The sequence below is a fragment of the Saccoglossus kowalevskii genome, chromosome 12 (genome assembly GCF_978046115.1).
Source record: "Saccoglossus kowalevskii chromosome 12, keSacKowa6.1, whole genome shotgun sequence".
NCBI classification, from domain to species: domain Eukaryota; kingdom Metazoa; phylum Hemichordata; class Enteropneusta; family Harrimaniidae; genus Saccoglossus; species Saccoglossus kowalevskii.
In genome coordinates, this window is record NC_140652.1 from 3,666,412 (window position 1) to 3,738,500 (window position 72,089).

At 39.1% G+C, this 72,089-nt stretch overlaps 4 protein-coding genes and 1 long non-coding RNA gene across 7 annotated transcripts; 1 reads left to right on the forward strand and 4 right to left on the reverse strand.

The window, feature by feature from the left end:
* Window positions 1-1,244: 1,244 nt before the first annotated feature.
* Window positions 1,245-7,628, forward strand: LOC102808310 (uncharacterized). The gene is made up of 5 exons (XM_078011679.2): window positions 1,245-1,383; window positions 5,419-5,491; window positions 5,714-5,850; window positions 6,016-6,115; window positions 7,100-7,628. The coding sequence occupies exons 2-5, from the start codon at window positions 5,464-5,466 to the stop codon at window positions 7,279-7,281; spliced, it is 447 nt and encodes a 148-aa protein (XP_077867805.1). The 5' UTR covers window positions 1,245-1,383; window positions 5,419-5,463; the 3' UTR covers window positions 7,282-7,628.
* A 1,550-nt stretch (window positions 7,629-9,178) lies between these two features.
* On the reverse strand, window positions 9,179-9,943 carry LOC146735430 (uncharacterized). The gene is made up of 3 exons (XM_085506073.1): window positions 9,849-9,943; window positions 9,578-9,640; window positions 9,179-9,388 (listed from the first exon to the last, which is right to left on the reverse strand). Exons 1-3 carry the CDS (start codon window positions 9,882-9,884, stop codon window positions 9,251-9,253), a joined length of 237 nt encoding a protein of 78 aa, XP_085362199.1. The 5' UTR covers window positions 9,885-9,943; the 3' UTR covers window positions 9,179-9,250.
* A 25,057-nt stretch (window positions 9,944-35,000) lies between these two features.
* Window positions 35,001-35,426, reverse strand: LOC146735431 (uncharacterized). Its single transcript, XR_014931068.1, has 2 exons — window positions 35,349-35,426; window positions 35,001-35,071 (listed from the first exon to the last, which is right to left on the reverse strand). It is a non-coding gene; the product is annotated as an uncharacterized LOC146735431 (long non-coding RNA).
* A 406-nt stretch (window positions 35,427-35,832) lies between these two features.
* Window positions 35,833-45,963, reverse strand: LOC102808067 (ATP-binding cassette sub-family C member 9-like). Its single transcript, XM_078011680.2, has 11 exons — window positions 45,894-45,963; window positions 45,618-45,754; window positions 44,084-44,317; window positions 41,241-41,426; window positions 39,127-39,273; window positions 38,877-39,011; window positions 38,254-38,416; window positions 37,895-37,935; window positions 37,532-37,786; window positions 36,352-36,483; window positions 35,833-35,967 (listed from the first exon to the last, which is right to left on the reverse strand). The coding sequence occupies exons 1-11, from the start codon at window positions 45,961-45,963 to the stop codon at window positions 35,833-35,835; spliced, it is 1,635 nt and encodes a 544-aa protein (XP_077867806.2).
* Window positions 45,964-49,509: 3,546 nt separating this feature from the next.
* Window positions 49,510-60,281, reverse strand: LOC144357547 (uncharacterized). 3 transcript variants are annotated; one of them, XM_078011678.2, is made up of 3 exons: window positions 60,037-60,281; window positions 51,462-51,634; window positions 49,510-50,157 (listed from the first exon to the last, which is right to left on the reverse strand). In XM_078011678.2, the coding sequence occupies exons 2-3, from the start codon at window positions 51,570-51,572 to the stop codon at window positions 49,945-49,947; spliced, it is 324 nt and encodes a 107-aa protein (XP_077867804.1). In that variant the 5' UTR covers window positions 51,573-51,634; window positions 60,037-60,281; the 3' UTR covers window positions 49,510-49,944. The 3 variants fall into 3 exon arrangements, with proteins under 3 accessions (XP_077867804.1, XP_085362200.1, XP_085362202.1); XM_085506074.1 differs by lacking the exon at window positions 60,037-60,281 and adding an exon at window positions 57,737-57,919; XM_085506076.1 differs by lacking the exon at window positions 60,037-60,281 and adding an exon at window positions 53,172-53,301.
* Between the last annotated feature and the right edge of the window lie 11,808 nt (window positions 60,282-72,089).

The window sequence follows — 72,089 nt, forward strand, 5'->3', positions numbered from 1 at the left end:
TCGCTCTACCGTCATGGTGAATAACATCTTAGAAACAAAACAAAAAATAAATAAGGTACAAAAATTAAATAAAACACTAATGAAAAAACAGTGGTGCCTACCAAGTATTTTATGATTGCTAGCAAACAACCTCTACTTCAAGCGTTATGGCTGAATTCATTGCTCGTTGATTTCTATAGAAGCCCGGATCTCCAGTTTCAACTAGTTTGCACTGCCGTCCCATTTCGTTAGCAAGCTTTACTATTTTATTATTATAAAATTGTTAGTCCAGCCGTACTCTGATGTAACAGAACAGAGGTGGCTAACTACAACTTACTTGCGTGCATCCTCGGCTATATCTCGGTCATGCATGAACCGATTTCATTTAAAACTACCAGTAACACCTGAGCGGAGCTCAATGACCACTTCGCACACGGGAGTCATGAATGGTATATGTGAATAGGGTTATATATCAATATATATGATTCTGAATCTAAATTGCCCAGGGAAAAGACGATACCGATCTCTACAATCATATTTTTATATAACGATATGAAAACCCGATTCTGGAGTCTTTTTAGGTATGATGGCTACAATAAGTCCTACTGTACTTAACTTGACTTGGCGCTGAAAACATTCCATGTATTTTACGGCGCATGCGTAGGCTGACTTGCAAACCGGGTTGCGCTCCTGGCAAAAACGCGTCAGTATTCTAATGTAATAACATTCACAGCAATGTTTACCAAGAAACAACACTGTCTTCACGAAGAATGATATGAGACATTTGCGTTCCCGTGGTTCTGATCAGAGAACAGAGGTGGGACAGAGAGGGGCTACGGTAGCATTACCGACTTTAATGTACCAACAGACTAAAAATTAAAAAAAGTAACACTCTGAGACTCAAATTATATTGAACAATCAAATGTATTTGACCTGAAAACAAATTATTTTTTAGTCAGGATTAAGGCTCAGGCCTATAAACTATAAACGTTGATGTTGTTATTTCAGACACGCCCCTTTTCTGACCTGTTCTAAAACTATGCTTGTCATTCGCCCTCAAGCGTAATGCTATTGTTCGAACCGCCAATAAAATGTCTTGTTGCATTTCAGCACACTGACTTTCCAAAACCCATAGCCACTATGCGTTTCTCTATTATTGTCACATTAATGCACGTACTCCCCCTAATGACGACACCATAGTCGAAGTGAGTATTGTCGCTAATATTGTTGTCGATGGGACTCATTATGCACGTGGTTCGACGCATGCGCTGAAACATACAAAAAAAAAACGAGTTGCTGAAACTTAGTTTTAAATACTGGTGGAAGATACAGCGTAGTCCCAAACAGCCCTGGCATTGATTGATGTGACAACCATCTCGAAAGAAAACTAATACTGTATACAAGGTAAATGTCACAATTATGAAACTTTTTGTTGTTAATTTAATTAATTTCTAATCTCGTTTCGTGTTATATGTGTTTATTTATGATGTGATTAAGAATTGTAGTAGTGTTGTACTGCTAACACTGCGCTGTTATTTCGATTTTGATGATGTTGAATTTGTGTATTGTCTCAAGTGCAGCAGTCAGACCTTGCGCACGCTTCGGCATATATCTAAAGTGACGTCATAACTTTGCGCGATATTCGACAAGTATCATGTTATTTTCTTTCATTATAATCTACCATAAACAGTTCTGCAACATACGTCAATAACACAAGTACCACTTACATACGGGATCTCAATGAGCAAGGCAGCGTATTAATGGAATATGTGGGTATGTTTCTGGGTTTATATGTAAGATAAACTGAGAATTTGAAATCTGACTCGAATATCGTCTAAGGCGTTGTGAAAGAGTATTCTGTGTTATCCAGATTTGGCAGTGCTCCTAAAACATATCAGTTTCGTTGAAGGAATGAGTGATTGTAATGTTTAGTTCACTTCTCTAAAGGTAAACCCGGATCTCCGGGTTCAAATGCCATCTGTTGACGTACCTTGTGATTACGGCATTGTATTGGCGCGTTATTTTGAAGTTACCTGATGCCCACCATATCCTCACAATCAAATACTATACACATTGATATTCTTTTGGCGACCAGCTCGTCTAAGATTGCCCTTAATCTTTGTGTGTGTGGGAGGGGTGCGTTCGTGTGTGTGTGTGTGTCTTCACGTATTAACGTTTCTGTTATTTTTTTGGCTGGCCAATTATTGCAATTTTCTTCTAACTTGACAGGCAGGTCACTTTTCACCTTCACTCTAGTTACGTGATAAAATCTGAAAAAAAAATCCTGGCCGATTGCTTTCATGGCAACAGCCAAAAAACTTATGTTTGAATTCCTTAGTGCCAAATGGATCTACTTCTACAAATCCAGGAGTAAAAATCTCGGACATATCTCATTCTACTTAGTTTGAGTGTGAACACAAAGTTACTCTTTGTATTTTTGATATATTTATTTTAATCACCAAGAAATTTTACCTCAAAGTTTGGGTAACCAGGAACGGCTTTTTAACTCTTCTGTGATTGTTTTTGCTGGACCGATTTCGTTCATACTTGGTAGACAATACATTTACTCTAGTAAAATCTGAAAAAAATTCCTGGCTCACTGTTGCCATGGTAACAACAACAAACAACTGTTTTTTGATTATTTTCGCGCCAAATGTATCATCTTCTACCAGTCTTGTAATAGTAGTGTTCAAATGATCATGCTTTTATTTTGGCGCCGACATTGTTCTCTGTATAATCGTAAGTCCCAACGAATCTAGAAAATACATTCGGAAATTGGTCGGACAAATTTGTCATCTTATCGAAATCTGAGTTAAAGGTTCAATTTGCGTGAATATAATAACAATAACAGCAAAAGACGTGATAGTAATAAAGTGAAATGACTTCGGAAGACTGAATTCTCTTTGTGAACTTCGTACATGGGGCCCGCTTTTAGTTATAAGCCGACGTTAGTTCTACGTTCATGTCCTACCCTGACAACAGCCGAAAACATGTGGTTCGTTCTATAAAAGAAGCGGATCGCTAATCAGCTTACTGGTTTGTATCTGTACTTGCCACAGCTCCTAAAAAGCGCGTTGACGTCATTGTTTAAGCATGACAATTGTATATTAGTTTTAAGTCACAACGTTATACGTTTTCAAAAACTACACAGTATTAGCACTCTAAATAGTATATTCTATGTTCACATTAGTAATAAGATAAAAAGTTCACTTTGCCCTGTTAACCCAGTATACAGTGGATTTTTAGACTGAATGTTGAGTTTTGAATGTTCCCTTATGTACAGCCATTGCCATATGTTTTTACAAGATATAATTGTTCAATGTTGCTACTGTAAAAAAGGCAAGGATTTTGATAATAAGTTTGAACAACCCATAACTAATTTCATGCGTATTGCTTGTTTTCTAATATATGCACAAAAAAATGTTTGCAGATGCAAAAGCAAAATCCATTTTTTTTACAAATTACAAATTTCAAATTACACGTATCACAATAATAGCATTGCTTCATAGGTTTTAAGGAAAAAAATAAACACAGAAATAATATTATAATATGAATAAATCCTTGTTGTGAAATATATGTTTACAAATACTTGGCATCGAATCCTGGTTTAATTTTCAAATGACTATGACACTGATGTTCTAAACGAGAAAATGAAACTTATTCGGAAAAGGTCACATAATCGATTGACCCCTACCAAATTACTTGTCTTTGTTCTTGTTGTTGTGGGAATTCATTCATAATTAATTTTCACAGCATATAGAAATGTGTCTATTGTTTTGAAATGTGATTGTTTGATTCTGTGAGAGGATTTACAACATTCGGGATGTATTGTATTTAAGTATTGAGTGACAGTGCAAATATACCAATATGTGCAACAACTATGTGTCACACGCAACGTAATATTACCGTAATTGGTATAGTACAGGTGTGATGGTTCAAATACCAAAATGGCAACAGTAACAGAAAGACTTCCCTGGCGGCGATGATAAAATACGAACACGGAGCCAACAGATGAGGTTTCAACTGGTACTAGTATTATTATACTCTGCAAACATCAAGTACAATAACGCGGTAAAACTCCACTACTCCAATAACTAGATACTTAAACTCCAATACAATGTAACGAGATCTCCGATCTGATCTCAGTGCTGAACAACTCTCCTATATATACCCACACTCTCTATAAATAGACCATTACATCAGCATACATAATGAGTCTGGAATTTACTATAAATTTCTAGAATGTTCCATTACCTTCTATTGCCTCCTACAGTGTTCTATTACCTATTCAACCAGTTTCTAAAAAAAATCTAGAATATTCCACCCAGACACAGTACGGTTCTAGAACATTCTCAGTGACACGGAAGTGGTAAATAAGTCGTATGCGACACTATAAAATTTGCGTCTCATTTGTTGAGTTATTCTTTCCAATGTAAAACTTACTTTTCAAGCCGAGAAATTCAATAATTATGTGGGTCAAAAGTACAAAGTCGTTAAAATCACGTAAGATTATTTCTTCTTCATTGCTTTGTTATTCGTCTGGGTAACTCCATTTAATAGTTCGTTGATTGTTTGCAAAGAAGCTCTAACTCAAGCGTGACTTAAGACTGTTTCATTGGTTTAATTATTATAGAATCCCGGATCTCCGGGTTCCGTCAATGTATTCAGCCGTACATTCGGAACACGTCATTGCGTATTCCATGAAGCGGAACCGGATGTACATCTCAAAATTTGTTTGAACAAACGTAAAAGCAATAAAAAATACAATAACTCTTTCAGGTGAGCAGTATTGAAATAGCTTACTTTAAAAACATTGTCATTCATTTGTACTTTTGAAACTTCACGCTGTCGCAAACAATACAAGAATAAAACTAAAAATCACTGATATACAAATAAAAACAAATAACAAATCTATGACATTATGTTGTCAAATCACAATCGTTTAATGATTGAGCTTGAATACGAGCACACCTTCCAAGACAATGTTCACCTTTGTACAGGTATTATAGTTGCCAGGGGAACTCAGTATAACATAGTTCTATGCACAGGACATGTGTATTGTTCAATACAACAAGAAAACACAGTACACTGGGAGATTAGTTGTGCGGAGAGTAACATCATTGTAACAATGCCAACTTGGATTACGTTGTCTAAACGATGCATGGTTCATTTGCATATGTTTGATTAATTCAAGTAGTAAAATGTTTATTATACATTCAACAATGTATGGTCTAACCGCATTATTTGTATCGAACTTTGTCGTCAAATGATTTCCAATAGAATAAAACGCACATTTTCAAGTTATCTTTCATAACAGAACTTACTATTATATTTGAATGACAATTTTAGGAGGGTAGCAATCGGTAAAATATTTGTTAATATATGGATATCGTTGTAATTGAAATAATAGTGTTTTAATGACTTTTCTTTTTTCTTAAGGTTGCTGTTTAAAGAAACGGATTACAGTATTTTGCAGATTGCAGAATGAAAGTCATTTTATTTTTTGTGTTAGGTAAGAAAAACATGAAATGTTTACAACGTGTTGGTAGAATGTCATCGATAATTAATAATAATGAATATCATATGAAAGTATAATGTTGTAGCACATATGTATATGAATAAATTTTAAGGCAGCTCAATTATATATTGCAAATACTGAGATGTAATTATGTGTTTGATATATTTACACATGTCACTACGCCATACGTGTAATAATATATTATTTCTACCATAGCCATAGTGTGCCCATCTATAGCATTGGAGTGTTATAGTTGTACAACACTTGCCGGGTTGAACCCATACTGCCAGACTGATTTCCGCTACGATACCATATCATGTGATATATATGATTATAATGACCCTAGGTGTGCGGTAAGTTTGCTAATATTTCTAACATAAAAAATAGCAAACATTTGATGAAATAATGAAATGTTGAATTATTTCGTGTTTTTTTTTTGTGTATATAAATATATATATAGAGAAAAAGACAATAGTGAGTCATTTGGTATTTAAGGTCTTGAAACTCTTTTCTTACAGGTGAGCAACATAATTAATAATGGGGAGGTTACTCTGTTTACTCGTGCATGTATCGATCGAAGTTGGTGTGACGCATATGAAGGTTCTCAGACAGCAGGAGGTGGGTTTATTACAAATGTTAACACATATAAGTTGTTAATTATGTTTACAATCACAATCAATTGATCTGCGTAAAACAATTTCCAATAGCAAAACGAAAATAGTATATGGTGGTGGAGTCCCTGATGTCATTCAGAATAAGCCAGTATTTGTTATGTGCAATGGAACCATATGAGGACAGCTTCGTTTCTCGTTTATCAGAGCATTGCCTATTAAAGCAGAGTTCATCCCATTAATGTCTAAAATTCGACAAACCTAGTATGTTTACTATCTCCTGTGATACTTCTTTTGCGGTCGGCTCTTCAGAAGATGTAACGTCGATCAAATTAGTCAGATATATTTCATTATTAATTGGGATTCCCACCGCCGTAATAATGTCGAACATTGTTTTGACAAATTTTTTGTCGTTATCTATCAATAAAATTTATTATGGTCCGAGTTTGAACGTCGACTCATCGTGGATGTGGACAGCAGTTCTAGTACTGTTTGTCTCATTGATGCTTTCTACAAAAACGGGAACGACGAACATTATTGAAGTTTCGTTCTCATGAGTTTTCTCAATTTCGCGTGGAAACGGTAAACGTCACTTATTGTTTTCTGGTAAATTTAGTTGTAATCTACTGTGGTAAAAAAAAATCTGATATTTATTGCGACAAATGTTTGTTATTATACAATACTTTTATCGAATGTAGCCATAAGTAAACAATAGTCGCGGACAGTCCTTTGTGCAGCTAAATTAATTTTTATTTTACGTATAAGTCGGGAAGCTACGCTTTAATAAAATAAGATTTCAATGGTGTCATGCAACCAACAATGATATGTTATGTAACATAATGTATTCAACCAATAAAGTTAGTGTTTAATTCAACCCATAGTAGATATATAGAGGTAAATAAAACAATATTCATATCGATATTGGTGGACTTTGTTACCGCGTGTTACAATACAATAATTGTGTGTAATCTATTGGTGTATTTTTTCACAGATTTGACCGTCTATAATACTTGTTGCAACACTGATTTTTGTAACGATGGTATGAGTAGTGGCGGTGGTAATAATGGTGGACATGATGATGGTAATCGATATTATTGGAATTCTGCAACAATTATTTCAGAGAATTACAAGCTCAGTGGTATGATCTTGCTGTTGATGCGTTTCATATTTTGAAATATCAATGTACGTAAATAACGCCCCCATGCGGCCATACTGATATGCATGTATTGTGTCACACTTTTTCCAATATAATAAAGTATAACATTATCCAAGATTGCTGGTAATTACTGGTAGTTGGTATCAGATATATAACGCATTGTAAATTTCAAACGTGACTGGTACTTGACATATTCAGAAAATATTATGTAAGCGATTGTAGATGTAGTGTAAGAGCTTTTTATAAATGTGTTTATTATTAATATGTTTGTATTGCTAGAGGTTGCATATAATACAGTGTATATTGTGCTTAACAAATGTTCAATATTTTATTGTAAATAAAAATTGCCCAAATGTGTAAGTTAGTTATTTCGGAGAGTTGACCGTCAATTAACTGAACAAGTTAAGTATGCCTGTATAGACAGGCAACGTTAACACTAATTTCATCTCTGAAGGCAACAGTCTTATTTGAGTAGAAACAAATGCGATCATCAAAAGCTAAAGAACGTAAATTGTATTATCTGGATATGGTTCGACGTCACTATTATCGGAGAATGCCAGTTGTACTTCAACCCTATTAGAACAATAACCCAATTTATGGCACTATGGACTTATAAATAGTACTACTTCACACAACTGCTTAATATTTTGCTGGACAAAATTCATATAACAAATAATTTTCAGCTTGACGATAACGCACATGCTTCAATATAGCAATGACACTGCGGTTTGCAATATTGTTTGTTACTTGGCATTAGTCTGAGTGATACTTAATAATATAGCTTAGTTGAAATATGACGCTACAAAATTATGGTTAATGTTCTTGGCATGCGATATTAAACAATTTAATATAGAATCTTGCACACCGGCGGAAATAACACAATTTGTTTATCAGATAATGAGCAAATTTGATTCCCTGACCTCAAACATTTAACATCTCATTAAAATTTGTACTCACTCATTCCATAAACAAAAATGATAGCAGACAATCACTAACACGCAACAAGACGCATTTATCATCAGACCAAAATAAAATACTGCAGCGTAACTACAGCGCAGGTAATTATATTGCGTCAATGTGACTAAACCAATTTCATCATGTGGTGACAGGTCATATCGCGTAAAAGCGTTTCAAAAATTCCTTTGCTATAAGCATAAAACTATTTTGAAAATTTATCTCATGATATATATATTAAATGATCAAAATCTGAATAATTAGAACACATTCAACTCAAAATTTTCAAAACAAACTCTTTAAAGAATATACCTCTCAAAAATAGTCAAACCTTATTTGAATAGAATTCATTCATAAATCTGTGACAGATTACAATGGAAGCCATCCAATCATGTGCAGCGTTACAGAAACAACTATCATGTTACACTTCCCAAAAATTGTTGGTACAGTGTGCAAGCAAAAAATACAATATATACAATACCTGTTACTTCAATATGGAATGGTATAATGCTATAACGGAAGACTGTTTTTGGCAGCTATTTATTTATTTATTTATTTATTTATTTATTTAATTTATTTAATGTATTTAATGTATTTAATTTATTTATTTATTTATTTATGTTCGTCATCACAGTAGAAAATAAATTATAGGTGTTCCACCTTGCATCTTGAGTAGTTGCCTTTACTGGAATGTCGGGTATTTTCAAACCCCTTTAATTGCAGGATTCGATAGGACAACTACTTAGAGAGAATATGCAATCATGTCTGCTAACATTTCATTCAACTCAGGAGAACGGTGATTGAATCTCTAAACGACAACGAAAATCAACGACAGGGTTTGAATCCTGGGTTAGAGCGTGTCGTTGTCGATTTAGACCGAAACCTGATTGAGTCGTTATTTGACTTGTACGTCACTACGTTCAGCAATTATTATGTAACCGGTAGTAATGTACATTACAATTCTGCTATGGCCTGTGTGTATTTATTACATTAACATATTTGCTCTACTGGTCTTTAGTAGTTTTAGAGATTTCATGCAATATTATTCACCAAAGATGCAAATATACCGCCATCCTTCCTCAACAGATTCTGTGGCGTATCGTATTCAGCAATTTCACCATCATTTAATACCAATACCCTGTCAGAGTTAAGAATTGTAGGTATGCGATGCTGTGAAAACACAAGAAACAAGAAGTCAATTTATGTGCTAAGGGATTATATATATGGTCAACATTTTGTCGTAACCGAAATGGTACAGAACATATTGCGTGTACATATACAAATAGGATATAAATACTAAAACATGAATTTGTTTTCACTGATATGTACGGCATGGCTACGACTCTAAGCATTACTTACAGCTATAGTAAGAACTGTGTTATCACCAAATGATGTAGCAATGACATGCTGCAAGCTGACATCCTGTGGATATATTGAAGTGCAGGTTAATCAGGGGAGAACTTCTTAATACAATAAGGTTTATGTTTCCTGTTCAGCACGAATATCTTGTTTTATCAATAGCTGAACAGAAACGTACACAAATCAGAGTATTTAGTCAAAACTAATTGATAAATTTGCGGTAGGTAGTAACACTATTGGATACTTGTTGTTTATTGTTGTTGTAACTTACAGTGTGTGGGTCGATTGATGCGGTGGCTTCGTCCATAATCAAGATAGAACATTTGCGCAGAAACGTCCTCGCCAGACAAAAGAACTGTCTCTGTCCAGCACTGAAATTGTTGCCCCCTTCTTGGACTATAGCATCTGGAAGACATGCATTACAATTACAAAATGAATCATGCTATTTGGAAGTACTATTATGTATGTCCATGTTTTCTCACGAATGGCGAACGACAAACATTTCATATTTGTATGCATAATACCAATTACCTAATTGTCCTTCCAGCTCAACAACACAGTCTTTTACATGCGCCATCTCGAGGGCATTCCATAAATCCTGATCGTTATGTTCACCAGTCGGATCTAGGTTAAATCTAATGACAGGATTTATTTTTCAGTAAAAACACAACCGATGAATCTTGTTTTTGAGTATCTTGTACAGTAAAAATAATTCACGTTAATTATAATCGACTGGATCACACGTGTCTCTCAATTTGCTGATGCAAAGTTGTTTTTTTGTGTAATTAGATTAAGGGTTTATAGAATATTTGATTATCAGTATTCTACTAACAATATGTTATATAATTATTATCTAGGGTATTTAAAGAAGAATACTATTTACATTGCATTACTAATCTGAATAGATGTTTATGGTGCCTTTCGTCGGGAGTAATTTAAGACAAAATCATGTTAAACAAAACAATCACGGGGAGATAATTAGACATGGGATCAGGTGATTTAAAGATCTGAAACTGGTGCAATCTAGTAACAAACGCTAATACATATGCAAATTACAGGCCCGTAGTTTGGGGGAACCCCCTAAATTTTGTAAGTGAATAGAATTATGATCGTAGATTAGAACATAATGAACAGTATTAATTAAAATATTTGTCATCGTTTAAATCACTTGACTCAGTGAGGTAACTATCAGACTCAGCCGAAATTGTATAATAATTACGGATTTTAAATGTCAAGGGTGAAGTTACGCCGTTTCAGCTCAACAGCAGCAAATAAAAAAGTTGTTTTAAATGGGCAAGCTTTTATTCGGTGATTCCGCTCGGGTGCAATGAAGATCGCGTTCAAGCAGCTAATGTTAGATATTAAAACAACATTGAAACAATAATGTAATGGTAGTCATTCATTGAAGGATGTGTTGCCGTTTGTCTTATGCTCGTGTTCGCTCAATTACTAAAGTATGGGGATCGAACGGGATTGATACGACAACACGACACAGTACTTTCCTAATTTGGTTCATTAGTTTTGTTTTCTTCAAGATAATGATGGCATAAATACTGTTTTGTTATGTGTATCAGCCAAATGTAGTCAACTTATTGTATTAGTGCGTGTAGCCTGTGTTATTGGACAATAGTGTACAGCTACGGGTTAAACAGATCATTAAAAAAATGATTTAAGAAAGATTAATCATCACATCTTGCAGCCAACAATTTACCCCACAGTGTTGCTTCAGCACTGAAACTGTGCGATGAATCATATTTTTCAAACATATTTTTTACACGTTTTTTTTTGTGATGTCTTAAAAAATTTATTATATTTTTAGTGGGTTCATACAAAACAGATGTAGTCATTGAAGTCTAGTGAGACCGCTGCTAAACTGCCACTGTATGCATATTATTTTACCGTCCTCTAAAAACAGATTTACAATGAACCAACAAATTTACATACTGTAAGAAACTTGGTAGTATGCCATTGGTTAGTGCATTTAATTTGTTTGATGCAATCATTGTGCCAGCTATTTCTTATGGTAGGGATATGGGTGATACTTCGGAAATCGAGAGGGTACAGACAACATTTTGCAGATAATAGTTGCGCAAACAATGTAGCGATGTTGGACGAATGTGGAAGGTTGCCATTATGCAGTGGATATTTCAAGCGCTGTATCTCATATTGGTTAAAATTACTTGAAGTAAAAATAGCTGGAACCCCACAGCATGTTATATCATTCTTAAACGATTGGACAAGACCAGCAGACTTACTTGGAAAACCCACATAAAAATCTCCTGTTCAAATATGGTTTCGGCATTGTCTGGCTTGAAAAACAAGTTAGAGATACTGCAAAATTCTTAGAGATATTTACTCAAAGAATAAAAAATTGTTGTCAGCAAAAGAATGCCATGCCTAAATTTCACAATCATCCAGGCTGTGAACTTTCGAAAAAATCAAAGTAGTATTATAACCTGGAAGATTTATTGGCAAGCAATTATAGACTAAAGTATTTATGACGAGTTTGTGCTGTTTTGGCCATAAACACAATGTTGAATTAGGCAGACATACAAAAATACAGTTAGATCAATAAATTTTTTGTTTTTGCAATGATACGTTTGAATTTAGCATGGTAGAGAATGAAATTCAATTTGTTTTTATATGTCCATTATATAATGATCTAAGGGCTGATCTTTTGTCAATAACCCTATGCAATTATGCAAATACTGACAATCTAGGCTTACTTCGTCGCTACACAAACTGCCACACCATATATCAAATAGCTCTGTATCTTTTATAAGTTTTCAAGCGACGAGATGAATATGAAGCCAGCTTAACTTAGTACCATATGTTTACATGGATTTTGTATTGTTTTTAAAACGTGATATGCACTTTTCTACCCATTACATTTTGTACGATGGGCTGAGGCCGTGTACAGAAATAAAATTACATAATAAAAAATTTACTAATATTAAAATGAATAATTGTAGACAAATTTCGACATGAAATCGTGTCACTTTTATGTCCGCTAACATCTGCGAAGAACGAAAAAAATCTTGAGTAGCATTCTACCTTAAAATGCTTAGACAATAATGCTAAGATACGTACAGTCTTGTCTTTTTTGTGTACAACATTTTGCCGTGGTGGATAAAGGGTGTGGGTGTGTTTGTCTGTGGGTGGGGAATGGCTCAGGGCCCCTTCTCAAAATGGTAAAATAGTTCAAAGATGTTATGTGAAATAACTTACCAACGTAACACAAAGTAAACCAATTGAATTTAAAACCGAGAATATAAAAATGTCTGTAACAGAGCTCAATTTTTGAATATTATAAAATTCACATGTTTCACATCAAATATATTATTGTTGTTTCGAACCCCCTATTCAAAAGTTCTGGCTACGGGCCTGAATTAGTTGCAAAGTATTGATTATATCTGCTTGACGCTCGTTTTTTTTTTACTGCCACAATGTATGTTTTCCATACGCATTGACACAAATAATTGCACTGTGTTAATACATGTACATACTTAATCCTAAACCACTGTCTGTCGCTTATAGTGTTTATATACTGTCACAAGGTTCCAAAATTCATATGTAATTTCAGATCATAGCAATGTAATTATTATAAAATTAATTCCATGAAGCATGCAAATTAGCAATGATAAATATAACCTGGGCAGAATAATCCCAGCAACGAATTGTGTTGAGTATGTGGGACGTCGATTCCCTACTCAAAGTGAAATGCACGTACGTCTGCTAATTTTAAGTGGAGTAATAAGGACGCCACCAATGTCAACGAACCAACTAATTGCTTACTGAAAAGGATCTACATGCTAATTGTCTGTTATGCTAATTCATGCATGGTATTTAATGAATGGAAAAATATATTGTCAACGTCTTTCCTGCCACGCAGTTGCCGAGTGTGCACATCATTCGTGCGTCGGAAGGCCCGGCTCTTTTATCCTTTGTCAAGAAATCGCCATGGATGCAGTCTTCTAGTGAATGTCACCAATGGTTTTGCGAGCTGAGTACATTTCCTAGGAACTGACGCATTACTCTAAGCCACCTTGCCAAGAAGCCTTTGGTTCGTCGAGTGTAACCGGTTCAACGCTCCGTTGCTAGCTGGAATAGGGCATGTCCATCTCCACTTCGACAGCGTGCACAGCAGGTCTACGCTTCCACATGAACTGTACTGTCGACATGGTATGCATAGTGATTATTTCAGAATTATTTTAGAGTCGTAGTGTTATTTTGTTCAATGCTTTGTTGGGTTTCATACTTTTGCCAACTCTGGTATGAACGGTTCACTTAGTTGAAATACCAAATAGTTTTGTTAAACTCTACATATTTTTCTTACTTTTGGCTCTACATACTCCAGTCACTTGTCACTCGTGACTGGAGCTTGAAGCCGTGTGTATATATCAGTTGTTCCGTATATGCCCTCTTTGTATTATTTTCCCCGTTTATTTATAGTTATGTTATTAAATATTGAGTTGAAAGTTAATACATCTTCGTGTTGTCATTGCGAGCGTGTGTGTCGAATTCGTGTACATTTCCAAACCTGGTCACTCCAATAATGGGTAAAGAACCCACAACACAAGGCAAGGTCTTTTTGGTCCTCATTTGGCTACCATTATTAATTAACTGAAAACAAGCCTTGTGACATGTACCTTGTAGTGTTTTATGCAATTCAACATGTATCTTATACCTTGTGGTATTCCATATAATTGACCACAACTTACCTAATAGTACCGGAGAATAGAACTGGATCCTGTGGAATTAAGGATATTCTGCTACGGAGAGTGGACAATGGAACTTTCGATATGTCAATATCATCGATTGTGATCGTTCCTGGAAAACCGTAAGGATTTATAACAAATGATTACTGACAGTGAATGTCATGAATAGTATAAGGAAAGTATTTTGTACCTCTAACTCTATCTTCCAGCGGTTCCTAATTTAATTGTATATGTCTCCTCATAAGGACACTTATAGTGGCATATACAATCAAATTGGAGGGGACTTGAGAGTTAGGATTAGGGGAACAAAAGAAAAAGGTCCCATATATCCTACGTTTGATACATATTTGTTTGTAGCGTATTTTGAATGCTCACCTTTGATCACGTCAATCAATCTGAAAAGCGTTAAACTAAGTGATGTTTTGCTACTTCCAGTACGACCACATATTCCAATCTTGTGAATAATAAAGGAATGCGTATGTTACAAATACAAGGTGATACGTAATTCACGGCAAACGGAAACGCGTGTTAATTACTCGGTATTTCAGTGTCTCAGAATGCTGAAATATACCACTATGTTATGGTATAACTAGCCGCATGGTCAGAATTGTCGTTATAAATTTCATCACACAAAATCAGATAAATATGTATATTGTACAATTTACGACAAACTGAAAAACAGATTTCGGGGAAGTAAGTTGTTGGAGCGTTCTGTATTATTACCAGCATGTATTCGAATGGATGAAGGCATTTTATTATCCAGGAAGAGTTCACAGATTTGTTTTCCCTCAATATTACTGCAATAAATATAGTACACACCTTTTCACCTGGTCTAACATGAACGTTAATTTGTTTCAACACTGGCTCCAGCCCGTCCGCATACCGCGCTGTAACATTTCTTATACTGATTGAAGCTTTGATTGGCCAATTAGCTGCTGGTTTTAAGGTTCCTGCACAGAAATATACACTCGTTAGAGGAAGCTTATACATTTCATTTCGTACTCGACTTGTGACAAGATAACTCTGGTTGAGTAGAGGCATATGGCAATATGCCTAATGAGGCACATTCGTGTGAGTATTTTTGAATTTAATTTGAGGTAAAAATTAGCACGAACTTTGAGTAGCTTTTTTGTTAATCCGATGTTTTAGATACTGTATCTCAGAAAGTACCATGAGAATTGGATAATAGTTTTTTCATAGATTTTTCTGTGAATACAGGAGATTAGTGTATGTACGTTCTTGAATCCGGAAACGAAACTGATTTTACACTGTTTAACACATAAACATGATATGCTTAATACATTGACATATCATTTCGTAATATCCTCTTTATACACACAATTTTAATCTAAATATGATGACATACCTTCGTCTTTTTCAGTAGCAAGTTGCGAATATTCAACAACACGTTCGGCGTCATTGACGTACATTATCATATTGACCATGTATATTATCAAAACCACAAGAAATTGCGTTGCCTAACAACCAATCAAGAAGTAATATATGTATATAATATTAAATAAAGACCTATTATATATATAATAGGTATAAGCAAATATTCTCAGTGTTATGCATTATAAATATGAAACGTGGAATTTGCACAGTGTGTGATTTTTTTTAGTATTATCAGGGTTACATAATATGACAAACCGTTTTTCATTTGTTGTAACTATCAACTAATATCATTATTTCATTGTGAATTGAGTCTAAATTAAGAGCCATGTATGCTTACTGACCAATAATCCCGTGGCAATGGCAAGTCCTGCATCGCTTGGATGAAGAAGACCGTTCATGGACAAAAGCAATGCAACGATTCCAATAATCACAACACCTACCGTACCAATCATAGTCTAAATAAATAAAATATAGACCAGGTAATAGCTTATCAAAATTATGGTACTTCGTGGATTTGTTTGTATTTTCTAACGTTAATAATAATAATCGGAATGATGTTAAATCGACAAGAAGCTATCGTTGGAATGTGTATTATTATTAAACACAATATCACAAGCTATTTAAATAAAAACTGGCTGCATTTCGTATACAACCACAAACTGAACAATACTATACTCACAATCCGCCAACCAACCAGTTCTATGAATGTAAAGTAGTATATTTGACATAAATTGTTTTCTTCTATTACATCTACCATACGCTTCAAGAATCTTTTACCGGCTCTGCAACAATGTGTATTATTAAGACTTATCTAATTACTAAGGTGGTCGTCGTGCTATGTCCTGTTCGATATGGGACTCATAGTGACGTACACAACTCGTTAAAATACAATGTTTGTTTACATGAAATTCGTACACGTGCTGCGCGACGACCATCGTCCTTTATCTAGTCAATTCGACAATTCATTACATATGCAAATTGTATTTTGAAACATACATTGTGTTTACCTGAATGCTCGTATGGTCGATAATCCTATGCACGTTTCAGTTGCATGTGCAAGAACTGTCGAAAGTGTAGTACTGTCCAGTCGCCTCAGCTCCCTGATTATACATACAATGAATAAATAAGAGCGGTATTAAATACCCATTGCATATGCTAATGATAATATTCTAGTAATGTGTGCATTCAAAGTTGTTCACAAAAATTTACTTAGTACTTTACCAGATACTGCAATATTTAATATTTGCTTTCGTAAAACCGGTATTGAGTCAGTAATTTGGAACAATAATATATACGCGCCCGGATTACCAGCTCTGTGTTCACTGTTTCTGTCACAGGTCTCGACTCCTCCATACTTCGCTTGTATAATTTCTTTTGGTTAGTGATTTTCTTGGTGATATCGTTGCTTAGACATTAAACAAGCACGTTTGATATTTTCCCTCGCTACGCCCTCGAGTAAATATCAATAACATTTCTTACAAATTCACGCCGTATTTCCGGTGATAGCCGCGAATGTCTTGAAATTAAAGATTATTTAAATATTGTATATTGCATTTAAAGTAACACAAATTTATATTCTAATATTACCTTGGCAGTCGTACACTTCTGTTAATGTACACCGAAAATGTCAGCACTATTAGCACCATAATTATAATCAGATACGGTGAAATAATCATATTCACTAAGAATGTACTTGTAAGCTGCACCCCGACACTCATCATTCCATTAAGAATAATCCACAGCTTCTACAATGTGATATAAGGTCATTAAATGATACAGATCTATGACTTAAGGTTTTATTAAAAAATCATCATGATCATAATGCAATATGTATGTGGCACGTACACTCCGTACACACACTACACATTCAGAAGCTAAATTTACTTAAATAATATGCAAATGACCCATATATAATATACATACTGTGCGTCAAACTATTTTCTATTTAAATATTGCTACTTATTAATAATAATAATAATTTGTGGTTAAGAACAATAAAGAAATAAAATATGGAAAGAAAGAAATATGACTTACTAAATCCACTGACATCGTATCGTTGGAGAATCTATTAAGAATTCGACCCACTGGTGTTGTATGGAAGAACCGAATCGGCGCATGACCGACGTTGTGCAGCATCAACATGAAAAGCCTTTTTGCCGCTGACAATGAGAATACAGCTTGAAATGTATTGGTTAGCATCGTCATTACAATGATTATGATTGTCACTGTAGCATACCGTGGTAGGTAGTAGTCGACCAACGAATCCTGTTCATACTGGATAAAATATTTGTTTTTTGTAATACATGTAATATATAGGCATATAATATTTGCCGGCGTTTTGTGTTTTTTTAGCGACGTACCTGTGTTCCTGTAATGCTCTCCTGACCAGCGGTCGACCAAGCTGACAATATCAAATTGTTAATAACAACTGCGGCAAGTTGTAGAACAAAACAAACAACAATAACAGCAACACGTGAGAGTTTCATTGCTTTAGCATACGAAGTAATCACGTTCCATGGCACACCCCCTGTCTTGCGTTCTTCCTCGACAATTAGAGATGCTATCATGGCGGATAAATGAAACCAGACATTTATAATTTATAGAAAATACTACTAGTAACAAATGTTGAAAACAGGTCCGACTGTTTGAGACTAGTATTTCAACGTTTCAATTGTTATGAAAATGCGTCATATAGAAAATAATTATTATCATTTCTAATGAGTGTCAAAAACACTTGCATAGCGCGTCTGCACTTAGACAGGTAAAATAAATAATGTCATGACGTAGGCCTGCACAAAAACGCAAACGTGGTCCGAATAAAACTCACCATTTACGTTTGATGTTGCCATATTGGGTGCGCTTGGTGGTACTGCCCGGATTTTCGTGTTATTTTTACTTTTATTCCTCCACCTAGGAACATTGTGGTGTAGTGACTGCCACGTCTCGTGTGTTCGCAATTCGTTCAAATCACCTTTGTATGATATGAACCCATTTTTCAAGACAATAATCTGTAAATAAACTCCGTAACAATTAGTGTCGAATGTGTTGATAACATTTGGAGCTGTGTGTTATGATTTATATGTGTTACTTGTGATGCTGCCACCAATTCCCAGATGTAATGGTCGGTACAATAATTAAAGGTTACATCTTGTACAACAATCCAGGAAATTATTTAGACTTAGGCAAGGCTAAGAAGGATAGCAGTATTCTATCCATTCACTGTAGTATATAAGCCAGCCAGTGTTCATGAGCAAGGTATAGTCATGGGCAAGGTATGGTCATGGGCAAGGTATGGTCGTGGGCAGGGTATGGTCGTGGGCAGGGCATGGTCATGGGAAGGGTATGGTCATGGGAAGGGTATGGTCATGCGCAAGGTATGGTCATAGGAAGGGTATGGTCATGGGCAAGGTATGGTCATGGGCAAGGTATGGTCATGAGCAAGGTATGGTCATGGGCAAAGTATGGTCATGAGCAAGGTATGGTCATGAGAAGGGTATGGTCATGGGCAGGGTATGGTCATAGGCAACGTATGGTCATGGGCAAGGTATGTACATGGCCAATGAATGGTCATGGGCAATGAATGGTCATGGGAAAGGTATGTACATGGCCAATGAATGGGCATGGGCAGGATATGGTCATGGGCATGGTATGGTCATGAGCAGGGTATGGTCATGGGCAAGGTATGGTCATGGGCAGGGTATGGTATGGTTATGGGCAAAGTATGGTCATGGGCAAAGTATGGTCATGGACAATGAATGGTCATGGGCAACGAATGGTCATGGGCAAGGCATGTACATGACCAATGAATGGTCATGGGTATGGTATGGTCAAGGGCAAGGTATGGTCATGGGCAAGGTATGGTCATAGGCAAGGTATGATCATGGGCGAGGTATGATAATGGGCAGTGAATGGTCATGGGCAAGGTATGGTCATGGTCATGGTCAAGGTCAAGGTCAAGGTATGTCATGGGCAAGGTATGGTCATGGCCAAGGTATGGTCACGGGCAAGGTATGGTCATGGGCAATGAATGGTCATGGGTAATGAATGGTCGTAAGCAAGGTATGTACATGGCCAATGAATGATCATGGGCAGGGTATGGTCATGGGCAAGGTATGGTCATGGGCAAGATATGGTCATGGGCAAGGTATGGTCATGGGCAAGGTATGGTTATGGGCAAGGTATGGTTATGGGCAAGGTATGGTCGTGGGCAGGGTATGGTCATGGGAAGCGTATGGTCATGGGAAGTGTATGGTCATGGGAAGTGTATGGTCATGAGCAAGGTATGGTCATAGGAAGGGTATGGTCATGGGCAAGGTATGGTCATGGGCAAAGTATGGTCATGAGCAAGGTATGTCATGAGAAGGGTATGGGTCATGGGCAGGGTATGGTCATGGGCAACGTATGGTCATGGGCAATGAACGGTCATGGGCAAGGTATGTACATGGCCAATGAATGGTCATGGGCAATGAATGGTCATGGGAAAGGTATGTACATGGCCAATGAATGGGCATGGGCAGGATATGGTCATGGGCATGGTATGGTCATGGGCAGGGTATGGTCATGGGCAAGGTATGGTCATGGGCAGGGTATGGTTATGGGCAAAGTATGGTCATGGGCAAAGTATGGTCATGGACAATGAATGGTCATGGGCAACGAATGGTCATGGGCAAGGCATGTACATGACCAATGAATGGTCATGGGTGTGGTATGGTCATGGGCAAGGTATGGTCATAGGCAAGGTATGATCATGGGCGAGGTATGATCATGGGCAGTGAATGGTCATGGGCAAGGTATGGTCATGGTCAAGGTCATGGTCAAGGTCAAGGTCAAGGTATGTCATGGGCAAGGTATGGTCATGGCCAAGGTATGGTCACGGGCAAGGTATGGTCATGGGCAATGAATGGTCATGGGTAATGAATGGTCGTAAGCAAGGTATGTACATGGCCAATGAATGATCATGGGCAGGGTATGGTCATGGGCAAGGTATGGTCATGGGCAAGATATGGTCATGGGCAAGGTATGGTCATGGGCAAGGTATGGTTATGGGCAAGGTATGGTTATGGGCAAGGTATGGTCGTGGGCAGGGTATGGTCATGGGAAGCGTATGGTCATGGGAAGTGTATGGTCATGGGAAGTGTATGGTCATGAGCAAGGTATGGTCATAGGAAGGGTATGGTCATGGGCAAGGTATGGTCATGGGCAAAGTATGGTCATGAGCAAGGTATGTCATGAGAAGGGTATGGGTCATGGGCAGGGTATGGTCATGGGCAACGTATGGTCATGGGCAATGAACGGTCATGGGCAAGGTATGTACATGGCCAATGAATGGTCATGGGCAATGAATGGTCATGGGAAAGGTATGTACATGGCCAATGAATGGGCATGGGCAGGATATGGTCATGGGCATGGTATGGTCATGGGCAGGGTATGGTCATGGGCAAGGTATGGTCATGGGCAGGGTATGGTTATGGGCAAAGTATGGTCATGGGCAAAGTATGGTCATGGACAATGAATGGTCATGGGCAAAGAATGGTCATGGGCAAGGCATGTACATGACCAATGAATGGTCATGGGTGTGGTATGGTCATGGGCAAGGTATGGTCATAGGCAAGGTATGATCATGGGCGAGGTATGATCATGGGCAGTGAATGGTCATGGGCAAGGTATGGTCATGGTAAAGGTATGCCATGGGCAAGATATGGTAATGGCCAAGGTATGGTCACGGGCAAGGTATGGTCATGGGCAATGAATGGTCATGGGCATTGAATGGTCGTAGGCAAGGTATGTACATGGCCAATGAATGATAATGGGCAGGGTATGGTCATGAGAAAGGTATGGTCATGGGCAAGATATGGTCAAGGGCAAGGTATGGTTATGGGCAAGGTATGGTTATGGGCAAGGTATGGTCGTGGGCAGGGTATGGTCGTGGGCAGGATATGGTCATGGGAAGCGTATGGTCATGGGAAGTGTATGGTCATGAGCAAGGTATGGTCATAGGAAGGGTATGGTCATGGGCAAGGTATGGTCATGGGCAAAGTATGGTCATGAGCAATGTATGTCATGAGAAGGGTATGGGTCATGGGCAGGGTATGGTCATGGGCAACGTATGGTCATGGGCAATGAACGGTCATGGGCAAGGTATGTACATGGCCAATGAATGGTCATGGGCAATGAATAGTCATGGGAAAGGTATGTACATGGCCAATGAATGGGCATGGGCAGGATATGGTCATGGGCAGGGTATGGTCATGGGCAAGGTATGGTCATGGGCAGGGTATGGTTATGGGCAAAGTATGGTCATGGGCAAAGTATGGTCATGGACAATGAATGGTCATGGGCAACGAATGGTCATGGGCAAGGCATGTACATGACCAATGAATGGTCATGGATGTGGTATGGTCAAGGGCAAGGTATGGTCATGGGCAAGGTATGGTCATAGGCAAGGTATGATCATGGGCGAGGTATGATCATGGGCAGTGAATGGTCATGGGCAAGGTATGGTCATGGTAAAGGTATGCCATGGGCAAGATATGGTCATGGCCAAGGTATGGTCACGGGCAAGGTATGGTCATGGGCAATGAATGGTCATGGGCATTGAATGGTCGTAGGCAAGGTATGTACATGGCCAATGAATGATCATGGGCAGGGTATGGTTATGGGCAAGGTATGGTCATGGGCAATGAATGGTCATGGGCATTGAATGGTCGTAGGCAAGATATGGTCATGGGCAAGATATGGTCATGGGCAAGGTATGGTTATGGGCAAGGTATGGTCATGGGCAAGGTATGGTCATGGGCAGGGTATGGTCGTGGGCAGGGTATGGTCGTGGGCAGGGTATGGTCGTGGGAAGCGTATGGTCATGGGAAGTGTATGGTCATGAGCAAGGTATGGTCATAGGAAGGGTATGGTCATGGGCAAGTTATGGTCATGGGCAAGGAATGGACATGGGCAAGGAATGGTCATGGGCAAGGTATGGTCATGGGCAAAGTATGGTTATGAGCAAGGTATGGTTATAGGAAGGGTATGGTCATGGGCAAGGTATGGTCATGGGAAAGGTATGTACATGGCCAATGAATGGTCATGGGCATGGTATGGTCATGGGCAGGGTATGGTCATGGGCATGGTATGGTATGGTCATGGGCAAGGCATGGTCATGGGCAAGGCATGGTCATGGGCAAGGCATGGTCATGGGCAGTGAAACGTCATGGGCAAGGTATGTACATGGCCAATGAATGGTCATGGGGAATGAATGGTCATGGGAAAGGTATGTACATGGCCAATGAATGGCCATTGGCAGGGTATGGTCGTGGGCAGGGTATGGTCATGGGCAGGGTATGGATATGGTCATGGGCAAGGTATGGTCATGGGCAGGGTATGGTCATGGGCAGGGTATGGTCATGGACATGGTATGGTCATGGGCAAGGTATGGTCGTGGGCAGGGTATGGTCGTGGGCAGGGTATGGTCCTGGGCAGGGTATGGTCGTGGGAAGGGTATGGTCATGGGAAGGGTATGGTCATGCGCAAGGTATGGTCATAGGAAGGGTATGGTCATGGGCAAGGTATGGTCATGGGCAAGGTATGGTCATGAGCAAGGTATGGTCATGAGAAGGGTATGGTCATGGGCAGGGTATGGTCATGGGCAACGTATGGTCATGGGCAATGAATGGTCATGGGCAATGAATGGTCATGGGAAAGGTATGTACATGGCCAATGAATGGGCATGGGCAGGATATGGTTATGGGCATGGTATGGTCATGGGCAGGGTATGGTCATGGGCAAAGTATGGTCATGGGCAAAGTATGGTCATGGGCAAAGTATGGTCATGGACAATGAATGGTCATGGGCAACGAATGGTCATGGGCAAGGCATGTACATGACCAATGAATGGTCATGGGTATGGTATGGTCAAGGGCAGTGAATGGTCATGGGCAAGGTATGGTCATGGTCAAGGTATGCCATGGGCAAGGTATGGTCATGGCCAAGGTATGGTCACGGGCAAGGTATGGTCATGGGCAATGAATGGTCATGGGCATTGAATGGTCATAGGCAAGGTATGTACATGGCCAATGAATGATCATGGGCAGGGTATGGTCATGGGAAAGGTATGGTCATGGGCAAGATATGGTCATGGGCAAGGTATGGTCATGGGCAAGGTATGGTCATGGGCAAGGTATGGTCATGGGCAAGGTATGGTTATGGGCAAGGTATGGTCATGGGCAGGGTATGGTCGTGGGCAGGGTATGGTCGTGGGAAGCGTATCGTCATGGGAAGTGTATGGTCATGGGCAAGGTATGGTCATAGGAAGGGTATGGTCATGGGCAAGTTATGGTCATGGGCAAGGTATGGTCATGGGCATGGTATGAACATGGGCAAGGTATGTACATGGCCAATGAATGTTCATGGGCAATGAATGGTCATGGGAAAGGTATGTACATGGCCAATGAATGGCCATTGGCAGGGTATGGTCATGGGCATGGTATGGTCATGGGCAGGGTATGGTCATGGGCAGGGTATGGTCATGGGCAGGGTATGGTCGTGGGCAGGGTATGGTCGTGGGGAGGGTATGGTCGTGGGGAGGGTATGGTCGTGGGGAGGGTATGGTCATGGGAAGGGTATGGTCATGAGCAAAATATGGTCATAGGAAGGGTATGGTCATGGGCAAGGTATGGTCATAGGCAAAGTATGGTCATGAGCAAGGTATGGTCATGGGCAAGGCATGTACATGGCCAATGAATGGTCATTGGCAATGAATGGTCATGGGAAAGGTATGTACATGGCCAGTGAATGGCCATTGGCAGGGTATGGTCATGGGCATGGTATGGTCAAAGGCAGGGTATGGTCATGGGCAGGGTATGGTCGTGGGCAGGGTATGGTCATGAGCAAAATATGGTCATCGGAAGGGTATGGTCATGGGCAAGGTATGGTCATGGGCAAAGTATGGTCATGAGCAAGGTATGGTCATGGGCAGGGTATGGTCTTGGGCAGGGTATGGTCATGGGCAAGGTATGTACATGGCCAATGAATGGTCATAGGCAATGAATGGTCATGGGAAAGGTATGTAAATGGCCAATGAATGGTCATGGGGAATGAATGGTCATGGGAAAGGTATGTACATGGCCAATGAATGGCCATTGGCAGGGTATGGTCGTGGGCAGGGTATGGTCATGGGCAGGGTATGGTCGTGGGCAGGGTATGGTCGTGGGAAGGGTATGGTCATGGGAAGGGTATGGTCATGGGCAGGGTATGGTCATGGGCATGGTATGGTCATGGGCAAGGTATGGTCGTGGGCAGGGTATGGTCGTGGGCAGGGTATGGTCGTGGGCAGGGTATGGTCGTGGGAAGGGTATGGTCATGGGAAGGGTATGGTCATGCGCAAGGTATGGTCATAGGAAGGGTATGGTCATGGGCAAGGAATGGTCATGGGCAAGGAATGGTCATGGGCAAGGTATGGTCATGGGCAAAGTATGGTTATGAGCAAGGTATGGTTATAGGAAGGGTATGGTCATGGGCAAGGTATGGTCATGGGAAAGGTATGTACATGGCCAATGAATGGTCATGGGCATGGTATAGTCATGGGCAGGGTATGGTCATGGGCATGGTATGGTATGGTCATGGGCAAGGCATGGTCATGGGCAAGGCATGGTCATGGGCAAGGCATGGTCATGGGCAGTGAATGGTCATGGGCAAGGTATGTACATGGCCAATGAATGGTCATGGGGAATGAATGGTCATGGGAAAGGTATGTACATGGCCAATGAATGGCCATTGGCAGGGTATGGTCGTGGGCAGGGTATGGTCATGGGCAGGGTATGGATATGGTCATGGGCAAGGTATGGTCATGGGCAGGGTATGGTCATGGGCAGGGTATGGTCATGGGCATGGTATGGTCATGGGCAAGGTATGGTCGTGGGCAGGGTATGGTCGTGGGCAGGGTATGGTCGTGGGCAGGGTATGGTCGTGGGAAGGGTATGGTCATGGGAAGGGTATGGTCATGCGCAAGGTATGGTCATAGGAAGGGTATGGTCATGGGCAAGGTATGGTCATGGGCAAGGTATGGTCATGAGCAAGGTATGGTCATGAGAAGGGTATGGTCATGGGCAGGGTATGGTCATGGGCAACGTATGGTCATGGGCAATGAATGGTCATGGGCAATGAATGGTCATGGGAAAGGTATGTACATGGCCAATGAATGGGCATGGGCAGGATATGGTTATGGGCATGGTATGGTCATGGGCAGGGTATGGTCATGGGCAAAGTATGGTCATGGGCAAAGTATGGTCATGGGCAAAGTATGGTCATGGACAATGAATGGTCATGGGCAACGAATGGTCATGGGCAAGGCATGTACATGACCAATGAATGGTCATGGGTATGGTATGGTCAAGGGCAGTGAATGGTCATGGGCAAGGTATGGTCATGGTCAAGGTATGCCATGGGCAAGGTATGGTCATGGCCAAGGTATGGTCACGGGCAAGGTATGGTCATGGGCAATGAATGGTCATGGGCATTGAATGGTCATAGGCAAGGTATGTACATGGCCAATGAATGATCATGGGCAGGGTATGGTCATGGGAAAGGTATGGTCATGGGCAAGATATGGTCATGGGCAAGGTATGGTCATGGGCAAGGTATGGTCATGGGCAAGGTATGGTCATGGGCAAGGTATGGTTATGGGCAAGGTATGGTCATGGGCAGGGTATGGTCGTGGGCAGGGTATGGTCGTGGGAAGCGTATCGTCATGGGAAGTGTATGGTCATGGGCAAGGTATGGTCATAGGAAGGGTATGGTCATGGGCAAGTTATGGTCATGGGCAAGGTATGGTCATGGGCATGGTATGAACATGGGCAAGGTATGTACATGGCCAATGAATGTTCATGGGCAATGAATGGTCATGGGAAAGGTATGTACATGGCCAATGAATGGCCATTGGCAGGGTATGGTCATGGGCATGGTATGGTCATGGGCAGGGTATGGTCATGGGCAGGGTATGGTCATGGGCAGGGTATGGTCTTGGGCAGGGTATGGTCGTGGGGAGGGTATGGTCGTGGGGAGGGTATGGTCGTGGGGAGGGTATGGTCATGGGAAGGGTATGGTCATGAGCAAAATATGGTCATAGGAAGGGTATGGTCATGGGCAAGGTATGGTCATAGGCAAAGTATGGTCATGAGCAAGGTATGGTCATGGGCAAGGCATGTACATGGCCAATGAATGGTCATTGGCAATGAATGGTCATGGGAAAGGTATGTACATGGCCAGTGAATGGCCATTGGCAGGGTATGGTCATGGGCATGGAATGGTCAAAAGCAGGGTATGGTCATGGGCAGGGTATGGTCGTGGGCAGGGTATGGTCATGAGCAAAATATGGTCATAGGAAGGGTATGGTCATGGGCATGGTATGGTCATGGGCAAAGTATGGTCATGAGCAAGGTATGGTCATGGGCAGGGTATGGTCTTGGGCAGGGTATGGTCATGGGCAAGGTATGTACATGGCCAATGAATGGTCATAGGCAATGAATGGTCATGGGAAAGGTATGTAAATGGCCAATGAATGGTCATGGGGAATGAATGGTCATGGGAAAGGTATGTACATGGCCAATGAATGGCCATTGGCAGGGTATGGTCGTGGGCAGGGTATGGTCATGGGCAGGGTATGGTCGTGGGCAGGGTATGGTCGTGGGAAGGGTATGGTCATGGGAAGGGTATGGTCATGGGCAGGGTATGGTCATGGGCATGGTATGGTCATGGGCAAGGTATGGTCGTGGGCAGGGTATGGTCGTGGGCAGGGTATGGTCGTGGGCAGGGTATGGTCGTGGGAAGGGTATGGTCATGGGAAGGGTATGGTCATGCGCAAGGTATGGTCATAGGAAGGGTATGGTCATGGGCAAGGTATGGTCATGGGCAAGGTATGGTCATGAGCAAGGTATGGTCATGAGAAGGGTATGGTCATGGGCAGGGTATGGTCATGGGCAACGTATGGTCATGGGCAATGAATGGTCATGGGCAATGAATGGTCATGGGAAAGGTATGTACATGGCCAATGAATGGGCATGGGCAGGATATGGTCATGGGCATGGTATGGTCATGGGCAGGGTATGGTCATGGGCAAAGTATGGTCATGGGCAAAGTATGGTCATGGGCAAAGTATGGTCATGGACAATGAATGGTCATGGGCAACGAATAGTCATGGGCAAGGCATGTACATGACCAATGAATGGTCATGGGTATGGTATGGTCAAGGGCAGTGAATGGTCATGGGCAACGTATGGTCATGGGCAATGAATGGTCATGGGCAATGAATGGTCATGGGAAAGGTATGTACATGGCCAATGAATGGCCATTGGCAGGGTATGGTCATGGGCATGGTATGGTCAAAGGCAGGGTATGGTCATGGGCAGGGTATGGTCATGGGCAGGGTATGGTCATGGGCAGGGTATGGTCGTGGGCAGGGTATGGTCGTGGGCAGGGTATGGTCGTGGGGAGGGTATGGTCGTGGGGAGGGTATGGTCATGGGAAGGGTATGGTCATGAGCAAAATATGGTCATAGGAAGGGTATGGTCATGGGCAAGGTATGGTCATAGGCAAAGTATGGTCATGAGCAAGGTATGGTCATGGGCAAGGCATGTACATGGCCAATGAATGGTCATTGGCAATGAATGGTCATGGGAAAGGTATGTACATGGCCAATGAATGGCCATTGGCAGGGTATGGTCATGGGCATGGTATGGTCAAAGGCAGGGTATGGTCATGGGCAGGGTATGGTCGTGGGCAGGGTATGGTCATGAGCAAAATATGGTTATAGGAAGGGTATGGTCATGGGCAAGGTATGGTCATGGGCAAAGTATGGTCATGAGCAAGGTATGGTCATGGGCAGGGTATGGTCTTGGGCAGGGTATGGTCATGGGCAAGGTATGTACATGGCCAATGAATGGTCATAGGCAATGAATGGTCATGGGAAAGGTATGTAAATGGCCAATGAATGGTCATGGGGAATGAATGGTCATGGGAAAGGTATGTACATGGCCAATGAATGGCCATTGGCAGGGTATGGTCGTGGGCAGGGTATGGTCATGGGCAGGGTATGGTCGTGGGCAGGGTATGGTCGTGGGAAGGGTATGGTCATGGGAAGGGTATGGTCATGGGCAGGGTATGGTCATGGGCATGGTATGGTCATGGGCAAGGTATGGTCGTGGGCAGGGTATGGTCGTGGGCAGGGTATGGTCGTGGGCAGGGTATGGTCGTGGGAAGGGTATGGTCATGGGAAGGGTATGGTCATGCGCAAGGTATGGTCATAGGAAGGGTATGGTCATGGGCAAGGTATGGTCATGGGCAACGTATGGTCATGGGCAATGAATGGTCATGGGCAATGAATGGTCATGGGAAAGGTATGTACATGGCCAATGAATGGGCATGGGCAGGATATGGTCATGGGCATGGTATGGTCATGGGCAGGGTATGGTCATGGGCAAAGTATGGTCATGGGCAAAGTATGGTCATGGGCAAAGTATGGTCATGGACAATGAATGGTCATGGGCAACGAATGGTCATGGGCAAGGCATGTACATGACCAATGAATGGTCATGGGTATGGTATGGTCAAGGGCAGTGAATGGTCATGGGCAAGGTATGGTCATGGTCAAGGTATGCCATGGGCAAGGTATGGTCATGGCCAAGGTATGGTCACGGGCAAGGTATGGTCATGGGCAATGAATGGTCATGGGCATTGAATGGTCATAGGCAAGGTATGTACATGGCCAATGAATGATCATGGGCAGGGTATGGTCATGGGAAAGGTATGGTCATGGGCAAGATATGGTCATGGGCAAGCTATGGTCATGGGCAAGGTATGGTCATGGGCAAGGTATGGTCATGGGCAAGGTATGGTTATGGGCAAGGTATGGTCATGGGCAGGGTATGGTCGTGGGCAGTGTATGGTCGTGGGAAGCGTATCGTCATGGGAAGTGTATGGTCATGGGCAAGGTATGGTCATAGGAAGGGTATGGTCATGGGCAAGTTATGGTGATGGGCAAGGTATGCTCATGGGCATGGTATGGTCATGGGCAAGGTATGTACATGGCCAATGAATGTTCATGGGAAATGAATGGTCATGGGAAAGGTATGTACATGGCCAATGAATGGCCATTGGCAGGGTATGGTCATGGGCATGGTATGGTCAAAGGCAGGGTATGGTCATGGGCAGGGTATGGTCATGGGCAGGGTATGGTCATGGGCAGGGTATGGTCGTGGGCAGGGTATGGTCGTGGGCAGGGTATGGTCGTGGGGAGGGTATGGTCGTGGGGAGGGTATGGTCATGGGAAGGGTATGGTCATGAGCAAAATATGGTCATAGGAAGGGTATGGTCATGGGCAAGGTATGGTCATAGGCAAAGTATGGTCATGAGCAAGGTATGGTCATGGGCAAGGCATGTACATGGCCAATGAATGGTCATTGGCAATGAATGGTCATGGGAAAGGTATGTACATGGCCAATGAATGGCCATTGGCAGGGTATGGTCATGAGCAAAATATGGTTATAGGAAGGGTATGGTCATGGGCAAGGTATGGTCATGGGCAAAGTATGGTCATGAGCAAGGTATGGTCATGGGCAGGGTATGGTCATGGGCAGGGTATGGTCATGGGCAAGGTATGTACATGGCCAATGAATGGTCATAGGCAATGAATGGTCATGGGAAAGGTATGTAAATGGCCAATGAATGGTCATGGGGAGGGTATGGTCATGGGCATGGTATGGTCATGGGCAGGGTATGGTATGGTTATGGTCATGGGCATGGGCATGGGCATGGTATGGTCATGGGCATGGTATGGTATGGTCATGGGCATGGTATGGTCATGGGCAAGCCATGGTCATGGGCAGTGAATGGTCATGGGCAAGGTATGTACATGGCCAATGAATGGTCATGGGCAATGAATAGTCACGGGAAAGGTATGTACATGGCCAATGAATGGTCATATGTCAATGAATGGCCATGGACAAGGTATGTACATGGCCAATGAATGATCATGGGCAGGGTATGGTCATGAGCAAGGTATGGTCATGGGCAAGGTATGGTCATGGGCAAAGTATGGTCATGGGCAATGAATGGTCGTGGGCAATGTATGTACATGGCCAATGAATGGTCATGGGTAGAGTATGGTCATGGGCAAGGTATGGTCACGGACAAGGTATGGTCACGGTCAAGGTATGGTCATGGGCAATAAATGGTCATGGGCAAGGTATGGTCATGGGCAAGGTATGGTCACGGGCAAGGTATGGTCACGGGCAAGGTATGGTCACGGACAAGGTATGGTCACGGGCAAGGTATGGTCACGGGCAAGGTATGGTCACGGGCAAGGTATGGTCACGGGCAAGGTATGGTCACGGGCAAGGTATGGTCATGGGCAAAGTATGGTCATGGGCAATGAATGGTCGTGGGCAATGTATGTACATGGCCAATGAATGGTCATGGGTAGAGTATGGTCATGGGCAAGGTATGGTCACGGACAAGGTATGGTCACGGTCAAGGTATGGTCATGGGCAATAAATGGTCATGGGCAAGGTATGGTCATGGGCAAGGTATGGTCACGGGCAAGGTATGGTCACGGGCAAGGTATGGTCACGGACAAGGTATGGTCACGGGCAAGGTATGGTCACGGGCAAGGTTTGGTCACGGGCAAGGTATGGTCACGGGCAAGGTATGGTCACGGGCAAGGTATGGTCATAGGCAAAGTATGGCCATGAGCAAGGTATGGTCATAGGCAAAGTATGGCCATGAGCAAGGTATGGTCATAGGAAGGGTATGGTCATGGGCAGGGTACGGTATGGTCATGGGCAATGAATGGTCATGGGCAAGATATGTACATGGCCAATGAATGGTCATGGGCATGGTATGGTATGGTATGGTCATGGGCATGGTATGGTATGGGCATGGGCAGTGTATGGTCAAGGGCAAGGTATGGTCATGGGCAATGAATGGTCATGGGCATTGAATGTTCGTGGGCAAGGTATGTACATGGCCAATGAATGATCATGGGCAAGATATGTACACGGCCAATGAATAGTCATGGGCAGGGTATGGTCATGGGCATGGTATGGTCATGAGCAGGGTATGGTCATGGGCAATGAATGGTCGTTGGCAGGGTATGGTCATGGCCAATGGCATGGTATGGTATGGTATGGTCATGGGCATGGTATGGTATGGGCATGGGCAGGGTGTGGTCATTGACAAGATATGGTCATGGGCAAGGTATGGTCATGGGCATGGGCATGGTATGGTCATGGGCAGGGTATGGTCATTGGCAAGGTATGGTCATTGGCAAGGTATGGTCATGGGCAAGGTATGGTCATGGGCAGGGTATGGTTATGGGCAATGAATGGTCATGGGCAAGATATGTACACGGCCAATGAATAGTCATGGGCAGGGTATGGTCATGGGCATGGTATGGTCATGAGCAGGGTATGGTCATGGGCAATGAATGGTCGTTGGCAGGGTATGGTCATGGCCAATGAATGGTCATGGACAATGAATGGTCGCGGGCAAGGTATGTACATGGCCCATGAATACTCATGGGCATGGTATGGTCATGGGCAATGAATGGTCATGGGCAATGAATGGCCATGGGCAAGGTATGTACATGGCCAATGAATGATCATGGGCAGGCTATGGTCATGGGCAGGGAATGGTCATGGGCAGGGAATGGTCATGGGCAGGGAATGGTCACGTGCGAGGTATGGTCACGGGCGAGGTATGGTCACGGGCGAGGTATGGTCACGGGCGAGGTATGGTCACGGGCGAGGTATGGTCACGGGCGAGGTATGGTCACGGGCGAGGTATGGTCATGGCCAAGGTACATACATGGAAAATGAATGATCATGGGCAATGAATGGTCATGCGCAATGAATGGTCATGGGCAATGAATGGTCGTGGGCAAGGTATGTACATGGCCAATGAATGATCATGGGCAATGAATGGTCATGGGCAATGAATGGTCATGGGCAATGAATGGTCATGGGCAATGTACGATCATGGGCAGGGTATGGTCATGGGCACGGTATGGTCGTGGGCAATGAATGGTCGTGGGCAAGGTATGTACATGGCCAATGAGTGCTCATGGGCATGGCACGGTCATGGGCAAGGTATGTTCATGGGCAATGAATGGTCATGGGCAAGGTATGGTCATGGGCAAGGTATGGTCATGGGCAAGGTAGGATCATGGGCGAGGTATGGTCATGGGCAATGAATGGTCATGGGCAAGGTATGGTCATGGTCAAGGTATGACCATGGGCAAGGTATGGTCAAGGCCAAGGTATGGTCACGGGCATGGTATGGTCACGGGCATGGTATGGTCATAGTCAAGGTATGGTCATGGGCAAGGTATGGTCATGGTCAAGGTATGTTCATGGGTAAGGTATGGTCATGGGCAATGAATAGTCATGGGCAAGGTATGTACATGGCCATGAATGCTCATGGGTATGGTATGGTCATGGGCAAGGTATGTACATGGCCAATGAATGATCATGGAGAGAGTATGGTCATGGGCAAAGTATGGTCATGGACAATGAATGGTCATGGGCAATGAATGGTCATGGGCAATGAATGGTCATGGGCAAGGTATGGTCATGGGCAAGGTATGGTCATGGGCAAGGTATGGTCATGGCCAAGGTATGGTCATGGCCAAGGTATGGTCATGGCCAAGGTATGGTCATAGGCAATGAATGATCATGGGCAGGGTATGGTCATGGGCAAGGTATGGTCATGGGCAAGATATGGTCATGGGCACCGTGCGGTAATGGGCACGGTATGGTCATGGCCAATGAATGATCATGGGCAGGGTATGGTCATGGGCTAGGAATGGTCATGGGCAGGGTATGGTTATGGGCAAAGTATGGTCATGGGCAAGGTGTTGTCATGGGCAAGGTATGGTTATGGTCATGGTCAAGGTATGGTCATGGGCAAGGTTTGGTCTTGGCAAGGTATGGTCATGGTCATGGTATGGTCATGGGCAAGGTATGGTCATGGGCAAGGTATGGTCATGGGCAAGGTATGGCCATGGCCAAGGTATGGCCATGGGCAAGGTATGGTCATGGGCAATGAATGGTCATGGCCAAGGTATGGTCATGGCCAAGGTATGGTCATGGCCAAGGTATGGTCATGGCCAAGGTATGGTCTTGGGCAAGGGCAAGGTATGGTCATGGGCAAGGTATGGTCATGGGCAAGGTATGGTCATGGGCAAGGTATGGTCATGGGCAAGGTATGGTCATGGGCAATGAATGGTCATGGGCAATGAATGGTCATGGGCAATGAATGGTCATGGGCAATGAATGGTCATGGGCAATGAATGGTCATGGGCAATGAATGGTCATGGGCAATTAATGGTCATGGGCAAGGTTTGATCATGGGTAATGAATGGTCATGGGCGATGAAAGGTCTTTGTTATGGTAGGGGATTGCCGTTTTATAATTATTTAATTTAGGTAGCACACATTTTGATTATTAATAGATCGGCGTAAGAAATGTTTTTTTTTGTTTTCAACTGCATTAGGGAGAAGATATTTGTTTATTACCGAAACATTACAGAAATACAAACAAGCATGTATGCTGTTTCGTCTTTTGTCACTGACATCATTCGACGACGACTATTACATCTACTTAATTTCAGTTTTACATTCAATGTCATGCAGGCAATGACAGGAAAACTAATAATCATCGTTCACCAAATTGTTGAAATACCTATTTTATCAGCTTGTTTGATAGCTTACCTGATTTGCATGTTCCAAATATTCAGTTTGATTGGTAACAAGAACTACTGTACGATGCTCATCAAGTAAAAATTGCAAAATCGCCTTTTCCATCACGTGAGCCGCCACGTGTACATCCAGGGCTGATACGGGGTCATCCTATAAGTGTTGTAAATAACGTAATATAGTCTTTATGCTGTGTAAATTATGCAAATATGCTACATTAATTGTAAATTTCTCTCTCTGTGGCTGATGATATTAACACCATGTCCAAACCTTTCCAACTTCTGGGAAAACATAACATATATTGTTGGCACAACCCAAAAATCCTTACTTACATGTGTACATGTTCTCTGAATTGTAGTTGCTAGGTTACATAATATATGTACATAATATATAGTGATAAATCGTTTTGATTCCATATATCGTAAATAAAGTACAAAATATAATTGCGCAGAAAATATTAGGGTAATAGAAAGAATACCAACCAGCAATACTGTGTTTACATTACTGTACAGCGCCCTCGCAAGACTAATTCGTTGTTTCTGTCCTCCACTTATATTAATACCTTTCTCGCCAATTTCTTTCTTATCTCCAGGTATGTTTTGTAAATCAAATTTCAATGCACATACACTGATAACTGCATCGTACCTGTAATTGAAATAAATGTTAAATATTTACGTGTTCAACTGTATTCATTGCGAAATTTAAAAAAAAAACATGTTTATGCATTATGATTGACGGTACACATCACTGTTTGTCTGAATCATATTTCAGTTTGTATTTTCCCTTCAACCTAAAAGATGATGTTCTAATATAATCGTACATGTTACCCGCTGGTGTTAGCTTCGGTTTTCAAACAAACATCGCAATAAAACAATTTACGTTAAGTATGATTCATTTAAAGATCAAACATTATTCCTCTCACCTTTCAGGTAAATACTCTTCCCCAAACAGTATATTGTCTCTGAGTGATGCGTTCTGTAACCAACCTTCCTGGGCAACGTAAGCCAAACTCTTGTCATTCCTATTGGAAAGATTGCATTACACAATACCTTGAATTCTTGCTGGAAATGTTGTATTTATTGATGTTCCTATTGACAAGTACGACTGAGTACATTTTCAGACATTGTTGTCATTAATACGTACAAACACAGGTTATACTGACGTACTGTGAATAACCAGGTTTAAGCGAATATGCGTGATCTAGTAATGATAAAATACGGCGTTTTAATTTCATGCAATCCTGTATTGAGTTAATCACTCACCCAGGAAAAATAATTTTTCCAGACACTGTGTACAGCTCTCCAAGAATTGCTGATAGTAAGGAAGATTTACCAGAACCAACGTCGCCTACTATAATGTTCAGTGAACCTTAACAAAATAGCAATGCATTTATTATTTTCCGGGTTTCATTTAATGTTTTGCAGTTCACGAATTTCCATCGAAACAATTTGAGCTATATTACCGGTTCGAATTTTTACATTAATGTTATTCAGAACTGATTCACATGCGTCTTCTGTCCACGAAAATGTACCATTGATAATCTACAGAAAATAATTAAATATCTTAAATATCTGCAATTTATAGTGTTGTATACCGTGAAAATATGGTGCTTTATCAGCGAACAGCAAAATAGCACAAAAACATCCAGGATTAACTAAATACAAATGTAAAGGCTTAAGAGAAACATGTTGAAACAAGAGAAACAGAATGGCTAATGAATGGGTCTGTGGTAGAAATGAAAGAAAAATTAGCTAACTCAAATATGCTGGACTGTAAAATATGGACAATAAGATACCCAAAGTATAAAAATAGAGCACACTCTCTCTCTTATATTAGCCGAATTGTTCACAGTACTACTAAAAATTCTACTAAATTAATGTATGAGCTGGTGAAAAATTTACGTAGTGTGAAAATAATTTACTTACTTCAACTGCAATATCTGGCTGTACGTAACATATTCTGGAAGACGTACAAGAACTTGTTGCTGAGTAGTTCCGGGTTGATGCAAAGGAAGTCAATGGCGTTCTGCTATTAACGGTATTCATATCGTTTTGCATCTGAAACGGCATTAAAATGAATATTCATAGATATCTATTACTGTCATGACAAATGTCAACATGGCAATGAGCAAATACAGTATGGTATAGAAAGTTACAAACATAACAAATTACAGTGTTTGCTTTAATGATAAAATGAAAAGAATAATGAGATATTCCTGAAGTAACGGTATATAAACTTCTTTTGATCAAATATTCAATCGGTACAAACATGTGCTTCTAGCCAATGTTGAAAAATTAGAGGTAGTTTCGTAGCTGCCTCTTTAAAGCAACTCCCTGCTATCACTTATATCCATGATTGATAAACAATACCTAAACTTCTATCAGGGGGGAATTCTTTTCTCTGGGTTCTCCACACTTGTCAGGGGGAATCTCGTCTCGTCTCTCTATCGCGTCCCCCTTGAGGTACGGGATCGGAGAAGTCACTTAAACTTTACAGTCAAATAGACGCACACAACAAAATACGTTTCAACTCTCGTCTTAGTCAGTCAATCGAGCACTCTATAAGACACAGCGCCCTGGGGAAAAGTCCCCAAGACTATCGCAAGGCTGACACAAGACTCTGTCCAAGACTGTGTCAAGACTCGCCCCAAGACTCTCCAGGACTGGACTTTGGACTCTCCAAGAGTGCCTCTGTCCTCGTGTACTCACCAAGACCAACTAAAAACTCTTTATTCATTTTCAAAACCTTAACCAATTACAAAGCAGTAAAAAGACTCTAAGGCGTAACCTTCAATCATAAAGCCAATCACACTAAGTACTGAATACGTCATATATTTTGATTAATCGTTCACTACATTAATAATTGCGAATACTAACTGTCAGAAATAGTAGTCCGAATAGCGACGGTTATCTCGTAATTAGTTCCAAATCACTGAGTCGAGTTCCGTCCAAAACTTCACATGGCCTAAACGGTGCCAGACATAACACAGTCATTCATTCGTAATCAGCTAATTAAGTCGATTAACAGATACGTGCAATTAATTTCATCATACTTCTCCCGAATCACACATTAGCGTCCTTATCCAAAGACAAATGGCGCACTTACCTTATAATGTTCATCGATGTAATCTTCTTCAGTATCATTTAAAGTGACTTCTGACTCATTTCTACACCTACTTATGTTCAGCAATGTTAAATATGACTGAACTCTGGTGTTACTAGTCACTGCCTCCACCACATACTTTGATAAATTAGGTAGGAAGTAGAGGGGATGCAGCAGCAAGTTTGTCAACGCAAGCGCAGAAAACACCACATCTGGTGTTAATGGCGCAGTTTCGAGGTATGAATGCATAGCAAATATCTGAAAATAAACCATATTGTATACGACATGTATGTGCAAATATGCCATGTTAACTGCTTATGCACTGTGTACCTTTCCCCGATTTTCCAATGTATATTTCATACTTACAACGACAGGAACAATGATTGGCGCACATTGTGACACGACAGCTATAATAAATAAATAAATAAATAAATAAATAAATAAAGAAAGAAAGAAAGAAAGAAAGAAAGAAAGAAAGAAAGAAAGAAAGAAAGAAAGAAAGAAAGAAAGAAAGAAAGAAAGAAAGAAAGAAAGAAAGAAAGAAAGAAAGAAAGAAAGAAAGAAAGAAAGAAAGAAAGAAAGAAAGAAAGAAAGAAAGAAAGAAAGAAAGAAAGAAAGAAAGAAAGAAAGAAAGAAAGAAAGAAACAACAAGCAACAAATATTATTGCGTTGTATGGGACCGATTGGATTACATAGCATTGTAACGTTTGGGTGACTCAACTCACTTGCATAAAGAAAATGTAATCCGACATTTGACTTATGTTTCATTTCCTGTTGTCGTGCTTCATTCATACGTGACGTAAACATGTCTTCCCATCCACATAATTTGATAAGCTTCATTCCTTGTAATACCTCGTTAGTCATTTTCAAACGAATATCAGAATAAGACTATACAAGAACAACGTAATTGTAATAAACATGTTATTTATAAGATAAAATTTAAGATGAATTTTGAGGCAAAATTTAAAGTGAAATGTTTTACCAATATTAGGATTCATATCATTTATAATATATATTTCCATTTCGTCACACCGACATTTCGAGAGATTACAAAAAATTCCATGAAAACAAATGCAAAAATTGTGTTCCTCGGAATTTTTAGTAATGGAAATAGCCAGTTTTGTTGACATCATTGGGGAAATAGCACATACTCAGCCTAAAATGGCACTGGTTATGAGATTATGACTTTGACGACATGCAATAATGTTGTATGTTATTTAAGCAAGCATACAACATGCTTAGTACCATTCAAATAGCATGACTACTAAACTACTCTTTCTTTCGAGCCAAAAGTTATTGTAAAATATGTTTTTGCAGTAATGTATTTCCAAATATACTGTATACTCACTAGACACAATTTCTGTGATCCACTCTGCATAGTACTAATCCAAAATAACAACGGTAGCGTCGCCACGACAATACACACTCCTAAGATTCCGGCTACTCCCACGTGCCAGATAAGCACACACGATACAGCCAAGATCTAAAACATAAATTAGAAAAAATACTGATTGCCAGGTTCACTGTGGACACGGCAATTAATTACGATGATGTTATGAGATAATGAATATTTAATTGATCAAAGAAGCATCTCTTACTTGTACAGGAATAGCGATGATAAAATTGTTAAACAAGAAGAGCCACTGTATGGCGATGCCGTCCACAGACATCATATTAATAGTTTGTCCAACCAATGATTGACCCGATGACCTGGACAACTGCAGCATTCTCTCATATACTCCATACTGTGAATGAATTTATTATTACAATGAGATTTTATATGTTTGAGATAAATAATTACCAATAATTAACAAAAAATACTTACCTGTATTGCCGTCTTTATCTTGACACTTACATAAGCAGATTTCCCAATAGAGTAGATCTGCAGCGTGGCACTAATACAAACACTTGTACAAATCACCAATATCAGAATAAATCCATTACTAAAAAACTCACTTACTGTTGTTAATCTGGAGTCCTATAAGAAAATGTGATTTTGGCTAAAATAAAGTTTTCTGTTCTTTGAAACAAATAAATAAAGCATGTGTTTACATTTAAAGAATAATAGTTGTTTGTGTTAAATTTACTAGTTGTTTTATTTCTTGTTATTATCTACACAGTAATAGCAGCTTAGGATAGATCGATATATTGCCGACGTCATACCTGCGTCTTGTGTATATTTCTCGGCGTCTTGACCGTTTATGTTAGACCCACAATTAGGGTAGCTGCGTAATAACCGTGAAATAACCGAAGAAAAACACCCAACAAGTCACACTAAGCGTTGCTAGGTGGTAAACGCCGATTGAGGGCGTGATTTCACATTTGGGAGGTGCTCGTGTTGACCATGACGGTACTTGCCATTACTTAAACTCGATTTTTTTTCAAAAACTGCTCGAACGAAAACATAAATCATTGCTTATTCAATTGGAAAACATTTCTATTAATCATTTGAAAATTCGCCATTTATATATTTCAAGAATAACACATGTGTAAACCACCCCCAAAAAACAAATCTTTCTTTGTTTGCATTTTTCTTGGCATTTATTATATTCTGAATTCATGTGGGATAGTTCTGTAGTTATAAATTTTGTTTATGTGTTAGCTGGCATGAATGTAATGGCAATTTTTTTTTGTTTTGCCAAAGATTTATGACGTTGGATCTCCGGAAGTTGGTTACGTATTTTCACGAAGGGTCTATAATATTAGGTTGTTTTGCGCAAGATGATTCTATGAAATTGTTACCGATGTCCAAAAACAAACTAAGATATACAAGTTATGTCAAGACATAATAGGGTTCCCGTTTTTTTCAATAGTAAACAAAACTGATATGAGTGATCTATTTTGAATCAAAGTATGAAACAAATGACATGATGTACAATGTAGTTGTAAAATTCGATTGCAAACAGAGACATAGCGATAGATCAGCGTCCGACCATTTTGATCTGAAAAGACACCTATGTTATAGTAATGTATGAATTACCAAAATGTGTATGTATGCCGATGTATAACCGAGATCGTGGTCCAGAATAGCAGAAATGTTACATAAATTTGCATATGTGTGATATTATTTCCCGAGATACGGCTCTTCTATAGCGCTTATTCAAAAAAATGGTAACTGGTTAAAATCGTATCTGAGAGAAACAAATTGAAACGCATGACCCATAATTTCCAAAGTCTATGCCAAATTTGTAAAAATGGTTGGTATTACACGAGCAATATTTGCTTACGTGTCTATAAAGTTTGAACAAGAAGAGTCAAGACCTGTCACACTGGAATATTCATTAAAACAAAGTGGCGACCAGGCAGCCATTTTTTAATTTGATATGAAAACACTAATGTCAAATGTTTGTACCAGGTTTGAACAAAATCCATCTATTCACGACTGAGGTCAGTCGAAAAGTCACCGTTTTCGGACTGCGTCCTGGGGGATAGAATTGTCAAACAACATTCTTGTACATACCACGTGTAGGAACCGCATACATTATACATGTTTTTGCGCCGATATTTTTGCTCATTCTTAACCTACTGTATGATAAATATCAACTTTAGTTCTATATATGAACATGTTGCAAATACACCTTGTTTTGCTGGTAAGTTATAGCAAAAATACTGGGTACACGTCGCACACGTTAGTAAACGGGGTACTGGTATGAAACACTCTGAGCGAAGGCCTAATAGATGATACAGTATATTTAAACTGATTTGTACTCACATACTTCTTCACATTATTGTAATAGTACTCTGTGGCATAGTTTGTATAACCGGTAAGGCACAGTGGTGGCACAATACTCAGTAAAAAGCTAAGAACACGAGCTATTATTCCAGCAGCTATTTCAAATTTATGCGCACGCCAATAAACTTTCCACAATGAGGGTTGTTGATTATCCCCTGCCTGTTCCTGTGTAAATTGAAAATTCATCAATTTATAAATATACTTGTAATGCTTATTGGCATGGTAATTCGTATTAAAATCATATTGGAGTATAAATTACTCCCAACCCTATAAAAATTGCATAAATCACATTCACGCCGACCGATAACTGATACGCACCAGTTACGTCATACAATCCAATACGTACTAAATGCTACATACAATTAGATCTGAACATGATACGTAACTGCTCTTCCATAGACATAATTTGTCATTTTGCCCATATCATAAAATCCAATCTTAATAAAATATGCTATCAACCACCCACAATCAACATCGCTCTTCAACCTTTATAACCTCCCCTCAAACCATGTCTGGAAACAACTTTCACAAATAACTTGTATACAATCAGATCTCACATTACATTTGTTCAAAAAAAAACGCGGTGTATTTTATCACGCAATTGGTCACAATAAAAAAATTATGTAAGAAGGTCCTCAGAAACAATTTATGATTGTCCACGGAACCAACATCCGGAATAAAATAGATCACGCACTTTAGAATAATCAAGTCAAGAGCATTTTATTAATGATATGAATATTTAAACCATTAACAATAACACTGTACTCAGAAATGTTGTATGTTTTCCTCGCTATCTCCGCGACACATGATTCAGAAATATTTATGAGCAAAGAACAAAACGACAAGCTTCTGAATACCCATCCCACGTTGGTGGAAACTTTTCATAAACATCATCTTCGTCATCTGGACTCACGAAGAATGCCAACCTATCACATTCTTCAATTCCCTTCAAACCTATCACATTCTTCAATTCAATGCTGGTTATTATTCAATCAATGTTGGTTTGGTCTAGAGACAAAGTATATTTTCTTGACACCACGATTTACGTAGGGAAAGCATGTTAAAAACCGATCTATATTACAAATCTATAGACTCTCAAAACTACTTTACAATTAGAGTCACTGATATCACTCAAAAATCTATTTCATGTGGTCAAGCACTATGGATGCGCAGAATTTGCTCTGAACATTTTACTGTACTACACAACTCAATTTGTAGACAGAACATGCCCAAGGCAACTACCATATGGCTCAATCACCAGATATAAAATAGACATGTTGCTATTTATACTAACACTAGGAACAACAGAATCCAATTTGTCATCATATAAAATAACCTAGATAAAAAAAGAACCACTGCCAACAAATCATTCGTAATGAGAAAGCACTACATTATTTGTGTTGTTTAATTCATTGTACGTACGGTCTGCGCATGTGTGGCAGATCGGCACAAACCTCATCACTACATCGTCCCAAGTAATAAAGTTTCTATTCCACAACACTGTGTTACATTTCAGGAATGACCTCAAATTCACTGTTATTGACGTCAGAGAAAGTTTAGAATTGACAAATTTAACAGTATCAAACCACGTGGGTTAAATTAGAGAGGTGAACACAACGTATTACTCCTCTATCCCTATATGTGCATGGTATGAATACACAGTATTTCCATAGTATGTCACCATTCGACAGAGTTACGTTCACTGAGTACATATTTAACGTTTATAATTTCACACCTCTGACACTTATTACAGGTTAGTGCATTTCTGCAATTATTGTCGCCTTGTTTATAGTACAGGTTGTTGTGTTTTACTTGTGCTATTGGGTGTTACTCGTGTTATCTTAGCCCCTTCGCCCAGACGTTATTCATTGTGTTCTATTTTATAATTTCACATTTATTTTATTTTTATTATATTTTACCACCTACCTTGGAAATATACTGAATAAACTACACTAACCCTATTTATCATTCTGTATTTACTATTTTAATTTTTTAGGCTCTACCAGCATTATTAAATTAGATTGGCTTTATTTAGACGTTTCATTGTGTTACTAACATCCATTTAACTCTTTTTGTGATATTCCTCCCTCTATACATTGCTCCCACTTGTTGTATATTACTGACCACTGACCTTATGTAGTTACCCACAATCCCTAGCCTGAATTTGTCATTTTGGTATCTAGTGGTAGAAATTTTTCTTCATATTTTTACCAAGTATATATCATTTTGAAAGTTTTCTTGTGTATATCTGTTTTGCTCAAGTGCTGAAACATTGACATAAACACCAATTCTTTGAGCTTTGTAGTTGTAGCACCTCATATATTTTAATGTCACAACTTCTGAATCCATTCATTTACAGTGTTAAATATTTTGGATTTTGATGTGGAAAGGATTCAATCAGCATTAATATGTGATAAATTCACAGTATCAAAATGCACTAACTTTTCTCATACCAATATTAAACATATTATATATATTATTTATTTGGTTGTTTCCAAAGATAGATGAGCCACCCATTACTGGCAAGATTTATTACATTTTAAATATTTCAATAAATATAATGTAAGTGATATGTAGACATTAAGAAACCTGAAGACTTCCTGTTGAGTCGAAGCATATATACAATGCACAATATGATGTAATATGTTAAAAGACCCTGTCTACAACGAAACGGCTCTCTGATTGACTTGACGTTAGGTGTTAGAGTCGGTAGCTAATCTGGCACAATCTTGTAAGTAACTTAGCATTGCCCTAGACCTCTAATTGTGCGTCTAGAGCATACCTCACGAATATTGTGTGAGTTATACGTGGAAATAACTTACTTGCTCAAATTTGTAGGCTTTATTAAATATATGAAGTATTTGCTGCACGCTGTATTCATCAGGCAAGCTGCCTAAATCGGATGTGTTCACTATTTTATTAGATATGAAAGGTAACCTGTTTGCCCACCAGACAGTCAAGCAAGATAAGAAGTTTGTGTGAGATTTCATAAAATACGTGTCAAAGTTCTTCAGGTCGGTCGCTTGTCGTTTATCCAATGAGTTGGCACGGTATACCTTTGTTGAAAGAAAAATTACAGATAGTTAATTTGTTGATATTCTGGCGATTGAATAACGTGCGTATAACACAGTATGGCTATCTCTGGTATAGAAATCTACATCTAAAATACCAGGCACAGAGAACTCAAAAGTAAACTTCGATGTACCTGGACAATCCTATCGACAAATGACACTCATGTGAATGTTGAATGACGTGATAGACCCTAGAAAAAACATACCACCACACTTGTCAAAGGATCCATTTAAGTAATTTTCCCAAATATGTTATTGTTACTTTATATATTGCATATCCGATTGATTCGTATTTCTGTTTTTCGTCAGATTTATCGTAAAATTTACATTAGTTTCCCTGAATAGCTACCTACCAATAAATGTCTTCATAGAGAGATGTGTGCAGAAATATGGAGTCGTGGTTATTCATTTTCCAAGTGATAATTTAAATACTAGTATGCAATCCAGTAACCATTATAGAACGTTACAGAACGTATGATATAACGTTTTGTGTAACAATTAACAATTAAAAAAGTATTGGACACTAAACTTGTGTAGAATTTTACAAAAATCATAAACCAGTCATGAATCATAAAATTTTAACGTGGGTGTTGATTGCAAAAAAGGGATTAAGTCCCGATAGTTGGGGTAGGCATCGCATTGAGATTTGCTAATAGGCCGACAAATGTTATCGTTTGGGTGTGTTAGGCGAATAATACATATAAGGTGAAAACTACATATTAGATGATGAGGTGAATATTATGAGATGTATATTACATATGAGGTGTATATTACATATGAGATGTATATTACATATGAGGTGTATATTACATATGAGGTGTATATTACATAAAAGGTGAATAATAAACACTTTACCTTAGTCCAAAGAACATTGATGTCACAAATCGCACACAATAAGTACAGAACGATAAGAACCATACTGATATCGAAGCGAATAATGTTCACGTCAAATGTAGCTACCAGTGAGAGTCTTAACATTACTAGTAATTCGCCAATTATAGCAATTCCCCAGTACACTAGCAACCAACATACGAGAAGCGGCCTGTCCCAGTATTCGATATGGTGATAGTACACTAAGCTTGTTATTACACAGACACATGAAAACAATTGCGGCAGATAGAAGTACACGTTTGTGACGCAATTGTGTGAGATATCAAACAGGATTCCTTCGGCCAATGCAAAGACTGACACAATGAAGAGAAGTAGTGAGGCTATCCATTTGACCGTATGCCCGGGATAACATACCAACACAATACGGTGATTGGGACGCAGTTTTGGAGAATACCTCGTGACAAAGAAAACGCCACATGTCACCGCTATGAACAAAACATGAGCCACAATTTGAAGGATGTAAGTTTCGTGTAGCTTGCTTTGTATTCCGATGGATTCGTTCATGCTCTATGTTCGATAATCCTTCACCACCTACGAAAATAGGAAGATATGTTCTATAAACCAACATTACCCAGGGTAACGAAGTGAACTTGCACTAATTTAGAGCACAACATGACAAAATGATGATTGGTCATTTAAGAAATAATGAAACAGAAAACTGTATATTTACCTGTAAGTTCTACACAGCTGTAAAATATCTGTACTGAGCGGGCATCGATATAAATTCCGTCTGTACCCATGCGGTCCATGTGACATGTCTTATCATGTGGTCTGTACAAAAGGCTATTTTTATTATTGTTTATGTGACATCTGAATGAATAGGGTTTACTTGCTTGTTTCAGTTGTATTCTAAGTATAGGTTGATAGTGCTTTACTTTACATTTATAATTTGCTGTTATAATTTTGTTTTGATTCTAAAAGAATAGTTTATTTTTAAGAAAATATTTCATGAGTTTGATCATTTTAAAAATGTAGAAATATCTACGAGTCAACCTATCTGTGATTAGAAATGGGTGGCGTTATAACGCCGAATTATAATTGTGTATGCTCTGTTGTACCCAAGAAATCATGGGCATGCGCACTGGAATACTTCCGGTTTCACAACCGTTATTTTGTAGGCACAGGAAAATATGTAATTGAGTCGACTAACCGTTTTCATCCGTTGTACCGTATGAATCACGCACATTGCTCGCCTATACGATTTAACCCGCTTTCCTACAAATTAATAAAAAAAAATATACAGAAGGTCGCTCTCAGACATTTGCTCTCAAAAAAACAATAGTTAGTTGATATGATGTACATAGTCGAGAGACAAGATCATTTTCTTTCGAAAACGCCAAATTCAATCGAATGGCTGTCATTAATACGATTAGTGTACTTTTGTGTATATTATTTAAATTCCCTCACATAATATGACAATAAAATCGAAAACTAATAGGAATGAGTTGTTCTCTAATTAGTAACATCCATCGGAAGGTGTGGACGTTAGGCCCATTATTTATAAAGTTGATTTATTTTGATCTACGCTATATTTGTGCTAACCTCCACGCAACGTGGTGATTAATGGCTAGTAATTTTTTAAACTGTCAGTTAAAAATATTATTTAAATTAAAATAGAACACACAGGTTATGATCCGTTTCTCTATTTATCAATTTTCCTGTCGATTTCTCGTATGTGTATTTTTAAAACTAATATGCTGTAGAGAACTATCATTATTAGAGTTACTGTATTACATTGGAATTTGGACATATGTAGTGGGTATGTATTGACCATGTACGAATGTTATAGCAAAGTAATAACCCGGTTATTAAGCCAAATTAAATATAATGTAAGCCAGCTTCCGAGTTTCCTTTATTTTAAAATAGAACATTGCTAATTATCCCCGCATCGATTGTCAATTCTTCGTATTGATTGCTCATGAACTTCTAGAGGTATTAATCTGTGTTTGATGCGAGTTCAGCGCTCTTTGATCCCGGGGAACGTCGTGTACACTACGTTCGCTCGTTACACTCATTATTAAAATCGTGATTAATACATATATGTACACTTTTCAATTATTTATTCATCATTCAAGTGAACCTCTGGATACACCTTGATGATAAGAGGTGTTAGACTGGCGCAGTCGGGGCGATTAATTTGTTTTTTGTAGTTTAAATAAAATAAAAAAAATCGCGAAATAGAGGTGTTAGCGCGAAATCATCCCGACTGGTTTATTCTGCAGGAAATTCATTGCTATTAAATATTCATGAATGCCAACAGGTGAGCGCGGAGACACGTGCAAAATGAGGTGAACATGGTAAAGGTCACACTGCAGACAGCCGCAGACATAACATGGTGGCACGTTGAAATCCGAGTTTGTCGTAGTCGTCGTTTCTAATTCATCACAATTTGTAAAAAAAAAAGTAACCGTACTAGTCGCAGAATTAAACAAATCGGTTGTAGTCTTCTCGGTCAGAGATCAGTTGAAGAGACGTTGTGATTGACTTAGATGATTGTCAATTAGAACATCATTAACATAATTACCCGTTAAAAAATCGACGGGTTTCTGCAGTGTCGATAGAGGGCCATTCAGAATAAACCAGTCGGGGTGATTTCACAGTTACAGGGGATTTCGCGCTAACACCTCCATTTCGCATTTGTTGTATTTTATTTGAACTACAAAAACAAATTAATCTATGGAAAGCCGTACGGGACCCTGCTGCGTCAATATAAATTGCATGGTAAAACATATAGCTTCAAAATTTAGCTGCTTCTTCAACAAAAGTGCGATTTCCGATGTCTACGTTTACAAATCGGAGTAGTAGCAATCAGCGCCAAACTTATTCACAGTCGTCGCTAAATAATTAGCAGTTGTCGCAAAGCGAGTTGTAGTAGTCGCGATTTAACGGGTGATGATTTGTCGAAGTCACTAACACTCTGCAACGTATAGGTCGCAGACGCGATTCTTTAATTTCTAGATGACGACATTTCATTTTCCAAGTTGACGAAGCAAACGAGTCCCCCTAGTAGGCGACGCAACTTGCACTTTTTAAGTTGTCGACGCAAAACGAGTCCCTATGTAAAGCCGTACGGAGAATGCTATATGCGTCGTCGTCTACTAGAAAAAATGTCTCTGCGTCAACTTGAAATGAAAAATGCAAAGTCTACTAGGGAGACTCGTTTTGCGTCGACAACTTGAAAAGTGCAAGTTGCGTCGTCTACTAGGGGAACTCCTTTGCTTGGTAAACGTAGACATCGAAAATCGCACTTTTGTTGAAGAAGCAGCATAATTTTGAAGCTATATGTTTTACCATGCAATTTATATTGACGCAGCAGGGTCCCGTAAGGCTTTTCATATTAATCGCCCCGACTGCGCCAGTCTAAAGAGGTGTGTCAGCAGGGCTCATACCACTAATTGAATTTCCATAGACGACAATGTTAACATATTACGAGATTGCTATATGAAAATGACGAAGAAAGTTGAAAATATGGCTCAAAAATGGGAAATCAACATGCCAGTAATCAACCATATGAAAAAAACTAACATGTTGGCCAGCTCAAACTCTTGCAAATCTCAGGTAAACAAGACACACCTACTGTATTTGGATTGCACCAAGAGAAATCACTGGAAAAACACCAAGATTAGAACATCCATTAACACACAGAATAAACCCACAGGTACACAGCCGCTAAGTAGTAAACAAAAGACCACATGTTGGTCTCACCTCTGACCCAGGTGATTACGCCCTCAAACAGGGAGCACCTGAGAAAAATAATATTTAAAAAATTTCATTGGTTCTTGCTGGGCATTTAAATTGAGAGCTACGAGCAGCCATTGGTTAATTAGTGGCATGAGACCAGCAGGACAGTTGTTCTCTATGAGTAGCGCCCTCAAGCGGCGGTATGTTTCATAGATATAATGGAGTTGAGTGAAAGCCATGTGATTCACTGCGACAACGCTGTTTTGTTATCGTTCATTCCCTGGAATACTGACCAGTCCTTTGGAATACATGAACTCAAGGAACATTGTTTTTTGGCTGAAGTATGAGACATTGTCGACGTTGAGAGAATTCTAATCTCAGCAGCCTGAGGTACATCATAGTATGGTTTCGTCGAAAGAGGACGCAATGTACATGTGAATGACGTTTTATACATACTGACGATTGCCAAGCAGTCAATGTAATTATAATATAAAATATTACTTCTAAACATCGTTCTGGAAAATGATGAATAGCTCATGGTTGAACTTGACGTGACGCATTGATGAACTGTAAGTACATATTTCATATAATAACAACGAGTTACATTTCATACTTTAACTCGAGGGGACTTTATTAAGGCAGTACACTGTGGCAGGTAAGTAACTGAACAAAATTGAGAAATCTTGATAATTTGTTTTTCTGCAGATACCATAAAAAGAAACACAATTCAACAGGAATATAATAAACAAGGCGATGTAGTATGCGTCACGCTCAAATATCGTAATGACGTATTACAAGTGTTCAAATACATTGAGAGTCGCCTCGAGCAATGGTGTATTTGATCGGAATATTCCATTGCGCTATTTTAATAATAGTATGTAATATTGAACGATAAGTATTTTTATAGTAATGCCGACATTGGACGAATAATCCAATAAATGATTAAATGACGTCACAGTATATTGAACATATAAATCATGATTTAGTTGTTTACTAGATTTAAGTTAAAAATAAATGTCATATGGTCACACTCATAACGGCTAATCATCGTCGTCGCCAACAACAATTTCTTCGTTGCCATCGTCATCAGCAAGTGATTGTCTTTTCTTAACTTTCACGACTTGTACTCCCATTTTCTTCGCTTTCTTGTAATCAAAACCTCGAGGACTGTCGAACCAGGCCTGGTCTCCTATGTAAATGTCCTCGTCGCCATTTTGTCCTGGAACCTCCCGCCGACTGTATGCGTACAGAGCCTTCAAAGAATAGAATAGAAGAAGAATTAACAGGTTGTTCTTCAATCGTGTGTAGGGAAGAAATGTTTTAACCCCATATTGGATTTTGCAAAGGATTGTGTGAAAATAATCTTTTTTTTTTGTAAACACATCCGGGTAATTAGAAAAAAATAAGCATATAGTTTATGTTTCCCTAGCGACGAAGTGGTTGTGTAATGAAATAATGGGGTATATTGGTGAAAGCAATGTTGTTCAATTTGACTAGTACGCTCCAGTGTAATCAATCGCCATTTGTCTTAATGTGTTAGTAAATCTTTCAAAACACTATTAGTTTGTGATGATGGACGACTTCGGTTCATATCAACAATATGAACTGTTTCCCCTCCCGTCGTTGTGGCACTGCGTCGCGACAGGGCCCAAAAATAAGATTAGTAGGGTACTAGTATTCAAGTTGTTAATTATTAAACATACCAACTTATTTAAGTTGATAATTCACAATATATGAGAGCGATTTGGGACCGCCTGTTTTTGCGTTGTTAAATTTGCTAACAAGTACTGCCCTCTATGGCAGAATATTACACAGCTGATTTGTTGAGCTGGAGTGTTGACTGTCCCCAACGGTGAAACAAATATTTTTTTTCGTTAAAATATGCAGATTTAAAAATCAATACGGAAAATAACGCTGACATTGATTTAATAACCGTTGCGTCTGTCGGGAAAAGACAAAGGTTATTGTCCACGCGAGATTGTGCACCTTCCATGATGCAATCAAGTCCATAACCGTGACTAAGGAATGTTGTTGTAATTTGCATATAGTTAGTAAGTAACAGCGAATAAACCGTGACGACATAGTAAATACTACCACATTCACTCTACTAGGATACTACATCAAATCAGAGGAAAAGCTTGCATGTGTGACTCAAAATGATGCTCGCGTATGGCACCAACTCGCATGGCTTCATGTCAAAGCATGTACCCCGTGGGCCCGGGCATCCTCAAAGGTGCTTAATAACCGTGCAGATAGCGTGTAACCCGTCCAGGTCGATCAACGCCACACAGCATAGCTTGACATTGCGGCAAAGGCCTTCAGATCTGGCTTTACTAGTATGGTGCAGTAATGGTGCAGCAAGCAAGTAACATCGACATAGTAAATACTACGTCAAATCAAAGTAGACACGTACTGCATGCATGACTCGAACTCAGGCTGGCGCTCGCGAACGGCCGTAATCGCTTCGCAAGAACTCCCCTCGGCCACCGGACATCCCCAACAAGGAGCTTATTACGTACTATAACATGCGCAAATATTTTAAAAAATACATCTATACCTTTTCACATGCCTTGCATTTTAACGTGTATGTTTTCTCAAATTCTCCCACCGTTTCTTCGATGTAGATCTTTTGTCTGGCGTGTTTGCATTCAGCTTGCTCGACAGACATGGTTGCTCATAGGAATGGCAGAAATTCCACACTTTTCTCGGTTTCAATTGTTGTCAAAATATCTAGAAGAAATGCAGAGAACAATGGTAATACGTGTTTGAATTAATTGTTATTCTGGACCATGTGTTCATGATCCCTGGTACTTTCTCTGGTGGTGTTGCACTGTGTAACAGATTCGATATGATATATTAATTTTTATTATGTTTAACTTTTTTTGAACTACTGTAAAACATGTCTTTTTAGCTAGCATGGTATTTTAGCTAATTTAGCTAATTCGCAATTTCGCTAAATTAAGATGTTGCTAATTAGAATATACAGTAGTATATTCTCGCTCGCAGTAAGATTATTGGCACTTTACTAAATTAAGATTCAGTTAATTCATGCATTGAGTCGCTAAAATGATATGTGGCTATTTCAAAGTGTTTTACAGTATTTGTCTGTTTAGAAATGTCCATTGATAGTCTTTAGTAGATTGTACCACCAAAAGGGACACAGTGCTTTCCTCTTGGGGTTATGCATTAGGCATATGACTTGAAACTTTAAAGGAGGCAGAGGTTTGGCATTTGTCACTCCGTGCATACAATTTGAGATCTGTGAATGAATTCTGGTGATAAAATCAACTCGTATGTGCTGCGAAATGCCCTAAATATCGAGTATAAAGCGGGCTGTGAAGTAGACGACAAACGTCCAATTTGCTTGACGTTATATCGCCTCTAGGGGGCGTTAGCTGATGACGTCACTAATGAACATGATGTCTCAGCAATATCGCTATTGTATACATGTACCTATTCTATTCTGGTTTCCACAAACGTTGAATAGCCGTCACAAATTCAAATATATTTAGTTTTTAACTATCTATCTATTATTATATGCACGCAATCTGACCCTATGACTATGAAATATTTTATTTTAAACAATATAATGTACTACCACTAAAATGTATCAACACGATATGTCTGATTACACGCACGCATTTAAATGTGTTTGGGCTGAGAGTGTGCATCGGTGTAATTTCTTGGGTTCCTTTCCTGCTTGTTGACTCTTCACGGTGTGTTTGTATAATTATCGTTGTTTTCCCCCAAGAAGAAAACATGGAAAAGCAATAGAATTAAATAAAGAGCTCCATGCGTGGATTTCGATTGTTTGAAATGCTTATCGACGGTGTTCCGGTAATAATTTCTTTGGAATATCGATCGTCGTTGGTTTCTTCATGCTGAGTTTAGGATGCGTCAGTGTCGACGTCTGTCATTTAAGCCGAGAACGGACAAACATTGACCGTAATTCATGGGGATCATGTTCAGTAATTTTGGGGCTGAAAACCCAAATAATTAAACAAATACATATTATTAAATATATTTGTTATTTTTCATCGCCAAAGTATAAAAGAACTAGTTGTCCCGTTGAAACAGTCAATTCCAACTAGTACACATTTCTTACCTCGAAGAGCATCGGGTAATATATCAATAACCATTCTTACTAATCACTAGCTTTATTTTATTCGAACCTGTTTTTTCGAAATTTGTTGGCAACTTCGGTGCTAAAAAAATACTTGAAAAAGTGGATGTGGTTCTCTAGCAAAATCCTGTAGATGATACGCACATTTATGGTTCTGTAACCAAGGCCTTGCTTCGACTCAGGTGCCTTTCAGCCAATCAATTAAGTTGTAACAAATCATATTTGATGCGAATTGAAAAGGTGTTGCACCATTCAATCACCGGTGTCAATTCACGTACTTTTGTTCTTGTGCTTCGACAGGCTTCATAATCTAAGTTCAAAACGAAAAATGATACTGAAATACATTAGGATATACGGCGAATCTATTTTCTTTGCAAGTTGAGAAAATAAGGTAAACCAGACTAGGGTAGATGATTTTCAGTACCGAAGATTTTCTACGAATCACGAGTTTTCAATTGTTCATCGACCGGTCGCAAAGTATTTACGACAACAACTAAATTTAACACTTTGTTTTTTCTGAAGCCCAATATATTATTTATGAATGTCAAGCTCTGTTCGATTTTTTCAGGGTATGTGGCCCGTTTTTACACACAGAGGGAATGGTTTGTGAGAAAACTTTTACAGATCGAGCCCAGCCACTGATCGTGACTCAATTTTGATGTCAAATTTTACCAGACTGACATGGGATTGGCATCGTAATTTTGGAATAAAATCCACATCAATATTTTCTTCGCTTCTGTGCTCTCGGTCCAAGTGACCTTTTCGCGTAACTGTCTCGTTAATCATTACTGAAAGGAGAGAGCTAGATATAAACGGAACACAGTCCCGCTCCAACAGCATTTTGTGGAACACAGTCAATTCGTTACACATTACACGTGTATGCTAAATTCACGTATGTTTGAATGATTGTGAAATAACGGATAACAAAAGCCCCTCCCTCCCGCAGTCACGATGTATCAAATGTTATGTCAGAATTACAAGCTCACCGAAATAAATTGTTAAAGAAGGAAGTGGAAAATTTGAGTATTTCAATCAAAATGTTATAAAAAAGTATAATTTGACATGAAATAAAACTTTAGTTCTCGTCGTGAACATATCATTATTTGTCGAATGAAATACTAAATACTCAAATTTACCCGAAGTTTATATTTACATGTCGGTGAATAATCATATAAAATGAAGCTTCCATAATACTGGTGATATTTGTTTTTCTAAAATACAGTGTATATACAATATACGTTGGATAATGATCTATCAGTAATATGTATAGCGACTAAGCCGCTTCGTAACCATAGAAATGTGATTGTTTTTTTTTAAATATGGCGCAACTATAAATAAATACCTTAGCATAAGATATGAGAGTGTTAGCGGACTCGGTAGCCGAATTTTATTTTCCCATTTTTTTTTTCTTTTTACCCAACGTTTCTAATCATAATGCTACACTCCCCAGGAAAATTATATTATCCCATCTCCATTCCGCCCTCCCACCTCCGACATATAATAACATTCTATATACCCATTTCTGTATTACTTTTAGTCTGAAATCCTATCTATAATGTTATACCCCGTATATATATTGAATCCACCGATGATATTCGTGCTTAGAGAAATCAATACTTTCTTGCAATTTTGCTTCACAGAATGATTGATACACACAAGTGAAAACGACTAGACATGTTAATTAGTCACACGTGTTTTAACATGTTTTTGCAGGGTAGTAATACATCATTTTTTGCTTGTAATGTTTGTAAAATACGACGCTAATTCTTTACCGCAGGGCATTAATCACACTCTCGGCCGATCCGTCATGATAACAACAACACATTCAAATGTGTGTAAGCGACACTGCGTAATAAAATAGTACATGGTCTAGTGCACTCCAAAAATACGTTGTTTTTGTGAGGGAAACTATTAAGCACAAACAAAATAAGTGGTTGTGTGTGGTACGGTGTATCCGTGTGGGCCAGGGCTTCGCCAGTGGGGACTACTGCTTTCCACTATTAGTGCAAGACATGGTAATATGACATATGTGGTCAATGCCTGTTTTACACTTTCAACACATGTTAACGTAAATTCCGTAATTATGGGGAGGTATCACATATGCTTCATGTTTTTGTCATGTGATACGGAAACCAACCCGGGCTCAAAGGAAGGGGTGTCACAGGTAGTTTTACGCCGCAGTTCATTCGCATTTAGCCGTATTATACGTTAGCGCCTCTAACGTCCCGCGTTACGCAAAGATACAAATAAAGGTTTATCGTTGTAATGTTTCTGATAAAACTGTTTTCATAAAAAACATGAATTTGACAAGCAATAATTATTTCAGGGTATCCGTCTGTTTTACACCATGTAGTTTCTGGAACAATTTTCTGTAACAATTTCTACATAATTGTCACGTGAAAAAATTATATAATTGAGAGCAGGGAAAGTATTGTAAACGCCAGTAAGAGGTAAAGCATAGAGGTTAGAATCAGAGAATCATAACAGTTTACTTAGACTGTACATAAAAACAGACTGATGGACATCAGCATGCAATACTGATCTACTCAAATACAAAAAGAAATGAATAAGCCTCTAACTATGGCGCCTCTGGTGTGGAGCTGTGATCCATGGCATTATCAAAGCATATGACATTTTCTTTGCACTTGCCGCAAGTTAAGATATAACACGTGTTTTAGCGACGTGGATCGACTTAGGTTCTACATTTATACATAAGATACAGCTGTATTTAACCGCCAGGTTACACAGTTACCCATAAATACAATCCCTTCATTGTCAAAACACTCGAAGTCTGCGATTCATTGCTTATTTAAAGCTGTTTTTATGAAATTTGAAACGGGAGAAATAAGGCCTTAGTATTATGAGATTGATTTTGCTGAAACAGTAGATTCAGTAAACCGTCTACAGTGAAAACTCGACTGGGTTAATTTAATTTCTGGACATTCTATTTCTCTGCTTACATTGCGTAACTTATATAGACGACGGGTACATACTGCGACATGCGAGCGCGGTGTAGACTATAACCCCGATCCGTCCGTGCTTTTAAAACCACATGTACAGTTCGTGAACGCATGGCACCCAGTGTGATGTGTACGCTGTGGAACAGACTTGGGTATCTGTAAATACGTCGATGTGAGTAAATACAATAACACCTGTAGTAATTTCTTATCACTACAAAGAAATACGTTAGGACAATGGAAGTAAACAATATTCGCTTGGATGGTTCCATTTATTTTAATTAACTGACACAGGGTGAGAATAAAAGCACTTTGTAATTTACTATACGGGGGGTGTGCATTCATGGAGTGTTCGAATACACATTAATAAAGGCTTCACTTCGGTTGATCAACACAACAGCTAGAAATCATTCGACGTAATACAACTTTAAACATCGTTGTTGTTTGTGTATATTAGAGCATATTAATATAGAGTTGCCGTTTCGATGATAAATCTAAAAATTTGAAGTAAAAAAATAGAATATAATAAATGACTAGCTTTGCTGTGACACGTTACTGAACTACCAGTCGCTGCTTGCTTATGATAAACGTGGTTACGTTTATAGCACTAATATTAATTATATATACTCAGTCAGCCATGATAACAAACATTTAATTGCCTCTATCGAGGTGTAAAGCGTAATAAAATTGTACATGGTCCGTCGCGTGCACTCTTAAAATACTGAAGGTATTTGCAGGTATTTGTCCTAAGGCTGACGACAGTAGTATTGCATACCGTTCGTGGAGGGGGGGTCACTTACACACTACGGCCTCAAATAATCAACAATTTTAACAAAAACACCATCAGATTGCTCAAGGCCCAATTCTATAAATTATACTTATTCTCATGATGTGCGAATACAGGCTGAGTAACGATCTCTTTTCATTATCAGGGTATTCATAGTTTGTGTCACTGAAGGCAGTATAACACATAGGAACGGCAACTACATACACGAGGTGCAGAGACTAAAATGGAATCTGTTGAGACCTAAGTATAATCATGGAAGGTACTAACGTTACTACCTTCCATGGTATAATGTACCAGTTTGATATTACATCCTATGTTTTATCAAAATGTTGATTCAAGGCAAATAATTGTATATACACTGTACACTAATTTTAACACTCTTATCAGCATGAGGTCGAAACATTAATACAAAAGCGAATCAATACAATAATCTTAGTGATATGTAACATTGAGGTACGCGGTTACGTCGCGATCTGTCGGCAGTATACCGATTTTCTGAACACTTTCAGGTGAGCAGCGCTTGTGTTAAATGCTGTACCAAGGCGATGTGATTCGAGCGTGACATCATCAAACAAGTTATTCATGTAAGACACATATTGGTATTTCTTCCGAACTCTCTGAATTGCCGTCTTTTTGATTAACTTTGACAAATCCAGGTGGAGATACCGAGATTTCGCACTGTGGCCGGACACTGACAACTGGGTACACCCAGGCCTGCGTCGCCATGACGACGTGGTGACATTGCCATCGAAGCCCGATTCTCATTAGATATATATATATATATAGAGCGATTATTGAGGTTTCACGGCATGTATGAAAACAGACAAAAAAACAATTATAAATTCTGATTAGGTTTTTAAGAAACATTAATCATCAGACGTTTTATTGAGTCGACAATCCTTGATCATTTCTAACTATTAAAATTCAACGTGAGCATGGTACGCCAAAACATGCATGCTTATTACCTGTGTAGGGGTTTTCCTTCAGCTATCACACTTCCTACTGGCGTCTTCGGAATGATATACTACTTTCTTAGACCTACTGCAACGTTTCCACCGTGGTTCACTGTGTCACAAGTCCAAACAATGATAAACTACGTTCTATGTCAACCCAACACAAACGATCGAATCAACAATGACTAAATGACATATTTGAACATTTTAAAACTAATGTTTACATCACGCTTTGACGTCTAGCATAAACTGTGTTTTGATTGGTTACTGAATAAACATGTTGTATAGTCATTCAACTGTAAATTATACCGACGATCAACGATCGCATTTGCTAAGAATCGACGATGACCCCTGAACTCTGTGACAAGTTCGTTTATATACACACTACGGGTAACGATTACAACTTATTTTTACCAGATGGTGACCTCTCAAGAAAGGCCAGTGAAAAGAACATGATACATTAGTACGGTTGTCTTTGTAGTAAAGCAAGACTCATTAGCTTAGTAAGCGTGTCTATGGGACATTGACTGTAACAAAACAGATCAGTTCATTCACAGAAATGCCCTTACACAGTCCACTCATAAAAACACATGAATAACTTTATTACTTAGATAGAATTTTAATCTAGTCCCGCGGAGTCTGTACTGTGGTAAAGAGATATTGTTATCACGAATGGGTGGTATATAACTCAACATTTGCGGCTCGAACACCAGTCTCATATAAATATTACAAACTACATGAAATATATCTGCATCAGCAATATACAATCTAATAACTTAATATCTGGACTAATAGCAATAATTTGAAGATGATCGTGCCATATGACATGGTTCGCTTGACGTCTTTCATCAAATTCTCTGTTACGATTAAAAAACAATTCTTATTGGTCAGTGCCCTCAGTGTATGGCCTCGGCGGCGTAACTAAGTTGGCGAGAGGTTTATATTTTCAATTAAATAATTGGCGAACACATTGTTCAGCCTGAGTTGTGTAACGTCATTCGAGATTTGCTGCGGCAATTTATTGACGATCGACAGGGAATTCAAGTTACTATTATATTAAATACAAAACAAGACCAGACATAAGCTTATAAACACATTTCATATTTTTGTACAGCGTCGATCCTGTAATGCTAGGTAATTCCTAGTGCAGTAGTCGAATCGAGGCAACCGTTCGTTTCAACAGTAGTTTTATTAGGCACTCGCTAGCAAAATAAGCACATCACTCAACCAGCAAACAAACAGACCACATAAACACTTAGGTTGGTTATAAGCGCGGCCTCCAGTTTCAAGCTTACATAATTTTTTTTATTTTATTATTTTTTTAAAAAATGCGATAATTTTCGAGGATGGAAACCATAGTCTCGCGAGATCATGATATCTTATGAGAACATCGTATGATATAGAAGTATTGCCATGTTTATATTAAATCGTGTTTATCCACTCTGTGGAAATATTAATTTTTTCAGAACCAGTTCCCTCTATTCATCGCAAATTCATGAAATAGTCCTGTTTATTTGGGAGAGAAAGTCTGGTGGTAAAAAAGTTGATTTTTGAGCTGTTTGATCTGCTACGTGCTGATGTGATTGTCATCAGTAATGTTAGCTACAACCATGAATGTATTCGTGTACAGCAACACATTGTGTTATACCTTGTATTGTCAAATACAAAATACACTATACACAATGTGTTATATATCACTGTCACATAAAGTCAACTTTACTATTTATGATGTTGTATCCACGATAATGGAATCTATTTAATTATTGCTGCATACATATTAGTATTTTTTACAATTCACTAGCTGCTAGCATGATCACCTTTGCCACTGGAAGAATTATATCAAATTTTGCGGGGAAAATAATGAGTGATATGTAGTGTTGGTATTATACGAATGTAACACAGGCACAGATGCACACTATAAAGCTAATTGAACTTAATAATGCCAATGGGAAGTACGGTCTGTGTATAATTGTGTATATACGTGGTGTCACCCTCTGTGTAGCGAGTGGCGACTGACGATGACAGCGTTGTGGATAAAATTAGACTCGACCGAAGTCATTTTCATTATACTTATTATTTAGTTGTCCGCGAACGCAACATCGCCAGGTAAAAAAAAGGGTAAATACAATACGTGATCGCATATAAGACAGACTGGTCGGCTGAATTACAAATTAAGGAGTAAATACAAAACGTGATCGCATATAAGACGGACTGGTCGGCTGAACTACAAATTAAGGAGTAAATACAAACAAGACGTGATCGCATATAAGACGGACTGGTTGGCTGAATGATAAGTGGCAACGGGAACCTACCTATCAACGGTAACCGTTCCTGACGGTCTGATCGCTGGATCGGTAACAACAGTAGCCGGGTACTTCACCTTGCTTCGCTGGTATGTGCCCCAGTGCATGTGTTTACGGTTCTGCTTCTACCTGTCTGCCCACACGGCGTGAGACTTCCTCTGATCGGAACAAAGTAGGCGAACTACCGCTTCGCTGAATGGATCTTTCCACCTTATTTATGTTGGATGACAGTCTCTTTGTTGTTTTCATTGGCTTTATGGGTTTGTCACAACAGTCGTTTGTGTTTAACATCATCCAAATTGAAGCCACTCTCTTGTGTTGCTGGGTATGGTATTTTTTTATAACGCCACAGTCGAGGGCAAGGGGTAAAAGGTGGGTCACTTATTGTTTTATAAATGGTGCAACGTTGAAAACTAGGCACGGTTGTTGCCTGCTGAGCGACCCTGAAAAGTACACATGATGATCTTGAGTAGTACGTCTATATATACGTGTTAGACCTGTCATAAGCCCCGATTCCAGTCAGCCTAAAATTCGACATATTATACAGTATGCGTATCTTAAGTACACCTCGTTACTGAGGGTTTATTAGGAACAAACATGTTTGACACGTAGCGAACCCGTTGCCATGGTAATTAAACACACACCTATCAAGATAAGTCGAGCCACCGGATTGATAGACTGTGTTGCTCGGTTCATTAGCTGTGTGTTTTCAATGATCACGTACAACATGCTACCTGAACGCTTAATCTGACTATGTATATGACCACTGTAAACCTCTTTATTGAAGTGTACTTCGAGAAAATATTCAGTTGATATAAGACATGGTGTCTGGGCGATTTAGACTGTAATACCGCTCAATTGGTCCATGCCTACACCACAATCCAGAGCTATTAAAACACAGAAACATGTTGGTTGTCTGATATTAAACAGAATCGACTATGAACAAGCTCGATTGTAAAGACGATCTCTAACAATGGAACGGAGAGCAAACCGTTGTATCACAAATGTGTCTTGTTGGAATACAAAACACTGTCGATCAATGCCAACCACGCTCAGGAAATTGCTGCGGTCGCGTCGTCACGGTTATCAATTGTTATATTTAGAACAAGCAACAAAAAGATGCACCTTTAAATTGATTTTGTTTGATTAATTATCTGGTATTTTGTTGGGAGCGAGACGTCTTACTTCTGTTTTTATCGCTAAATGAAAAAATAATTTCCGCACGAGTCATTAATATACAGAAGTGTTTGGTGACTTCCGGTACAACAATGCAACACGAACAAACAGTGTCCTGCATGTACTCTTTGTAAAGTTGTTAAATCGGAGATATACAATATAGTTTTACTGTCGAGTGATATCCGTTATACCGTTGACAAGTTTGGGGATTTTAGTTGAAGGTTATAAACGGCAAGCGAAGGCATTTAGTAGCAGATATAAAACCTCTCTGGGGAGAAATTACTGTTCTTATATCCGCTGCCAAATACCCGAGCGCACCGTTTATAACCTCATTATAACATGCTCTTGCAAGTTATATTATGCTGCTATGTGTAAATTTCCACTTCTTCCAACTTCTTTTCCTATACTACTATCGTAATCGGTGACGAAGAGCCATCATGATTTTTTTTAAAAACACCTAATAGTGTGATAATTCTGAAAATATAATACCCCGATTTCACTATATTGTGTTATATAATGATTTTCATTTGAGTTTGGAGTTTTATTTGTGTGCAATGACATTCTAATACATTATGAGGGCCAGAATTTACTTGCCGTTTATAGCCTGTACGCGTATCACATTTCCAGGGCTCAGGCGCGCTCCGTAGAGCATACGCGTAGATGAACGAGACACTATATATAATGTTAGTATATTTCAACGAATTAGCGGTAATACCGACCATGCACTATTTCCTCACATAAATGAAGCAAAAGAAAAGTATAAAATACAATGTTTAAGTTTGTACATCGATATGCAAAACAGATGACAGTCCCGGCCGCGAATGACAACGACGGACGCGTAATTACGTCTCTCAAACTACGCAACATATTAACATTTTTGGCAATAACAATTCGTATTAGTACTTGACTGGTTTTCCTGTTTTTATCAGTTGACGGATCACATACCCCCAATAACAATGAGCAGTATTTACAGTCTCGATTCAGTTAGATAGTTAGGCCAGCTATAATACTGTAACATTGCTTCAACCAATCAGACGGCGGTGAATTTTAGCGTTTGTGTTTTAATTTACTTCGAGATTATCTGCATTATATTTCCATATTATAAGCAACACAATAGTTCAAATCCGTGAACCGTGACCCCTATCCTGGGGGAGGGTGCCACAAACTCAATGGGAAGGTCAAGAATTCCACTACCAGTGATTCATTCACTAACGAATGGTGCAAACAATGCAATATGTGTCAGTACTAGCACATGCAATTTGCACATACAAAAAAGTCAGGTGAAACAACAGTGACAACAGTGTCGCCTGGCACAAAAAATATTTAAAAAAGATAAAGATGGGTTTGTTATTGGGTACAATACTATCACATGTTTTGAGATAGTTACATATAAATACATTTCGATGAATTATATTCCCGTAAACAGTTCTTTTAGATAGCAAGCTTTAGTTAAGTGGGTATCAACCAAGTCATAATCAAATCTGTATCTCTGATTTACATTTTGTATTTCATTGTCACTATAACATTGCTCATTTCTTCAAGAGGCTTAACATTTTGATTTTTAAAGCATTTTATAGATTATTCTAATATTTTCTACAAAAATTGCGAAAGTTTACATGTACTTTATCATTTGCATTTAACTTTACATTTAACATTAAATTGTAGCATATATCTATAGGCCGTCACACTTGCGCATGCGCAGTAACCAGCAAGAACCTGTCGTTGTTTACTGCTATTGTTATTGAACCAACTTACGGGTAATGTTGTCACAGCATTTCGCGAGCTAGTGCTGGTGATCAATAATCAACATTAGATTGCTGGTTGGCAAGAATGTAAACAAATGACGTCACATTGCGAAGGTCTATACTAGAATTACCAACCGTAATTTGGCTGTATATCTGCATTGGAATTATAAACTTATCGTAGAAACTAGATTTACTAATTGTATCTATAGAGTATGGTGTTCCTCTATAACTTTAGATCTGTTTTCTTGTTAAAATCAACACATTTAAAATATTACATTACACTATATGCTAGAATAACAAGCTGGATACGATTGGCGTGACCTTTGATCTTTGACATCTTACATTCTCAATTTAAACTGAACTAATGGCGATTAGAACATGCAAATGATGGCTGTCAAGAGATAATTAAAAGCATCATTTGAAAAAAAATACGCAAATTCACAAAACACGGTTTCCATGGCGACACGATATATCAATCGGAGTCTTACAATATCATTACAGCCCCACTTACTGGTAACGTTTATGAAATTATTATTGATCTTTGTGTCACTACGGATTCAGAAACCACAATCGAATTCGATCGATCAATCAATCGATCAATGAAATTTATGTAGCGCCAGTATTCAATACGACGTATTGTTCAGAGGCACTGTACAATTAGTTGTTGTCAAAGCCTTTGGTAAATATAGAAGTTTTAAGATTCTTTCTAAAGGTATCTATTGCAGGATTCTGACGCAATTCTATTGATAAAGTGAAGAATACGGCGATTTGAAGCGATTTGCGGCTTTAGCAAATATATGGACATAGTGCTCAAATGGGCGCAATAAAATATCACATAGCGTGTAGTTTCCTTGGCAACAGAGGCGTACTTGTTTACTCAGTCACGCTGTCAAACTTCATAGACTCGTTCTGTCGCGGAATTTCGAGTAGGCACCGTGACCTTTAACCTGTGTTTGCTATGCAAATTGACTTAACCTCACGATAGGTAGTATGTTCAGAGTGTACCAAGGAATACTTTTCACAAGATGTGGGACAACTTCGAATAAAGACTGAACATGGAATGTATTTGACTAAACCGGTTACAAACACGTATAGTTCTTGTATTGCGCTATAGAAACGGAAGAGTGGTAGCTTTTTTTCTGAAATCATAAGACCGGTAAAAATATAATAAATGCCCGTAAATATCAGTGGATTAAAAACTTATCCTCCTCATAATCTTAAAGATTATGTCCTGTTCGTCATATTTATTAATATTATGAAAATAAAAAGAAATTGGTTTACAGGACCATAATGGTCCATAATGTTATGCTACGATTTCCATGGTGACATGATTTCCTTATATCTCATTTTGCTCGATGACATTGGATGAAAAAGTCATATTGACATGATCACGATCACATACGAGGCGCGGAATGTAAATTTATTATTTTGTGTGTACTAGAAAAATCGTACTAATAATTCAAAATTACGTACGTATTGGAGGCCGTGGCGTGTGTGTTTTAAAATGGTGTGTGCATTTTTAAAAAACGGCGTGACTGTGCGTTTTAATGGTATGTGCTTTAAAAAATCATGTGTGTATATTAAATGGCGTGGGTGTTTTAAAAAACGTGTGTTTTAGATGACGTGTGTGTTTTTAAAAATGGCGTGTGATAAAAAATGACATGTGTGTTTAAAAATGACGTGTGTGTTTAAAAACGACGTGTGTGTTTTTAAAAATGGCGTGTGTTTAAAAACGACGTGCGTGTTAAAAAATGACGTGTGTTTTTTAAAAATGGCGTGAGTTTAATAATGACGTGTGTGTTTAAAAATGACGTGTGTGTTTAAAAATGACGTGTGTGTTTTTAAAAATAGCGTGTGTTTAAAAACGACGTGTGTGTTTTTTAAAAATGGCGTGTGTTTAAAAACGACGTGCGTGTTAAAAAATGGCGCGTGTGTTTTTAAAAATGGCGTGTGTTTAAAAATGACGTGTGTGTTTAAAAATGACGTGTGTGTTTTTAAAAATTACGTGTGTGTTAAAAACGATGTGTTTATTAAAAAATGACGTGTGTGTTTTTAAAAATGGCGTGTGTGAGGTCGAATGAAAATTTCGTGTGTTTAAAAAGAAAAAAACGCGTGCATTAACTTATTTACGCCTGTGGGGCGCTGTTTTGACTGATTTTTTTTCGTGTGTGTGTGCGCAAAAAACCGCGTGCGTTAACTTTTTTACGCCTGTGAGGTCGCTATTTGAGAGATTTATTTCATGTGTGTGTTAACAAAATAGCGTGCATTAACCTATTCACGCCTGTGGAGGCGTCGTCTCAAGTGGTAGCCATTTTCGTTTGTGGATTTCTATAACGTCAATAAGATACGTAAAAAGGAACTTGTCCAGCACGAACGTTTTATTCATTTTGCCCTTTAATTTACCGACACTGTGTATACCTCAGAGACCTGGTGATTTATTCGTGTGGTTGGTTGCTGAAGACAATGTGTGGACGTCTGGTACAATGGGGCAGAACAAAGTACTCATACTGGTCTCACAGGCGCTCGGAACGTTTCTTGGATAATAAAAAATGATCTAAAGTAGGTTCGGCATATTTAGTCAGTCGCCGGTACAATTTTGAAAATCGTGCTATTTTCGGACAATTTCGGTGTCATGGTGTGAACGCTTTCCCACCTTGTGTTATCATATGAGTGGTAGGCGAATGTACCGGCGACTGATCAAATCACTGAGCCAAGTTCCGTCCAAAACTTCAAATAGACCTAAACGATGACAGACATAACACAGCAATTCAGCTAATAATCAGCTAATTAAGTCGGTCAACAGATACGCAAAAACAAATTCATGACACATCCCTTCACCCAAACTGAGATATGCCTCTTGGCATTGCACGTTCACAAATCAAAGATACCGTCCTCTACTCATCGTCATACAGGTTAAATACAATACTAAGAAAAGGAATAAATCAAAAGAGTAAAACACTAATTAAGTACAATGATTATAAAGTCTAAATACAATGGTTATAAAGTCACAAATATCAACGGTTATAAATCAAAAACAAGGTAAAGGCTACCAAACGACTCACTTTTCTCAAAACAGGTTCGCTGAGATAACCCGTCGCCTCACTTTCTCCGTTACTAAGGTTACAAACTCTATATCAAAAGGTCAAAAAAACTAAGGCGTGGCGGTGTAACCAAGCGATCAGCCAATCGCTGCAGTCGACAGCATGATCACGTGATTACCAGGGATGCGTCTCTCGGTTAAAGCATTGCAAAGCGGTAACTAATAAACAATGAATAAACAAGCTATTAATCAAACTCCTGTCATATACGCTTATAAACTTCAACTGAACTCAAAAGTCGTTAATCTAAACAAAAGTCATACGGCGTGGAAACAGAATGCAAAGACAATGTCGCTTTCATAATACATTACTTCTCTGGCAATAAAGACGGGAAAAAGACTAAAACGATAGAAACTACTGAGTTACATATAATCCTGTCAATCATGAACAAAAGCTTGCGATATCAAACAATACGTATATAAGCGCACCACACTCCCATCTCAAAAAGACATTAAAAAACGTTACAAAGGTGCTATCAACTCAAAAAGCGTCAGAAGTATTCCGGAAAACAACACATAAACAACAACAACTCTTAAAACGTCGATATCTCTGTACATCGACAAATCTCAAAACTCTGAAAAACTCATTAGGGCATTACTTTCCCCATCATAATACGTACTCATAAACTCATTAAAACTTCATAAATCTTCACAAAATCCAAAAACACTGTGTTGCAAATACTTGTCCACTGAGGCGCGCTTAAATCGTTATAAAGGACCTCGAACGTCACTAAATATCAGTTCAAAACAAAGATCTGGGCGCTTACATACATACAATTCGACATCACAAAAAAAACGGTAAAAACAATAGAAAAAACCACCAATACATTACATTACTGAGCAATAGGGTTAGGAATGTGGAAAAGAGTTCAACGTCTTGAGTTACACAGTGTCAGTTACAGTGTCCAGCGAGCAGTTCTCTAAGCAATACACAGATAGCTAAAGTTCTAATCAAAGTCTATAAGCGTCTCTTCTCTTGTCGCGTTATTCCGGGTCGTTCTTTGTCATCTTCATGTCTTTAATGTCGCTCAATTCTTAATTATACAGTCCTATCCGATACGCGTCCTTCAGAAGGGGTTCAGAAGTCTTCATCTCTTCAGCGTTGTACATCGGTGTCGTTCGGGTAAAGTCGTTAGTCGTCAAACGCAGTTTCCGAGTCGTCTCTGCCATCGCTGCTAGTTCGGTTCACAAGAAAGACACACCTTCGCCATTTCACTTCTCTTCACAGGATGTCAATGTGTGTTAAACACCTGCCCGGGTTCATCCAAAACGTATCAGGGGTAAATTCTTCTCCACAGGGTTCTCCACACGTGTCAGGGGGGAAACTCGTCTCGTCTCTATATCTCGTCCCCTTGAGGTACGGGATCGGGAAAGTCACTTTAACTTTACAGTCAAATAAGGCACACACAACGAAATACGTTTCAGCTCTCGTCTTAGTCGGTCAATCGAGCACTCTATAAGACACAGCACCCTGGGGAAAAAATCCCCAAGACTCTCGCAAGGCTGACCCAAGACTAGCCCAAGACTGGACTGCCTCAAGGCTCGCCCCTGGACTCTCTCGGACTCAGACTGCGTCTCTCGTGGAGTATTCGCCAAGACCAACTCAAACTCTCTTTATTCATTTTCAAAACTCTAACCAATTACAAAGCAGTAAAAGACTCTAGGGCGTAACCTTCAATCATAAAGCCAATCACACTAAGTACTGAATACGTCATATCTTTTGATTAATCGTTCACTACATTAATAACTACGGATGTCAGAATAGCGACGGTATCTTGTAATTAGTTCCAAATCACTGAGCCAAGTTCCGTCCAAAACTTCAAATAGACCTAAACGATGACAGTTAAGTCGGTCAACAGATACGCAAAAACAAATTCATGACAGGAGTATCAACCCTGTATATCGTTTATATCAATATGTCACGGAAGTACTGAAACAAGACCCTATAATCATAGATGCGTATGACTTGTCTCGCCATCCTGAGAAGATATTAAAGATACTGTGTCGGAAGGTTGACATTCCATACACGGAAAGTATGCTTACATGGAAACCTCGTAATATGAACGGATGGCACAACCACTGGAAAGAAAACAACTACCGTGAACAGTTATTTGGTAAAGCGCTTGACAGTACTTGCTTTAGACCTCTGCCTGATAAAGATGAGTTGATGGATGCATCTATTGTATCGCACGATGATAGAATCATTCTTGAAAAATCTACTCACGTTTATGAAAAGTTATACAAAAAGCGTATCAAACCAACGGATTGTGACGTCATGTTAAACCAAAGTAAACTATAATCGATGACGTAAACTTCGGGCAAATCACGCATCGTATGATAGAGACGGTGTTTTTTGTTGCATGGGTTCAATATATAATGCGTATTGCTAACAAATGTCAATTATCTTACGTTCTGATTTGAAAAATGCTCCAAAAAATCAATAGACCGTAATGTTCACAAATGCTGACAATGTATTTGGTATAACAAAATTAGTTCTTTAAATTTTAAAAATTTTGATGTAGTATCTTTTATTCAAACATGGGCAGAAAATGATGATCAGTTTGACCAACATTTCCCAGGATTTACAGTTTACAGTACATCCCGTAAACGTAACACTACACGTGGTAGATACGCTGGGGGTGTCTGCACTATAGTGCGTAACCATCTATCCAGGTATGTCAAACGCTTAAATTCTGCTTTACATGATTGTATATTTCTTTTGTTTGATAGAAATATTTTTGGGTTAGATAAAGATGTTCTCTTTTGTAGCATTTATATTGCCCCACAATATTCAGTCATCTATAATAGTCTTTCTACGTCAAATGGCATAGAACTTTTAGAAAATGAACTTGTAGACATTCTAACTAAATTGAACGATGTTTACGTTATAATTACTGGTGACCTGAATTTTCGAACAGGCGAATTACCTGATTATATAATAGAAATATATGCTTGATTCCGATTTCCTTTATAACAAAGATGATTTTGCGTTAACACGGGTTTCAAAAGACAAAACAGTAAGTAGTTTCGGGAGGTCGCTACTTTCCCTGTGTTGTACGTTTAACTTGCATATTATAAATGGTCGCTTTGGCAAGGATGCCAAACACGGGGAATTCACTTGCATCGCCAATTCGGGTGCCAGCGTGGTTGATTATACTATTATGTCCTCTATTTTGTTTACAATATTGTCCACTTTTGCAGTTGGTATTCGTACGGAATCCGATCACCTTCCCTTGTTTTTTTCATTAAATGCCAGTGTACCAAATGTGACTACCACTCAGAATGAAACAAATGAATTAGTTTTAAAACGTTACGTTTGGTCACTGAGTAAAGAAAACGTTTTTTCTCACAAACTCAAATCTAGTTTAGTTGACAATGGCCTTGACAGCTTTATTTCCGACCCTAATTATGACATTTTTAATTTTGTTGATAATCTGAGTAATATCTTTACGAGGACAGCTGATTTTTGTGGAATGGGTCGACGGGCACCCGAAAACAAATCACAGTATCCTAGTCAGCCATCTTGGTTTCACAACGAGTGTAAAGCTTTGAAGTATGGGAAATATAAATTGTTGAGAAATTTCCGAGTTGATAATAGCATTGATTCGCTTAATTTGTATAAAGCCGCGAAAAGAAATTTCAAACTTGTGTGTAGAGAAAAAAACGTGCCCTTTTCTGTGAAAAAAGGACGGAATTTGAATTGGGATTGAAAGATTCAAAACAGTTCTGGAGCATTTTGCGACGTTTATCGTCCATACCTGTTAGTATTAACTCTATCCAACCTGATGAGTGGTTTGATTATTTTAGTAATTTATTTACTCCCTGTGATTCACCAGGACAGGATGATTTCCCTCCTTCTGACGAGTTTTTAAATTTAATTAACAGTGTTGATATTTCTTTCGGAGTAGAGTCGGAAGCACACTGCGAGTTTTTAAATAGTCCGATCTTGGGTGAAGAAATTATAGTAGCGGTTCGCAAGTTAAAATATGACAAATCACCCGGATCGGATGGATTATTAGGGGAATTTTTTTTAAATCGAATATAGATTATCTTTTGCCGTACTTAAATGTGCTATTTAACTGATTATTTGATTTAAGTATTTTTCCTCAGCAGTGGTCAAGGGCTATCATTGTACCACTTCACAAAAACGGTTCACTAAACAGACCCGACAATTACAGGGGAATATCTCTACTAAGTATATTTAGCAAAATATTCACGTCTATTCTAAACCGACGTCTCGGGTTCTGGTCGGAGGCCTTCGGAAAGATTGACGAATCACAGGCTGGTTTTCGTGGTGGTTATTCAACTGTTGATAGTATCTTCATTTTACAGTGCGTTATTCAAAAATATCTGTCTAAAAAACGTGGAAAATTTTACTGTGCATTTGTCGATTTTTCCAAGGCCTTCGACACGGTTGAACGCCAACGATTGTGGTATATTCTTCTGAGGGGTGGTGTTACAGGTAAAATGTTCAAAATGCTTTATGCTATGTACAAAGATGTCAAGTCGTGCGTGCGCACGTCTATTACTAGTTGTACTGAGTATTCTAACTGCCCAACCGGTGTGCGTCAGGGTTGTATGCTTAGCCCCTTCTTGTTTTCCTTTTTTATAAATGAATTGACACACGAGTTACATTCTGGGGTTCAGAGGGGCATACAACTTTTACCTGATTTGGTTGAAATTATGTGCTTGCTTTTTGCAGATGATGTCGCTTTATTTTCTGACACTGTCATTGACTTACAGCGACACTTTAACACATTGAGTTCTTATTGTAATAAGTGGAAACTAATTGTAAATTTATCTAAAACTAAAGTGATTGTATTCAAAGCTGAGGGTCAACTTTCAAAAAATGAGAAATGGACTTACGATGGGGAACAAGTCAAAGTGGTGCCATATTATAAATATTTAGATGTTATTTTCTCAAACCGACTTTCTTGGTCTGAAGCAACAAACATATTATCACAACAGGCAAAGAAGGCATTTTTCAATATTACCAGGGTTACAAAAATTACAGGTATGCTATCCTTTGATGTATTTTTTAAAATGTTTGACACTATGGTGTTACCAATATTAACTTATGGTTCCGAGGTATGGGGCTTTGAAAATCATTTATGTTTGGAACGTGTACAATCTCTCGCCTGTCGTTATTTTTGGGGTATCTCCTGCAATGCTCCAAATGTTTACTGTGGTATGTTAAACTACCGTGTTACTTCCCACTTTCAAGACTGAATTTATAGTATGTTATTGCAAATATGAGATGGAACCCATGGACGCCGATATAGGTCACACGTACTGTGACATACAATTAATGTGCGTAGTGCGTTGTATTTCACGATGTACATTCACAGTCTTTGTTAAAACATACACAGCGTTGATATAGATACAGCTTTAAAGTATGCTTTTATACAGGCGTTCAACGACTATGACCAGTTAGCAACCACCGTATGTTTATCACTTATATGTTGTCAATAAAGTGTGAGATATAGATAATATTTTAGTATGATCTCATCGATTAGCAGTCAGCTAATATATTAATATCATTAATATTTATTCAATTAATCAGCATATTATTAATTAATATATATTAAAAAAATATTGGCAGTTTGGACCATCCTCAAATTAGATATATATTCTGAAAGGGTTTGGAACTGGGTCTCGGCGTTACAAATAAAGTCTCACTCAGCAATAACAACTAGCCGGGATAGAAAACAATCTTTAAAATTGGGGAAAATATCCTATAAAAATTGACAACCGGTAGCAAAAAATGTCCTAGACAACCTATGTTCGACCAATGGCATTTTGTTTGTCTTTAGGCGAGGAAGGTATCACGTGTGAATATGCTCCATGCTGTAAATAAAGTGTGCCAACGCGATGTAAGGCAAAATATCCCGGTGTCCTCGCTGGAAGGTTTCTAGCTAAACGTAAGGTCATACCATGTATGGAAACTATACCATGTCACAGGACAAGAACTTGTTAAGTTATTTGTGCGGTACATCCACAACCAATCATATTTATGTTGGCAATGCTAGTGTAGAAAATATAGT

Coding starts and splice junctions, on each gene's coding strand:
- LOC146735430 (XM_085506073.1), bottom strand. CDS start 9,884: ATGGACGAAGCCACCGCATCAATCGACCCACACACT. Junction 9,641..9,848: donor CATCAATCGACCCACACACT/GTAAGTTACAAC, acceptor ATATATCCACAG/GATGTCAGCTTGCAGCATGT. Junction 9,389..9,577: donor ACACAGTTCTTACTATAGCT/GTAAGTAATGCT, acceptor GTGTTTTCACAG/CATCGCATACCTACAATTCT.
- LOC144357547 (XM_078011678.2), bottom strand. CDS start 51,572: ATGTCTGTCGAGCAAGCTGAATGCAAACACGCCAGACAAAAGATCTAC. Junction 50,158..51,461: donor AATGCAAGGCATGTGAAAAG/GTATAGATGTAT, acceptor TATTCTTTGAAG/GCTCTGTACGCATACAGTCG.
- LOC102808067 (XM_078011680.2), bottom strand. CDS start 45,963: ATGGGTACAGACGGAATTTATATCGATGCCCGCTCAGTACAGATATTT. Junction 44,318..45,617: donor GGCGTTTTCTTTGTCACGAG/GTATTCTCCAAA, acceptor CTTTCAACAAAG/GTATACCGTGCCAACTCATT. Junction 37,787..37,894: donor CAATCATTGTTCCTGTCGTT/GTAAGTATGAAA, acceptor GTTTATTTTCAG/ATATTTGCTATGCATTCATA.
- LOC102808310 (XM_078011679.2), top strand. CDS start 5,464: ATGAAAGTCATTTTATTTTTTGTGTTAG. Junction 5,851..6,015: donor ATAATGACCCTAGGTGTGCG/GTAAGTTTGCTA, acceptor CTTTTCTTACAG/GTGAGCAACATAATTAATAA. Junction 6,116..7,099: donor AGGTTCTCAGACAGCAGGAG/GTGGGTTTATTA, acceptor ATTTTTTCACAG/ATTTGACCGTCTATAATACT.